This window comes from Peromyscus eremicus, chromosome 1 (genome assembly GCF_949786415.1).
Source record: "Peromyscus eremicus chromosome 1, PerEre_H2_v1, whole genome shotgun sequence".
NCBI lineage: Eukaryota > Metazoa > Chordata > Mammalia > Rodentia > Cricetidae > Peromyscus > Peromyscus eremicus.
In genome coordinates this window covers 181361903-181422850 of record NC_081416.1, presented here as the reverse complement: position 1 = coordinate 181422850, position 60948 = coordinate 181361903, and the positions used below count along the sequence as shown (strand labels likewise).

Here is a 60948-nt window from a genome sequence, read left to right as displayed (position 1 = left end):
GTGTTGCCACATTGTGTCATAGGAACTAAGCTTATTGAAATCCGATGCCATACTGAGCCAGCTCTGTCCCTCCCTGACCCTGCCATAGCTGGCCCTTCCTATTGTCGGACACTGGAGATCTGGCACTGTCCCCCCATGGGAGAGCTGACCCCAGCATTTGGAAGTTGCTCCAGCACTCACCACATTATGGAATGAAAAGAAAGGGGGGAAAAATCTTCAAATCCACAGCAAGGTAGAATGGAAGACCCGTAATGTGGTGGTAAAGGAGTTTGCTGCCCCAACATTTAGGTCTTTTTCTGCAGCCAAAATAAATTTATTTCCTGGATCATTTCTCACAAGTGATGGCCAATATTAAACATTGAATGTTCTTGTAAAAAAAAAACACCTGAGATCCTCAAATTTATTTCCCAGACTTGGTCACCAGGCAAGGACTATGGCTGTCTCTCTTCTTCACTTCTAGGATGCACTTAAGGTCCTTCTCTGGCTGTGGCAAGCCTCAAACAGCAAAATCCCAAGAACTATGAGGATCAAGCCAGCCATGCCCATCCGGATGAGGTTCTCCACGGTGTGATCCTGGGGCTGTGAGGCTGGAGGTTGTGAACAGAAAGGTCAGGACCAACCAAAGCCACCATAAGATGACTGAATTTTCACTCTGACAGCTCCCTCCCCTGTCTAGAACTTGACCTTCTGGTTCCATACCCTAAGTAGAATTTTCCTTCCTCATCTGTCATGGCTTCTGACATATTTTGTGGTTGCGTAATGGTATCAGGCAACCCTGAGAAACAAAGATTTGCTGGGTGTGTGCAGTGCTCAAGAGAAGTGATTCTTTTTGTCAACTTTCATGTTCTTATTTTCTACAAATTCACATTATTCTCATCATATAACATTATAAAATGTGTGAAGAACTCTTTCTCTGCAGTAGCAGCTTCCTCCTGTTCTTTGGCTTGATCTCTTCAGCCTGACTACACTCTGAGTTCAGAACTGCTGGTCAAGGCTCTTCTTTGAAACAGAGTTTGTCTGATTACAGAGCTCATATGGAAAAATGTCATTTCCCACTTCACAGTATAGGAGCTTTCCTGTGCTCCCAGCTCAATCTGCAGTATAGAAGTCTGGAGGATAATACCCCCCTCCCCGCCAGAAAATTAACCTGCACTGATTCAACAGCTGAGAACCCAAGATCTAGCCACATAGTCTTATTCTTAGAGTCCCTTGATTATCAGGTGGTCAAAATGGTGACAGTCTGGGCTTCTCTTCCTGCACTCACCCCACAAGGTTGCCATGATGCTTCTGTTTAACATTTCACTCACCAATTTCACATTGATGTAAATACAAATAATGCAATAAAATGGCATAAACATATACTCACATTGTACATGAATGCAGATATGTTCTAACAAGTACTGAACCTAAATCATCAAAGAATAGGCCAGCATTAAGCAATTAAATTTTATTTTTTTAAATTAAATAACACTTGTATCCATATCTGGAGAGGTTATATGGACTCTAGAAGAGAAACCAGTACTGCCATGTTCCTAAACAAATATAATTTCTAACTTTGTTCTAAATGCTTATCGTTATACCCACAGGAAAGTGTATCTCTCAACCCTCATCTGAAAAGGTTATTTCATAAGAGATGGGGGAAATCATAGAGATCCACAACTATCCAGAGAGTTACAGGCCTCTGACCACACATGAGGGTTTTTTATATACTATCTATAACAACTGGAGGGCTCATTCTTGCTGGATGCCACAAAGATCTCCAAAACTGGTCAAAATGGGAATAAGTGGAGTAGGTGTTCCCAGTCCAAACAGACACTTTTATTTGTTTTTCAAGACAAGGTTTCTCTGGGCAGCTCTTGCTGTCCTGAAACTCACTTTGTAGACCAGGCTCACCTCGAACTCAGAGATCCACCTGTCTCTTCCTCTCAAGTGCTGGGATTAAAGGCGTGTGCTACCACTGCCTGTCCAAAATGGATACTTTTAAAATACAAATTTTATACCTAAGATTTAAGAAACATCAAGGAAGTCATCCAGGTGGCTCTTGTAATACATTCCATATCCCATCCTGCTCTGAAAGTTAGAAGTACTCTCATATGCTGGGCCTTAGTAGTCAAGAGCTCCCTTCAGTAGTTATGGCTTTGAACCCTCCTTAAGGTAGAATGATTTATGACAAAGGATTTCTGGTGTCAGTTGAGTGAATGAGGCGACTTCCTCACCTGAGACATGTATCTCCAAAGGGTCACTGGCCTCTGACCACACATGTGAAGTATTTGTATAGTATCCATAACATCTGAAGGGACCACTCTTGCTGGCGGTCATGGAGATCAGAGGAAACAGAGCCTGGGACTGTCCAGTGTGTAATAACTGTGCCTTTTGGGACCTGGAGAACTTCAGATCTTCTCCAGTCAAAATGAACCCATTGTATCCTTTGGATGAGACACACTGAAGGGTCACATTCCCACCTGAGGTCACCACAGGGCTGGGAAAAACGGACAGAGTAGGTTTACCATGGACACCTAGAAAAAGAGAACAGAGCCTGTTAAATGATACATTGTATGCAGCAGCTGGGCTATGGCTGAAAATGTTTACAAATGTATTTCCTGAGGGAAAATGTAGAGGGCACAATGTAGTCATACTCACAAATAATATGGGAGAAATTAGATATGTTACTCATGTAGTGTGTCTGCTCAATGGAGGAGATAAATACCTGTTTTCTATCAAGAAAGCTAGGAGTGGATGTTGTTAATACCCAGGTGGCCTTTCTATCTGTAGATCCAAACCTCACCTGAATCCCTCAGGATGTTTATTGCAGACTTTCCCTCCCTAGACCTTTATCATTGGCATTCAGTTAATAAAGCCCATTCTTTGGGATATGTCACATATACTTTGTAGCCTGCTGACATTGGCATTAACTCACTCAGAGACCACACCAGAACAAAGGCCCTTAAGATATAAAATCAATCTTCATGTTCAAATGTACTTTGAGTTGAGTTTTAATGCTATTATGCCTAGCTGTTCACTAGAGTTTTGATTATACAAGTAATCTTATTTTTTTGCAGAATTGTCTGTGTTTAAATTTGCTTGCAATAAGTGACCTAGTTTCAGACTTTTAAGAGTGTGAACTGGCAACTACTATGTCAGCCTGATCTGAGTTTTCCTTATTACTTCACGTGGGTCATTTCCCTGCAAGCCGCAGAGCTTTCAGGGGCCCCCAGGGGAAAATGTAAGGATTTATACCCTTAGTGTCCACTCACCTGTCACCACCAGCTCCAGGGAGTCACTGCGCTCTGTCCACCCTGTAGATTTGTAAGAGTAACAGCAATATTGCCCTGCATGATGCTTTTCTGTAGATGCTATGGAGAACATGGCCTTGTTACCAGGATCTTTGGGAGTTTGACTGTCCCAGGGTGCTGAGCTTCCTTCTTTATACAGGAAATATATTCTGGATTCCTTGGTCCCCTCACACCAAATGGTCACATCATTCCCAGAGGCAATCACAGAGCTTGGTTCAGCCCACAAGGTGGGTTTTTGAAGGTTCCCTGCAAGGAAGTAGGTGAGAAGGAGATGGGACTTTGAACAGTTTCACAGTAAATGTCAAGCATACTTCTGATCTTGAACTTTACTCCTGAATAGCAAAAGGATGAGTAATGCCTTGGGAAGACTCAGATTTTGTTCACCTGATCCTCAAATACCTTTAGCAATCTGAGAATATGGCATTTAATATAATTTTTTTAATGGTAGAGAGACATGCCAGCTCCTGGCAGCATCCTGTATTTTCTCCAAGGAGGTGCATGGTCACAGAAGATCTTTTACCTGGTGGCTTTCTTCAAATGTAGTAAAGGCAGCCATGATGTCAAAAGCTGCTATCCAGTTTAAACTGCTGCTGAGATCCTGTACAGACTGTTAATAAGAGGAGCAACAGGGGACTGATTGTCCTGCTCTGTCAAGAGAGGTGGGCTGATCTCCTAAAACTCCTACTCCACAAAAATCTGTCAGATCTTCTGAGATTGACAGCTGAACAAGTGCAGCTTCTGGCACTTGTTCCCCCTAATGATCACAGAGACTGGGGACTGCCTAGGTAGCTGGAAAGATGTCTCACTTCTTCTCATTACTTATCCTTCTCAGATCTGATGGTGTGTGATGACCAGGGTATTAATAGGCTTGTCAATTTTACAGCTCTGCCTCCAACACCATGGCCACAAACATCTTGTTAGCCCATGAGTAAGTTTCCTGTTAAAAGTACAGACAGGTGTGCCTTACTCACGGACTTCGTGGTACAGGATGAACTGTTTTCAGATGTAACTTTGGAGGTTCAAAGTTTAAGCATTGATAAATGCTGTTTTGACAAACTGATAGAACACTGACTATAGTTTTCAGGAGTCCTTAAATGTCTAGCCTGTGGGGCATTTACCCACCAACCCCACAGTCCCCAAGAGTTTTGTTTAGTGCAAGCTGCAGGAAATATTAGATATAAGGATTAGATTGGGAGATAAACAGATAGAAAATAAAGGATAGACTCAAGAGGGCCTGGAACCTATTCCAATGAGCCCTGACTGTTTCTGCCCCAGGGTATTTATAGAAACACCAAGGGAGTGGAGCAAAAGACCTCCCCCCCACCATCACAGCCAAATGCAGGCCATCTCAGGCACCTGCACTCAGGCCTGTGGTCCTATCATCTTCTCCATGAGGACCTACTGGGCAAAGGCACGAGGAACCTGAAAACTGTCTCCCATGCTAGCCTTTGCTATGACACCTGGATATAAATCTGTTCCAATTGTTTTACAAACATCTACAGGTTACTGCACAGGTCCACCCCTCCTGCCAGACTCATGCCAAGGCCAACCTGCAAGGGGTCTACCAGATATACCAGCCCCTGTACCAGCTTCAGCTCTGAAAATTCAAACCAGGAAAATACTGGCAGGTTGACTTCACTTGCATGCCCACTCATAAAAATTCTATTATCTCGGGACTTATTGACAGTTTTGTGGGATAAAGAGAAGCATTTCTCACCTCCAGAGAAACAACAGATGTGATGGCTCAGGTACTCCTGAAGAACACATTATCCCTCCATTTGGCATATAATCTCCCAAAGTTTCTGGCACTTCACTGCTGGTACCATCTCTCTAGGCTCAAGAGGGCATGAACCCAGCAACTGAAACATGGTATACCAAAATGTCCCAATGAAGGGAATATCTGCTCTTGTGTTTCACTCATCCACTCTGACCTCTTCTGCACAACCAGGGCACATCTGTCTTTCATTCTTTCTGGCAGCCACATCACTCCTCCCATGATTAGCCCCACTCATAGGGCTGGTGTTAATAATCTATTTTTATTTCCTAGCAACCTGCCTTCTCTGCCTCCTCAAGAAATCAGGTTCCTGAGGTCTGGAGGATGGCAGCTAACTGAACGCATCTTCAATCACACCTACCACTGTGTGCGATCCTGACTCCCAACTTCCCCCTCTTACTTTGTCCCACATCAGCAGGAAGCAGTCTCAAGAATTCAGTGCCTCTCATTCTTACCTCATGTGCACTCCATTTTAACTCCTTGCCTTTTTATGATAAACAAAAGGGAAGAATATTAGCACTTAGACAGATATTACCTGGCAGGACCCTTGGGGACCTATCCAGTAAGCAGGCAGCACTTTAGCCTACTCAGGGTACTGACAATGTCATCATATGTAGCCTGTTTGTGCATTTGCTAAGTCCCCTTTAAGAGCAAACCCTTCCCCTACCTTCCCTTGAGGACACATCTGCACCTCCTCTCCTCCCCCTTTTCTGTCTCTTCTTCTCTTCCTCTCCCTTCTTTTCTTCTACCTCTTCTCTGCCCAACTCTCTCACCATTCCAATAAATCCTCTACAGGAGTGCTGTCTCCATGGTATATCTCTCTATGACTTGCCTTGACTTGAACCTGCCAAGAATGCTGTCCTCTGTTTCCAAATTATATGTTATCTTCACTTTTATCTATCATCAGTTCCTTATCTTACATGAATAGATGTTTGTTCCCAGCTTCACAGGAATAGTTTCATACAGCAAATCTGCCCATTAATGTTAATTTGCTTAAATCTGGCCTTTATGCGTGGATGTGTATCCTGGAAGGATATTTAAGGTCACACCAAAATCAAGAACAATCCATATATTTGAGGATCACCCTCATAATTACTACTGTAGCTCCCTGAAAACCTGATTAATTCTTACTAGAATATGTTGGTACAAAATTCAATATCCATAATGCAGTTTTACTTCTATGTACCTGGGTATTTTTTTCATCTCCTGTAGAGGATGAGTAGGGGTGATGCTTGATGTTGTACTTATATCTTCCCAAATTATCACCTAAGTTCACCCAATTTCTTTATAATGATAATGGACTAATTATTAAGTTATTGAAACAGAAAGTGAATTGATACGTATAGAAGAAAAAAATAGAGCTAGGGATTACCTTTTGTTGTCAGTGAGTAGACCTTGAAATAGAGATAATGTGTTGGATTATGTATATGGGCTACTGGATCCTATCCTGGCAAGGATGGGTAGAGTGTGACTTTCATACTGAAACTGATGCCCACACATCAGACACATGCCTGTGGATGAAAGTAAATGAATGTATTTTAGTGTCACTGTGGGCACAAGGCAGTAAGATGAGCTATCTCAGTACCCATCTTCATATAGAGCACAGGTACTACACAGCTACTAACACTCTCTGGAGCTCTGACACTGCAGCACCCATCATGGAGGAGGAAGTCTCCTCGCAGTGATCTGTATTGATGAGAGAATCCCGTATGGCACAGTGTAATCAGTTCTTGCCTTGAACAACTGACCTCTTCTGCATTTTGGAAGTTTTAATTTTTAGTTCTCTTTTCAGCTCTTGACTAGAAAACATTTACAGTTTACACTTAATATATTTTTCATGTGCAGGAAAGGGCACTTTAATTATATCTGAAAGACCAAAAATCTTATATCCCAACTATATTGTGAAACAATCTAAAATTTCACAAATCATGTGCATCTCCAAGATGCACACACCCCTGAACCCATATCCACAGTGTAAAGTGAGGCTGATAGTAGCCATTCAAGATGATTCTGGGGTGCCAAAATCAAATGCTAGCAAGAATTAAGGTGAAATGAACAGTTGGGAATAATCAAGTTTTAAACCAAAGTTTATCTTCACAAAAAAAGAATTCTTAACAATAAAATATTCTTGTATATTATTAAATGACCAGCCTTAATAGTATACTTCCCAGGGGCTTAGAAGAGAAACTATGAACAGCAAGATTTATTTTCAGGAAAGAATCTCAGCACACAGAGCTCTTTAGTCCATTTCTTTAATCCTCTCTCAGTCTCTAGCTTTACAGTTATATAACTGAACAATCACAATCCTCCCCCTCCAGCCAGGTCACCAGGCCTGAATTCCTGCAAGGTCATAAAGGCAGGTAAGAATTTTCCTCAGGCTGTGACCCTCAGGCTTTCTTTTGCAACCCAGTATGGGAGTGGTAAAAGAGGAGGTCAACTGAGCACTAATGACTGGTTAGTACATCAAAAAGGGGATCTATGTGCTCAGTCTACATTCCTAGAAGTGGTTAGGCAAGAAGTTAAGGGTCTATTAGTAAGGCTGTATAAGAAAGGAGGGTCTCACTCTAAATTACACAAGAAATAAAGCGATCTATCTGACCTAGGAGACAGATTTGTTTTGTTTGGCGTTGGATGCTTAAGTCTGTTGTTAGAGAGTACAGAGGCATCTCTGATAAGATACTTCCATCCCTCATGGAATGGTCCTGGCCAGATGCTGCTAATGACAATAATTACAGGGAGGCTTGAACTGGGGTTCTGGATGTGCATAGCTGTCAGCACAGAATTTTATCAAAATACTCTATTAGTAGAGGGGAAATGGTGCCCAATAAATGATGGAAAAGCTACAATAGCACATAAGAAACTCATAGCAGAAAATGGCTAAAAATCAAAAGCCAAATATCACCAAGGTTCCTTGAGCCTCAGCTTTACATCTGGAATGCCCTTGTCTTCTTCCATCTATTAGCTTTGCCATAATCAGCTGAAATCCTACTTTATATATATATATATATATATATATATATATATATATATATATATATTCAGTTTTAACAAAATATGAGTACCAAACATAAAGCCAAAATTTTGTTCCTAGAGTAATTGTATATGTTCTTAAGAAAAGGACAATGCATCTATAGGGGAGTGTTCAGCTGAGTGGAATCAAATTTAGGGCCATGAAAATACCATGTTTCTTCTTGATCTGCAATCATGAATCCTCTGATCTCATCCATATGAGCTGAAGGATCAGGTGCTCATTGTGTCTCCTCTGTTCTGAGTCTTTCTAGCATCATCAATCTGCAACTTCCTCTGCTGTGGATCACTGCTTTCCAGGATGTTATGACTCTTGCCCTTTTGAATTCTAAATAGCTGTGATTTTACCCCAGTGATCTGTGAAAGACTGGTGCCATCATGGTTTGGAGGTCTCTGAGGTGACTCAACTCCACAGTGTAACTATATACAGTTAAAAGTGTAGCAGGAATCTTAAAAGTTCTTATTAATAAAATCAAACCCAGGACCAGTTTTTGGGGTGAAATGCTGGATGGTCAGGTAGACAGAACAAGCCACAGCTAACCTCACCTGGCCAACTTCTCAGCTGGTCTTGTTTCCTCAGACTGGAAGCCTCTGTGTCCTCATACCCGAATGGCTCTCAGCTGAACTGTGCTGCTAGAAGCCTGAAAGCTTAACCAGCCAAATGCTTAACCAGGCCAAATGCTTCTAGTTTCTGGTCCTCACGCCTTATATATCTTTCTGCCTCCTACCATCACTCCCTGAGATTAAAGACTCACTCCCTGGGATTAAAGGTATGTGTCACCATGCCTGGCTCTTTCCAATGTGGCCTTGAACTCAAGGAGATACCAGATGGATTTCTCCCTCTGGAATGCTAGGATTAAAGGTGTGAGTGCCACCATTTTCTAGCCTCTGTATCTAGTGGCTGTCTGTTCTCTGACCCCAGATAAATTTATTAGGGTACACAATATTTTGGGAAACACAATACCACCTCATAAAAGTTGGAGGGAGAAGCCCATTTGCAGTGATATAACCACTGAAATGTTGCCCACATTACAAGGCATAATGAAGCACTCTATTATCCCAACAATTGTGAAGGATAGGCATGTTGGTTGATCTCCGTTGTGTATCAGGTCTAGATGTAGGTTTGTGCAGGTCCATGGAAAGAAGTACAGAGGCACCTCAAGAATTAATTTTTATTCTTTTTCTGGTGCAGGGTGGATTTGCCTCTATGAACTGAACCAGCCTTGGTGAGCAAAAGATCCTATATTGTTTTACAAATCACACCTTTAGCAAGTCAACTCCATACACCAAAGTCTTTGACCTAAGCCCCCGCCAGAGGAATAATGCCAAATGCAATTTCTCAGTAATAATACCACAGTTTTCTGGATTTTTGTTTCTACATTTGCATAGGCTTTGATCCCCTAGGAAAACTCTCAGATAATACTTCCAACAGAAGCTATGGAGAGAGGGGTGACAATCACAAAAGGCAGATCAAGGCCTGCTGCTGACACTCCAGTGTCAAATTGGCTACAGCTTGTTGGGACATCTTCCGCCATTTCCCTTTTCTATGTGCAATGATTAGCTATTTTGGAGATTATGTAGCTTTGCTGCAAATAGAGCCTTTTCTCTGTCTTTCTGTTTAACAATCTTACGTAAGTAAGCAAAAATTCATTTCAAAGCCAATAAGGTTACCACTGCCTGCACAAGAGTAACACATGCCAAAACAAAAAAATCTATTAAAGCGATCCACAGTGTTAAATGAGGCTATAGTATCTGCAAGGCTTCCCACAACATCTGTTTCTGTCATATCAGGTAACTTTTTGTAAAATTTCCTTAATTTCTTGCTGGAAATGATAAATCATTTGAAAAGAATTAGGGTGATCCATCAAATGCATCTTAACCTCTTCCCAATCACACATGCTTTAAAGGTGTAATACAAAAAGATGAAACATTCAAATTACATTTTGTAGCATGAATCTTAAAGAGTCTTATTAATAAAATCAAATGTGGAGCCAGGTATTGGGGTGAATGCTGGAAGATCAGAGAATTTTATCTCCTCCTTCAACATTTCTTTTTTTTTTTTTTTTTTGTTTTTCGAGACAGGGTTTCTCTATGTAGCTTTGTGCCTTTCCTGGGACTCACTTGGTAGCCCAGGCTGGCCTCGAACTCACAGAGATTCGCCTGGCTCTGCCTCCCGAGTGCTGGGATTAAAGGCGTGCGCCACCACTGCCCGGCTTCAATATTTCTAACTGATCTTCCAACAATGTAACGATTTGTCTTGAATCAGTGAATTCACTATCACTATTTATCTTATTTTGTTCAATCAAAAGTTTGTTAGAGTGCTTATTCCACTCTCTAACAAATTCAGCAGTTTCAATTTCTTCAAGAACTAACACTCCAGCTGTTGTTGCCATAGCGGTCAAGACAATAATTCCCATAATAACTGCAGTAATCAGTCCAACCATCATACATGTTTTTTTTAATATTCTTGCAGCAAGCTTCTGTCCTAGGATCATCACAGGAGAGTCTTGCTATGGCCTGAACAACTTTACCAGTATGCAGATTGCTGGCCTTGCTCAAAGATAGTATAAACTTTCAGATGTTAAGTTTAAAGACATACTAAAATTAATACAGGTATGAAGGGTAGAGAGCATTCACAAGTGATGCTGTAATTATTAAGGTGCCATTATACAGGCTACTTTGGAGCAAGTGAGATAATGGTAAACACATCATAAAAGGACGGATTTGATTTAGTTTATAAGAAAAAGTATATTATCATTTTTAATGTTTAACTTCCTTGCCATGCTTTAAGAAGGTGAAAGGCAATTGCCAATTCCCACAAATTAGTTTGAATTGAATTGCCAAATAGCAGGAAAGGACTTTACACCCCAACACCATGCCATCAGACAGGTTCACTAACAGTAGCATTCATTTCTACAGTTCCATTCAAATTATACTGCTTCCATCTTATCTCTGAGTGACAATAATTCCCTTGAGGGAAGCTATAAGGGCTCCAATCTATGACGTTTCCTTGGGAGACATTAATTAGCACTCAAGATTTCTCACTCTTACATTGTTGCCAATGTGCCCAGGTAGATTCCTTACTGGTAATCTCCATCTCACAGAATGGTAGATTTATGGAACTAGTAGCATTAACCTTCTGTCATGTGAAACCAAATGCATGAATTATACAAAATTTATTATGATAATCTTGGGTAGTATTGATTATGGATAGCCATACTTGAAAGGTTATTTTAGACATTGAATTCCATTTCCCATACAAGTAGAAATCCCTTGTACATCTACAGTGTAATTGTTAATCACTCTACCCTCCTCCATTGTCTAAGAAGGACCTTGGTTGTCATGTGGACTAGGTAATCAAGAAGATTGATTAACCACCACAGAAATATTCATATCTCCCCAACTTACTGCTAAGTTTACGGGAGGGTTAGGAATGAAGGCCCAGTAATTATGATGTATCCTTTTACCTGGACCATCCCCACCAAAAGCATAGCAAGAAATAAGTTTACAGAATTTAGAGGCTTTTGAGTCATACAAAGCATTGTATCCCCCTTGTCATACTAATTCTTAAGCTGTCCCCAGGTAGGAGGATTTTTTGTTTGCTCCAAAGGGCTCCTGTATCTTATCTTTTACCAAGGCATTTCTGCAGCCACAGCCTCTGGGCAATGTCTCTTACTCATGCTGGATTTTTATCAATTTCAATGGGATCCACAAATTTTATCTCTTGTGGAGACATAAGCATAATCCAAACATCATCATCATGCCTCCTCTATTTTCTCTGAAGATGTCATGACTTCCTTGTAGTGCACAGGTTGATTTAATTCAGAAGTTATTTTTCCTATGGTCCAATGACTTTGAGCAGGTATTGCCCGTTTCATTAACATTTAGAAAATTTAAGGTTAATAAGGCATTATGCAGTCTATTTTTGGGGGTCCTCATATCCCACTTCTGTTTAGCAAGTATCTCCTTTAGAGTGTGATTAGATCTTTCAATAGTTGCTTGTCCTGTAATATTGTATGGTATCCCTGTTATGTGTTCTATGTTTTAACACACACACAAAATGTTTTATTTTACTGGAAATATAAGCTGGGGAATTATCAGTTTTAGTTTGCACCAGTATGCCCATTATAGCCATTGTTTCTAATAAATGTGAATTTATAGAATCAGCCTTTTCAGACTTAATGCAGATGCCCATTGAAACCCTGACTATGTATCAATGATATGGTGAACATATTTTATTTTTCCAAATTCTGGTAAGTGAATTTTTGTGTACCTTCAGGATTAGTTCCTGCAGGTAAAGAAACCTGGTTATAAAAGAACATGTAGGGCAGTGTTTTAGCCTATTGCAAGTAATGCAAAATATCTTCTTTAAGCTTCTATTATCAACATGGTGTTACTTATAAAATTCTGAGGCTTCTAACACATTTACTATCAGTAATTGATCTATCTCCTCATTTCTTTTTGCTAAAGGTTCAGGCAACCCAGTATGAGATCTGATGCAGGTAATACAAAGTGAGTGATTCCTTTCTTAAATTGTATTTCTTAGATTCTTATAATTGTATAAATTATAAAGTTAATTCTGAATAATCAGGAATAAGCACAGCAGTTTTTATATGCAACACAACCCTTTCTGTATTTTGAGAATCAGCAGTTAAATTAAGAGATTCATTAATGTCTAACAAAACCATGATGATGGCATACGACTCTGATTTTTAAACTGAATCATAAGGGCCTTAAACAGCATTCCTGTTGTTCACTGATTTATTGCAGCCATTCCTAATTTATTTGCATCAGTATTGGATGTAAGAGCCCCAGGAATTGGTGACCTGTAGCTTGAGTTTTTCTGCCTGGCCCACAGTCAGGACAAATCTCTCTCACCTGCCAGTTCCACAGCCACTCAGACCCAACCAAGTAAACTCAGAGACTTATATTGGTTACAAACTGTATGGCCGTGGCAGGCTTCTTGCTAACTGTTCTTACAGCTTAAATTAATCCATTTCCATTAATCTATACCTTGCCACATGGCTCGTGGCTTACCGGCATCTTCACATGCTGTTTCTCATCGTGGCAGCGGCTGGCAGTGTCTCTCTGATTCAGCCTTCCACTTCCCAGCTTTATTCTCCTCCTTGTCCCGCCTATACTTCCTGCCTAGCCAACAGCCAATCAGTGTTTTATTGACCAATCAGCAACACATTTGCCATACAGAACATCCAACAGCAGTGACCTTTCACCATGCAGGGAAGAATCCACTCATTTCTTTTTTTAACTTGTACTTGCTTATTTTTTGGATAATTGTTAATTTCTCCTAAGAAATTACTACAAGCTCTCTGTTAGTCATCATTAATTGCCCACAACTGCACACTTTCAGCACTAGTATAGGGTATTACAATCTCAGCTGGGTCCATTCCTGACTACTGAAGTCTTTTTGTTCTTTTTATGAATAATTCAGAGATTTTTTATGTATATAGGTATTTTTTTACTCTGTTTATGGGTAGAATATATTAAATGTTTATTAAATGTTTTTAAAATGTTTATGGTAGAATAGAAAATATTCATTTTAAAATATGTCTCTCAGTTTGATTATATGGTGTATTACATTGACAGATTTTCATATGGTGAACATCCTTGCATCCCAGGAATGAAGCCTACTTGCATCATAAGTCCAGTAGAGGAATGCCTAGAAGGTAAAATTATGAAATTACCCCTATTTGTGAGATCTAATCAGAGCCACATAGGCATTTTCTATATTTTGTTCTACTTTAGCTAATTCCCTTTCAGCATCAGCTGTTAATTGTCTTGGGCTGTTTAAATATGAGTCAATCTGCAAAATTTGAAACAAATTACTTAATTTTTGAGAACACAATCCAGTGGTAAAATGCAGTCAACTAATATCACCTGTTAGTTTTTGAAAAATCATTAAAAGTGTGTATGTAATCTCTCCTAACCTGTACCTTTTGCAGCTGAATTCTCTGGTTACTTAATTTATATACTAAATAAGTAAAACAATCTCCTCTTTGTATTTTTCAGGAGAAATTTGTAATCCCCAATAGGATAAAAATTTCTGTACCACGTTATACATTTCTTCTAAGGTATCTATCTGTATCAGAAGCAGCCAATTAGATATCATCCACATAATAATAAATGATAGATTGAAGAAATTGTTTACTTCCAGTGGTTGAATTACAAAATATTGACATACTTCAGGCAGTTTAACATACCCTGAGGTAAGGCATTTCAATAAAATTCCTTACTGGTTGAGCATTATTATAACTAGGAACTGTAAAAGCAAATTTTTCTCTATACTGATCTTGTAAAAGAACAGTAAAAAAGCAGTCTTGTAGATCAATAAATATAATAGGCAAGTCTTTAGGTAATAAGGAAGGTAATAGAATTCCAGGATGCAAAGTTCCCATAGGTTGAATTATCTTATTTATTGCTTTGTTAGGTCAATTGATATTATCCACTTTCCAGACTTTATTTTTATAAGAAACACAGGAGACTTCCAAGGACTAGTTGTTTCCTCTAAGTGCTAAGCATCTAACTGGTGTTTCACTAGTTGCTCAAGTGCCTGTAATTTTTCTTTTGTTAAGGGTCACTGCTCTACCCATACAGACTTCTTAGCCATTTTAAAGGTAGAGCAGTTGGGCTAGTGGTATTGGCTCCTATTTCAAATTTGGATAGCCAATTCCTGTCCTATCCTGCTTTTGTACAACATGCACAACCTGCGACCTTTACTTAAATATCTTCCTGATGCTCTATCCAGGAATATATCCCAAATTGAACATCAATTTATGAGCTGTTTCTGAAATTGTAGTAATATTAATTTGAGCTCCTCGTTGTTGTAACAAGTCTTTTCCCCATAAATTTATGGCTATATCAGTCACATAAGACTTTCATATTCCTTCCTGTCATTCTGGTCCTATGCATTTAACCCACTCTACACTCTGTTTTACTTCAGATAAGGTTTCAATTGACTGCAAATTGAGTAGAGACTTTTTGTAAAGCTCAGATTGTATCCTAAGATGCTTGTAGAATTATAGATACACCAGGACCAGAGTCCAATAATCCTTGAGGATAATGATTACTTGCAGGCATTTGCTGCATAGTTACAGGGAACACCTGTGGGGGTGTTCTTATAACCTTAGGCAACGATTCCTCAAATCCATCATAATTTTGTACCATACACGCATAATTAAGTATTTCCCTTTTTTTTCTATCAGGAAAATTTCATTTTCTTTCCCCATTTTCTATAGGGAAATTTTTTTCTTTTAATTCTTTCTTCTTTCCTTCTTCATACTGGGAAGATTTTTTTTTAAATCTCCTTTCTTTACCTTTCCTCTACTGGGATGTTTCGTATTTCCTTTTTTATTCTTTGTTTCAGATGCTCTTGTATTTTTAAACATGCAGTTATCCTTTCAGCCTTTCTTATTTCTGGGTCTGTTTCATCTGATGGAGGAGGAGGAGAGTCATCTCCACTGTCTTGTTTTTCTCTCTTTCACTGTCCTCTGAAACAGCCTTCCTATCATCCTGTGAAGGAACATTCTCTTCATCTGACTGACAATTTCTAGCCCGAATGTCTTCATTTTTACTTCCTTGTTCTATTTACATACAGCCTTAAGTGACTCCTCACTCTGAAATAGCATCAGAACATTTGAAATTAAATTACATAAAGACCAAATTTTAATGATATTTCTCTCCTTTTTATAAGACATTCTCTACAAATGTTTATTTTATTATAAATAAACAATTTGCCTAAATTGATTTTATTTGTTTTGTTTTGTTTTTTGAGACAGGGTTTCTCTGTGTAGCTTTGTGCCTTTCCTGGAACTCACTTGGTAGCCCAGGCTGGCCTCGAACTCACAGAGATCCACCTGGCTCTGCCTCCGAGTGCTGCGATTAAAAGCGTGCACCACCAATGCCCGGCCTAAATTGATTTTTTTATTTAAGATTCTTCTTATTCATTTTACAAACCAACTACAGATCCTCCTCTCATTCCTTCTTACTCTCTCCCTAGCCTTCCCCCATAACCCACTCCATTTGGCAAAGCCTGGTACATTCATTTGAGCCAGAATGAAGCTCCTCCCCACCTGCATCAGCAGTGAGAGAATTATCCCACCATAGGTAATGGGCCCCTAAAAGCCAGTTCACATACCAGTGATAGATCCTAATCCCACTGCTAGGGGCACCTCAAAGAGACCAAGCTGAATAACTGTCTCCCATATGCAGAGGGCCTAGTCCAGTCCCATTCAGGCTCCACAACTGCAGAACTAAAGTTCATGAGTTCCACAAGCTTGATTCACTTCTCTCTGTAGATTTTTCCATCATGATCTTGTCTCCTCCTTGCTCATAAAATCACTGTGTCCTCTCTTCAGATGGACTCTTAGAGCTTGACCTGGTGTTTGGCTGTGGATCTCTACATCTGCTTCCATCATTGACTGGATGAAGTCTCTATGATGACAGTTAGGGTATTCATCAATCTGATAACCAGGGTAGGCCAGTTCAGGCACCCTCTCCACTATTGCTAATAGTCTAAACTGGGATCATCCTTTTGGATTCCTGGGAATTTACCTTGCACCAGGTTTCTCCCTAACTCAATAATGTCTTCCTCTTTCAAGATATCTCTTTCAGTCCTCTCCCACTCCATCCCTGCCCCAGCTCAACCATCGCATTCCCTCACATTTTCATCCCCATCCCCTACCTCTATTGCCTCCCTTACCCCCATTTTACTCAGGATGTTTAATGTATTTCCCATTCCCCGGATGATCCATGCATCCCTCTTAGAGTCCTCCTTGTTAGCTAACTTCTTTGGATCTGGTGGTTGTTGTCTGGTTATCTTTTTGTTTTACTTCTAGTATCTAATTATGAGTGAGTACATATAATATTTGTCTTTTTGCACCTGGGTTACCTCACTCAGGTTGATATTTTCTAGTTCCATCCATTTGCCTTCAAATTTCATGATGTCATTCTTTTTATAGCTCAGTAATACGCCATTGTGTATATGTACCACATTTTCTTTTCTTTATCCATTCTTTGGTTGAGGAGCATCTAGGTTGTTCTCAGGTTCTGGCTATTATGAATAATGCTGCTATGAAAATAGTTGAGCAAATGTTATTCTGGTATGATTGAGTATGTCTCGGGCATATGTCCAAGAGTGGTATCATTAGGTCTTGAGGTAAATTGATTCCCAATTTTCTGAGAAGTCACCATCCTGATTTCCAAAGTAGCTGCACAAGTTTACACTCCCACTAGTAGTGTAGGAATGTTCCCCTTGTTCCACATCCTCTCCAACATAATCTGTATTCAGTGTTTTTGATCTTAGCCATACTAACACTTGTAAGATAGTATTTTAGAGTCCTTTTATTTTCATTTCCTTGATGACTGAGGATGTTGAACAATTCCTTAAATGTCTTTCAGCTATTTGGGATTCTTTTGATGAGAATTCTCTGTCTAGATCTGTAGACCGTTTTTTAATTTGATTGTTTAGTATTTTGATGTCTAGTTTTGTGAGTTCTTTATATATTTTGGAGATTAGCCCTTTGTCAAATGTGTGGTTGATGAAGGTCTTTGCCTATTCTGTAGGCTGTCATTTTGTCATATTTACCAAGTCCTTTGACTTACAGAATCCTCTCAGTTTCAGGAACTTCCATTTATTTATTGTTGCTCTCAGTGTCTGTGCTACTGGTGTTATATTTAGGAAGTGGACCTTAAAACAATAATACTCAACTTCATATGAAAAAAAACAGGGTACCTCAAACAATCTTGTACAATAAAACAACTTCTGGAAGCATCACGATACCAGACTTCAAGCTCTACTAATATAGCTTGATATTGAATCCATTCTGACCAGCTCTCCTCAAAGTTCTCACCACTTGCTTGCATATCTTTAGTTATAACTGAACATGAGGAGTTGCCTGAAATTAATGGCCATGCTGTTTCATTAAATCCAAAAACTCTGTAAGTTGTTTTTCCTTTATGTTCACTTCATTTCCTATTAACTAACATTTTAATAATTGCAATACTGTTGCTCCTGAGAAGGTAAGTTTCCCATGAACTCCTGCTAATCCTGGAGTCCTCTTATCCTGAGAGGGATTTCCTTCAGTCCTCAGAGATGTCTGGAATCCTTTGTCCTTTTTTTAAGCGCCACATTGTGCATTGATATCTTGTATATTGTGTGTGGGTATAGGTTCAGGCAGATATGTGAAAAGTTGTACAGAGACACATCAAAGATGAATTTTTATCCTCTTCTAGCTGTAGGGTAGATTCACTTCTATGGACTGTACAACCACTGGTAAGTAAAGGATCCTCTATTGTTTTACAAATCACACCTTTAGCAAGCCAATTCCATATACCAAAGTCTTTGTTCTAAGTCTCCAAGAGAGATAATGCCAAATGCAAATTCTCCTTTTTACCATAGGTTTTTTTTCATTGTTGTTGTTGTTGTTACTAAGTTTGCATAGGCTTTGGTCCCTAGAAAAACTCTCAGATTAAACTTCAAACAGAAGGTATGGAGATAGGGGTAATAATCACAAAAGGCAGATTAAGGCTAGATGTTAACACACCAATGTCAAACCGGGTATAGCTCTTGGGAATTCTTCCTTCAGGTTCATGAGTCTAAGGTCCATCTACTCTACAGAGTGAGTTCAAGAACATCTAGAGGTAAACAGTGAGACCCTCTCTCTCAAAAAAACAAAAACAAATTTGAAAATGTTTGCTCATATCCCTCTAAGGAATACTTATAAAACTCATTGTTTCACCCACTTGATTTGAATAGAAACATGTCTTTGTCTCTGTCCTTGATGTACCTTCTTGGGAAATAGCCATTCAGTATTCATGTATCCCCAAGAAAATTTCCCACAAATTGCCCAAAGTATATCTAGGGCTGGGTAGGAAGCTGGCCATGATAAGGAACCTACAACATTATGAGTGTCATCTGGCTGAAATGATAGAGAACCAAGCAGAAACTCTGACAGGAAAAGATCAGCTCTGAGCCCCCTCAGCTGAAGGTGTTGGTTCAGAAAGATGCCAGGATTATTTCTCGTTAAGTCCTGGTCTTTGGTGAAGAGGACCATCCAAGCAAATGTAGATGGTATATGGGAGATGCTCTGCAAGAAGATACCAAAATCAGTTATGGGTTTGTAAACCAATCTCTCAGGAAGCTGACTGAGAAAGGGGAGGAGATTTAGACCTGCCAGAGTTTCAGGAGGCTTCCTGTCAGAAACCAAAACCAAAACCAAAGAAACCCACAGTAACAGAGACCACATATTTTGGAGCCCCACCCTTCACAGCAGTGGGAAAACAAAAGCCACTTGCCTAGAAAGAGCAGTTCCTGTTTTTGCAAGGACTGCCTGTATAACATACTTATGACAAGGAGACACCATACTGCACAGGCAATATACTTTGTGTCTGTTCTTTTGGCAAGAGGACAAACCATCTGCAAACTTTTGGCAACTGGAAGATGCTATGATCCCCACCCTCACAGTTCTGCTTTGTCTTGGTGAGAAATGAAGTTGTGGAGAGAGAATTCTGTTCTAAGAAGTGGTCTACCTCCTAGTTGAGCAGTAAACCATCAAGGGTGTCTCAGTAGCTCAGAAGGGATCTGGAAGTGGAGGTCCTGCTCAGGCTTCAAGTACATACACTCACAGGTAACTCTCTTGCAGGACTGAGTGTGGGACCCAGGAACCCAGTGCTGGCAGGTGAGTGTCTTCCCAGCTTTTCTAAAGTGTACATTCTCAGTGGGGATCAAAGGTCACCTCTGAAGAAAAGAGATGGAGAAGAGCTGGTGTGGGCTGATGCTGGTGTTGCCTGCAAGGTCCTGAGACTGGTAGCTTGGATTTAAGCAGAATGTCTTCTGACAAAACTTTCATTTGTTGTTGTTGTTGTTGTTGTTGTTGTTGTTGTCTGTTTTTGTTTTGTTTTGTTTTCAGGGGGCCTCTCTAAACTCACACTCAGAGCTGTGCCAAGTAATGTGGTAACCACAGGGGAGCAGGTAACTCTAATTTGTGAAGGCCCCTTAGATGCCCAGGAATACCATTTCTATAAAGAAGGAAACCCAGATTTCCAGATACCAACAGCTCATGAAGACACTGAAAAAAAGAACAAGATCTTTATCTCATCCATTAGAAGTCATGATGCAGGCCAATATCGGTGTTATTATAAAAGCCCTGCTGGTACATCAGAACACAGTGATACCCTGGAGCTCGTGGTGACAGGTGAAAGGACCCTTCCCAAACACTAGGATTTGTCTTGAAGAAATGATTATATTCCCTGTGGGGTCCCTTTGACAATTCTGGAACAGGGGTGACCATGTTAGCAATATAAGTCCACTTAGGAGGTTTCCTGTTCTCCCCTAGGAGTCTACTTCAGCAAAGTCACCCTTTCATCCCTGCCCAGCCCTGTGGTGACCTCAGGAAGTGTTGTGACTCTTCAGTGCTCCTCACAAGAGGAATATAACAGTTTCATTCTAGTGAAGGAAGATCAGAAATTTTCCATGCGCATGGCCTCACAGAACACATACACTGGTATATTCCAGGCCCTGTTCACAGTGGGTCCTGTGACTCCACAACAGAGATGGAGATTCACATGCTATGGCTATTACCTGAACAGCTTACAGCTGTGGTCAATACCCAGTAACAGCCTAGAACTCCTGGTCTCAGGTAAGAGAGCTTTAGATTTTGCTTTGAATGACAACTGGCCAAATATGAGGTCCCAGGGAAGGACCTCATATGTGGTGGGTTGGTGAGCTCATGCTCCTGAGCCCAATGTCACCGAACTCCAGATATAGCTGTGATTAAGGTTCAAAAACCAGGAGGACATTAAAAGTAGAAGCCGTTAGGTCCAGGGAAGAATTTGTTTTTTATGTGTCCTTCTGCTGCTGCAGATCAGCATTACTATCATTTGCAAGTGTGTACTTCTTGGTACAACTGTCTTAGCAAAGAAACATTTTTTTTTCTTGTTCTTTGCAGGGACCCTCCACAAACCCACCATCTGGGCTGAGCCTAGCACTCTGATCACCTTAGAGAGTCCTGTCACCATCTGGTGTGAGGGGACCAGAGAAACCCAAATATATGTGCTACATAAAGAGGGAAGTCCAGAACCCTTGGACAGACAGACCCAAAAGGATCTCAACAATAAGGCAAAATTCACTATCCCTTCTGTGACAAAAATGCATGCAGGGAAATATCACTGTTACTGTTATAACTCTGCTGGGTGGTCACAAAACAGTAACACCTTGGAGCTGGTGGTGACAGGTGAGAGGACTCATCCCTAATCTCAGGACCTGCTTTGAAAAGGGACTATATTCACTTTGAGGTCCCTTTCTCAAATCTGAGAAGAGGGGCAAATGTATACTTTAATGAATAAACTGCACAAGTTTCCTCTTCTCTCCTAGGAGCCTATCCCAGTAAAGTCTCCTTGTCAGCCCAAAATAGCCCTGTGGTGACCTCAGGAGGCTATGTGACCCTTAAGTGTTTCTCACAGAATGAATATAACAGGTTCATTCTAATTATGGAAGATGAGAAATTCTCCAGGCCCATGGACTCACAGTATACATACTACAGGCACTTCTGGGCGCTGTTCACTGTGGGTCCTGTGAATCCCCAAAAGAGATGGATTTTCACATGCTATGGCTATTCCTGGAACAGCCCCCAGCTGTGGTCAGTACCCAGTAACCATCTAGAGCTCCTAATCTCAGGTAAGGAAACCCTAGACTTTTCTCTGAATGATAATTGATTTGACAAAGGATCACAAAGAAGGATCTGATATTTGGTGGGCTAATGAACTCAAACTCCTGAGTCCAATTTCACAGAATGTGGGAGACAAGGGTGGATAATAACAGTGGAACTTAGGAGTTCATGAAAAGATTGGGTCTTTATGTGTCCCTCTGCCTTTACCAATCAGCTTAAGTGTCATTTTCAAGTGAAACCTTTGCACAAGTATCCTAAGAGATGTGTCTCATTTTTTTCTACTTTGCAGGGACCCTCCACAAACCCACTGTCTGGGCTGAGCCAGGCACTCTGATCACCTTAGGGAGTCCTGTCACCATCTGGTGTGAGGGGACCAGAGAAACCCAAATGTATGTGCTACATAAAGAGGGAAACCTAGAACCCGGGGACAGACAGACTCAAAAAGATCTCAACAATATGGCAAAATTCACCATCCCATCTGTGACAACACTGCATGCAGGGAAATATCACTGTTATTCCTACAACTCTGCTGGGTGGTCAGAGCGCAGTGATACCCTGGAGCTGGTGGTGACAGGTGAGTGTTTGTACAATACTCAGGAATTGTATCCCAAGACATGACTCTTAAAATGTCTGGTCTGAATATATTCCCACTCATCAGTCTTTCAGGGTACAATGCAGACTGTGTGAGCCCATTTAATTTTCCATGTTTATCTCTTCTAGGAGTCTCCATCAAACCCAGACTGACAGCCCTGAACAGCCCTGTTGTAACCATAGGACGGTCTGTGACCCTCTCATGTACCTCAAATCAGAGATACAATGGGTTCAGTTTAATTAAGAACAATCAGAAGTTTTCCAGCTCCATGGGCTCACAGAATGTACGTACTGGGCTGTCTTCTGCCAGGTTCCAAGTGCATCTCATGACCTCCAGCCAAAGATGGTGGCTCAGATGCTATGGCTATCACACAAGCAACCCTCAAGTGTGGTCAGAAGGGAGTGACACCCTGGAGCTTCTAGTCTCAGGTGAGGAAGCCCCAGCCTCTCTATTGAATGACATTGAACCTGAAACAGGTTTCCCCAAGAGACCCTAATGTGTGATAAGTACAGGGAAAGAATGGTTCCTGAGCCCACATATACAGCATGCAGATTATGGGAGTCAAGATACAGAAAGTACTGAGGGGTGTTTTGAGAAGGGAACTTGGGAGGGTGAGGAGAGAGACAGGTCTTTAGAGGGCTCTATGTGTCCTGTTATTAAAGGGTCAAGTCTGAGTATTCACTGTCCAACTGTTTAAAGTCCCAGTATCTGGGCTGAGCCAGGCTCTGTGATCACCTCAGGGAGTCCTGTGACAATCTTGTGTGAGGGAACACTGGAAACCCAAATATATTTCCTGTATAAAGAAGGAAGTCCACCACCCTGGAACAGATTAACTGCACCAGTGCCTGATAACAAAGCCAAGTTTATCATCCAATCCATGACAGAGAATAATACAGGGCAATATCACTGTTACTGTTATAACTCTGCTGGGTGGACACAGCACAGTGACTCCCTGGAGCTGGTGGTGACAGGTGAGTGGACACTAAGGATCACAGTACTCACATTTTCCTGTGGGGCCCCTGAGAGCTCTGCTGCTGGCAGGGAAATGACCCACATGATGTAATAAGGAAAACTCAGATCAGGCTGACATAGTAGTTGCCAGTTCACAATCTTAAAATCTGAAACCAGGTCACTTATTGCAAGCAAATTTAAACACAGTACAAATCTGGACAAAAAGATTCCTCGTGTAATAGAAAATCCAGTGAACAACTAGGCCTAATTGCATCAAAACTCAACTTGGAAGTGGCCATAAATATGGGTTCTATAGCTAAAGGGCCTTTAATCTAGTGTGGTCTATGACTGACATAGAGTAGATGTCAGCAGCTATAAAGTGTATAGCACATCTTGCCTAAGAATGGGCTTTATTAATTGAGAGCTAATGATAAAGTCTAGGGATAAACATTCTGGGGTATTCAGGTGATGTTTGGAGCTACAGATTGATGGTCCCCTGTTTTTTGTTTGCTTGTTTGTTTGTTTTTGTTTTTCGAGACAGGGTTTCTCTGTGTAGCTTTGCGCCTTTTCCTGGAACTCACTCAGTAGCCCAGGCTGGCCTTGAACTCACAGAGATCCACCTGGCTCTGCCTCCCAAGTGCTGGGATTAAAGGCGTGAGCCACCACCGCCCGGCTGGTCCCCTGGTTTTAACAACATCTACTCCCAGCTCTCTTGATAGAAAACAGTTATTTATTCCATCAGTTGAGCAGACACACTGCATGGATAACATTCCTGATTTCTCCCATGTTACAAATTTGTGAGATCAAATACATCATATCCTCTACATTTCCCCTCAGGAAATATATCTCCCAAATATTTTCACCCACAGCCCAGCTGCTGTAGACAATGTATCATTTAATAGGTTGTTCCCTCTTCTCCTAGGAGTCTAACAAGGTAAACCTACTCTGTCAGCCTTGCCCAGCCCTGTGGTGACCTCAGGTGGGAATGTGACTCTCAAGTGTGTCTCATTAAAAGGATATGATTGGTTCATTGTGACTGGGGAAAATTGGAATTTCTCCAGGTCCCTCAAGGCACAGTGTATACACACTGGACAGTTCCAGGCTGTTTCCTGTGGTCCATGTGACATCCAGAAAGAGTGGGCCTTTTAGATGTTATGGGTACTTCAAAAGTAAACCACATATCTGGTCAGAGGCCAGTAACCCTCTGGAGATATTTGTCTCAGGTGAGGAAGACTTATTCACTCATCTGTTTTTTGACACAAGAACCCTTTATCACTAGCTCTGCTGCCCCAAGAATGGTTCCAGCCATGATGGCTGAAGGCAGATCTCGACTGCTATGACCCAGATTATGAGAGACACTGACACTGTCAGAGCAAGGAAGGAGAGGTTATTGTCCTAGTTAGGATTGTATTATTGAAATGACATACCATGACAAACAGCCAGTTGTGGAGAAAGATATTATTTGGCTTACACTTTTACTGCACTCTTTATCCTCATAGGAAGTTAGGAGAGCAACTCTAACAGGGCAGGAACCTGGAGGCAGGAGTTGATGCAGAAGCCCTGGAGGGGTGCTGCTTACTGCCTTGCTCAGTCTGCTTTCATATAGAACCCAGGACTACATGGCCAGGGATGGTACCATACACAATGGGATGGGCCCTCTCTTGTGAATTCCTAATTAACAAAATTCCATACAGGAATGTGTGCAGCAAAATCTTATTGAGTCTTTTTCTCACTTGATGTTCTCTCTTCTCCAGTGACTCTAGCTTGTGTCCAGCTGACTTAAACTTAGCCAGCACAGAAATGTATAGCAAGAGCTGACCTGATGCCTTTATACATATCCTTCTTCCAGGGTCATCCAGGAAGCCCTCCCTGATATCCCCCCAAGGACCTCTCCTGGCACCTGGAGAGAGACTGACCCTCCAGTGTTACTCAAACATGAGTTACGACAGATTTGCTCTTTCCAAGGAGGGTGGAAGTGATGTCCCACAGATGTCTGCCCATTTTACCCAGGCTGGAGAGTCTCATGCAAACTTCACCTTACACTCTGTGGATTTCACCACTGGTGGCCGGTATAGATGCCATGGTTCACACAACATCTCTTCTGAGTGGTCAGCCCCCAGTGACCCTCTGGACATCCTGATCACAGGTGAGGAACATAGTGTATTCTCTCAGGAACCCAGACTCTGATCATGGTCAGCTTTGGGGAGGCCAGTGATTGATGGTCAAGATGGTGAAGATCATCTTAGGAGGAACATCTGTGGAGAGGGGAATAGATGAATAGCATTCAGGGAAAATATAGAAGACTATGTAATGAAAAGGGGTCTCAGAACAATGACTGTAGCCCCTCACTCACCCTTCTTCTCTCTAGGAAAACTCTTTGTCACACCCAACCTCTCAGTGCATCCAGGCACCACCGTGTCCTCAGGAGAGAATGTGACCCTGTTGTGTAAATCATCAATCCCAGTGAACAGTTTCCTTCTGTTCAAGGAGGGTGAATTGCATTCCCACATGCGTCAAATATCAAAGCTCCAAGATTCACAATATCAGGCAGAGTTCTCCATGAGTGCTGTGACCCCATCCCTTGGGGGTACCTATATGTGCTTTGGTTATCAAAGCTCATCTCCATACCTGTTGTCACACCCCAGTACACCTGTGGAGATCATAGTCTCAGGTGAGATGGCCCTGACATGTGTGAGATCAGAGGATAGCACTGGATACTTGACCTTGGAAGCTCTTGACTGGGATGAGAGTTAGTTAATTTGCAGGAGGGCTAATCAGAAAGCGTTTAGTAGTCAATGATACAGAGGCAAACTGGGATTCCTTGATTAATACCCATTCTACCCTCTTTAGGAAAATTCAGTATGTTCCAGGTAGGCAGCTGCAAGGTTCTGGAGAGGCTTCAGTGTAGATGTAAGACTAAGAAGAACTGAGATAATTAGATCAGACACATTACCCCATCACCTCCTCCCCTTGTCCTATTACCAAGTTTCCTGAGGCCACAAGGCTCATATCAAGTGTTAGATTTTCCTGTCTAGGAGTTTGTTTCATTCCAGAGTGTGAAATCTCTCTGACTTTGTAAGTCTTTACTTCTCTATCAGCTTGAATGTTGACCAGGATGTTGGAATTCAAGAAGTGTGCTCAACATGGTCCCCAGAACCAAAGAGGCTCACAGGCTAGGACGTAATAGCATCATGCTGACAAAGAGAGATATTTGACATCTGTTCTAGGAGAGAGAAGCATGTGAATGAGAACAGGAAGTAACTTTCCACAATTTCCCTAACTCATCCCATGTTGCCCTGAAAATGAGTCCTTCACCCCGTGGAGTCTGACCACAGAGCTCTAAACTAGAACTCTGTTGCAGGATTGGTCCAGGGACTCAATCTAGATATGGGGTAGATGCAGTCTTTTCTGACAGATTCACATGGACAAGCCCCTCTCCTGTGTGATTCTCAGTTTCTATAAGTATGCTCTGGACTAGATGTTAAGTTCCTTTTAGTGCTGATCTTATCTGTGCTCTTCTCATACAGTGAAATTCTCTAGAAACCACTTCTGCAATTGTCTTGCCCCATCTGACATTGTGATCGTGACACTGTGTAGCCATACGTGACACAGTCATTTCAGAGCACTCAGGCGCCTTCCTTCCAGTTCATGCAGTTTAGCTCCAGAGTAGGGAATAAGGCTGAAGGCTGGATTTTCTGTGCTCAATCCTCAGCGATGCTCTTTCCTGCTGGGTGACCAGCAGGTGAACTGTCTGGAGTGATGAGTCAGTCTCATATTGTATGGCTATGAGGGTGGGAGATAGTGAATACAATGACTCAGTATGTACCTCTCACACCAGTCCTCATTCATGTTATCTGTATCCCAGGACTAGCAAGATACCAGAAAATTTTGATTGGAGTTTCTGTGGGATTCCTCCTGCTGCTCTTCCTTCTTACCCTATTCCTTCTGCTCAGACTCAGGCACCAGAAAAAACACAGCAAGGGAGGTGAGCAGCGTGTGGGTGGTCATATTCTCAGGGTGTAGTACATCCCCTGTTGGCTACCCAAGCAGGGACTAGGCAAGCCAGCCCTGTGGAAAGCCCAGATGGGGAGACATCACTTTAGAAACACTTCTGTGAAACTCAGAACATCAATATGATCTTGAAACTTGTGCAGTGCCAAGTATCATGTGAGCTATTCCATCTCCTGGAACATTTGAACACACACACATATGAAATGAGTTGCAAAGTTCCCTTCCTTCCCTAAAGGTACTAGGTAAGGATGCTCCACCCTCATGACTGAGACTCTTCTCTTTCTTGCAGTCCAGACAGCAACCAACTTGCAACATTCTGCAGGAGCTGGAGAGCCAGTGACCAGGGACAGAGGCATCCGGAAGAGGTAACTCAAGGCCAGCAACCTAGACCCCCACCTGCCTGCCTCCCCACACTGCCACCTGACAACCTCCTTTTTCTCCATATCTAGCCCAGCTGCTGCTATCCAGGAAGAAACCTTGTGTGAGAGAAAAAGGGCCCCTAGGAGGGAAATGTTTGAGGTTTCAGCATCACAGAGGTGATGGAGGGTCTGGGTAACTTCTCTGAGGCACCAAGTCACTATGACACTTGCCAAACACTCATTATGGACCCTTTCCCAACATTCCCTTTCTTCTGTTGCTATCTAGGAGAGGGCAGGTAACTGGGGAGGTGAGAATTCCTAGGAATTTGGTCAGAGGAAGACCTGTATGTTCTGTTATTACAGATACTATGGTGAAGGGAACACAGAACAAAGAGAGCATGGAGCTGGACATTATGGTGAGACTCTTCCACAATGCTATGAACTTATGACCCACTTTACCCTGGAATCAATCACTGTCCTTTTTCAGCTCTCAGCATTACCCACAGCTGGCTTCTTGATTCTGGAAGCACTTGTCTTCTGTATGCTATGGCCTCACCCTTGTTTCTTTACTTTTGACCATATGGCCATACATTCTGTTCTCACAGCATCTCTCTGCTTGCTAGCATGCATCCTGGTCTCAGAAGACTATGTAAGTGCCTGAAGCTAGTTCAATGGTAAAGTTATTACTTTGAATGCATAAGGCTTAATATTATTGACAAAACTAAAAAGTAAGTGAACAGGAAATATGAATATATGAGAACCCTCACCTGACAATGTTTGTGTGCACACATGTATGAGAACAGGTAGATGATAGAGGTCAACAATCGATGTCTTCTTCTATTTTATTCCACCTCATTTTCTGAGCCAGAGTTCCTCAATGACCCTGAAGATCATTGATTGGCTAGATTGCTATCATTGAGCCTTGGACACCAGTCTCCCTTCCCCAGTGCTTGGGTACTAGGCATGTGCATTCTTGCTTGGCTTTTTTCAAAATGTAGGCACTGGGTATCTAACTCAGTCACTCATATTTGTAAAGTCTGCTGCTTGACTCCTCTTCCAATTTCCTGGATCTCACTCTTGACCATGCCTCCTGTGGCAGTAGCAGACACAGAGAGAACAGAATTCCCCCCACACGGGGACAAGCTATAGGATGGAATATGATGAAGACGACACAGAGACTGAGCCTTGCAAAGTGTTTGAGGGAAATGAATTAGAGGAAATTAGTTGTGGTTGTGTAGGGGAACATCATCAATGTAAATTTAAAGGGAGGGCTGAAAATAGGCTTCTTAAGAGAAATCTGAGTGGATAGGATACTAGAAACATGACGAACTGGCACATCTAGGCAGGACATGGCAGGTACAGGTGTTATGTGGGAAGGAACATTCTTTTTCTAAAAGATGGAGACCATGGAGTGAGGTCACCTTGCGTGCATAATATATCAGAAGTTCAGGAAGAAACTGCCAGGCACTCAGAGGTCTTAGGAAACTCCAGAGACCCCATCAGCAATGACATGGTTTGACTTAGATGTCTAAAGTAGTACTTTTCCACCCCATAGAAATCAAGTGGGAGCCGGGCGGTGGTGGCGCACGCCTTTAATCCCAGCACTCGGGAGGCAGAGCCAGGCGGATCTCTGTGAGTTCGAGGCCAGCCTGGGCTACCAAGTGAGTTCCAGGAGAGGCGCAAAGCTACACAGAGAAACCCTGTCTCGAAAAACCAAAAAAAAAAAAAAAAAGAAATCAAGTGGAAGTAGAGCCTCTGGGGCATCAGTATACACTCCCTGTGCTTTGTTTTCTTTTTTTGGGAGAACCAACATGAGGAAAATCACCCCAAAGATTTGTATGCCCAAGTGAAACCCTCCAGACTCAGAAGGGCAGAGCCCACATCTCCTTCCCTCATGCCAAAGGAACCGCTGAACTCAAACGACAGGCAGGCAAAAGAAGATCAAGTGAGAGACCATCAGGTGGGTCCTGACCTCTCCAGTTCCCCAGGCCCCCAGTGCTGAGCACAGACCTTACTCTACCTTCTTTCACTCCAGGTTGCTGCATCCAAGGAGCCCCGTGATGTGACCTATGCCCAGCTGCACATCATGACTCCAAGACAGAGGCAGCTGAACCTCGCATCTCTCAGGCCGAAAAGTCCCACTTGAGACACTGCTCTGGTGTTTACCTGTCCAGATCCAGGGAGATCCAGACTCTATATTCTGTGGGGGAAGTAGGACTCAGGGAGATCAGAAAATAGAATCTGCCACAGGTGGACAGCCATTTTGCAGATATATCATGCAGAGTCTGGTAACTTTGGGGACTCAACCGATTATGTAGTAAGAGATAAGTTATATCCCTGCATTTTATAAATAAAGCAAATACTTTGTCAGTATTCAATGGATAAAAAGGAAGAAAGCAGGAGTAAAGGAAGTTTCTGGTTTTGTTTTTGTGCTTTTCTTTGTTTTTTGCTTTTCTTTCAAATTCATGACCTTTTTCATTAATTGTTATTGCATGTACATGTGAATATGTATATACAAAATTTCAAAAAAAAATTTCCTCTGAATATATGTATGTGTGTGTGTGTGTCTGTCCCAATGGTCCCAAACAGTGACTGAGAAAGTCAGGGATAAGAAATAGAGATGACGAAAGCAGTAGCTGAATCAGAAGGTCTTGCATAAGTCAATGTCTCATGTCAAGTAAATTTATGAAGAAGTACACTACCTCACATACTATTTGCAATGGGCAAATGGCCAAGGTTAGCAGAGAGGCAAATCAGACAATGTTTGAAAAGCAAAAGTGAGAAATTTCAAACAGATTCCTTAGGGGGATAACCATTGCCTGGGAAGCAGAGTTCTGTCCCGAGAAGCTGCAACTTCAGTTCTTGGGAGACACTGGCCTAAGTGTCAGATTGGCCTACAAGTCTGGTATTTTAGTAAAGGCCTCTTAGAAAATCTTGGTTCATTAAAACTTCCTGTACAGAATCACAAATAAATATATCGAAACCTTTTCTAAATCCATAACCTCATCATAATATACGAAGAGAATAGCAACATATGCCAAATTAGGAATAAAGATATAAATGATACAGAAAGAAGTTACAAGTAGAAAACACTGTCTGGTAATCTCAGCCAATTGCAAGACTAATGCAGGGAAAACATATTTTATGCCTCCCTGGCCTACATAGTGAGTTTAATGCCAGTCTGAGAGAAAAACTGCATGCTGATACTGATTCTTTATAAGTCATGGATGGATCCACAGACAGTTCTGCTATATGTTTATTTTTAGAGATAAATTTAGTTCTTGACTACTATATGAAGGCAGAAATAAAGATAATAAAGACTTTCTAGAATTCAATAAAATATGTGCTTTCATAAAGAAATTTCAGAGATCTCACACTAGCAACTTAACAGCACACCTGAAAGCTCTAGAACAAAAGAAGCAAACATGCCCAAGAGAAGTAGAAGGGAGGAAATAACCAAACTCTGAGCTGAAATCAATAAAGTAGAAACAAAGAATAATATAAAGAATCAGTGAAAAAAAGAGAGTTGATTATTTGAGAAAATCAATAAGATAGACAAACCCTTATGTAAAGTAACCAAAAGGCAGAGAGAGGATATCTAATTTAACAAAATCAGAAATGAAGAGAGATATAGCAACAGACACTGAGGAAATCTAAATATCATTAGACCATAATCCAAAAACCTGTATGTCACACAACTGGAAAATCAAAAAGAAATGGATAATTTTCTTGATAGATACCAATTACCAAAGTTAAATCAAGATCAGATAAGTAGTTTAAATAGACCTATAACTCTTGAGGAAATAGAAACAGTTATTAAGTCTCCCGACCAAAAAAAGCCCAGAGCCTCATGGTTTTGTTATAGAATTCTTCAAGACTTTCAAATAAGAGTTAATATTAATATTCTGCAAATTATTCCACAAAATGGAAACCAAAGGAACATTAAAAAATTTATTTTGTGAGATCACAGTCACCCTAATACCAAAACCACACAAATATTCAACAAATAAAGAGAATTACTGACCAATTTCCCTCATGAACATAGATGCGAAAAATTCAATAAAATACAAACTGAATCCAAGAACATACAATAGGTCAATCCACTATGATTACATAGGTTTCATCCCAGAGATTCAAGGATGGTTCAACATATGAAAATCTGTCAAAATAATCCAGTATATGAAGAAACTAGAAGGAAAAAAACATGCTCCTCTCATTAGATGCTCCAAAAGCCTTTGATAAAATCCAACACTGCTTCGTGATAAAAGTCTTTGAGCAATCAGGTATACAGGGACATACCTAGACATAATAAAGGCAATACACAGCAAGCGTACAGGCAAAATAAAATTGAATGGAGAGAAATGCAAAGAATTTCAATATAATCAGGAACAAGACATGGTTGTCCGCTCTTTCCATACCTATTCAATGTAGTTTTTGAAGTACTAGCTAGAGCAGTAATATAACAAAAGGAGATCAAGGGGATACAAATTGGAAAGGAAGAAGTCAAACTTTTGCTATTTGCAGATGATATGATTGTATACATAAATGACCCCAAAAATTTTACCAAGGAACTCCTACAGCTGATGAACATCTTTAGTAATGTGGTGTATGGTAATATTTTATTTGTATTAAAATATTATTTGTATATTAATAAATAAAGTAGCCCGGGGGTCAGAGCTATTAGCAAGCCATAGGAAAGCTGGGGGATGGTGGTGTATGCTTGTAATCCCAGCACTTGGTAGGCAGAGCTAGGTAAGTCTCTGTGTGTTCAGGGATACAGCCAGCATTGGATATACATGCCTTTAATCTTAATACCAACCATAAAATACCTGGATGTCTGTACAGACAGGCAGTGACGAGGTGGTCATGTGGTTGGGTTTACAACCAATGAGAGGGCAGAATAGAAAGTCTATATAAAGTCTTTAACCCAGGAAGTAGCTCTTCTTTCAGAGAGGTAGGACCATCACAGGAGGAAGGGTAAGGTTTTTGCTCTTAGCTCTGACCTCTTGGCTTTCTTCTTTGCATTGGTTCTGTGTTTCTTATTTAATAAGATGGTTGGTTACATCTACAGTGGTGGGATACAAATTTAAGTAAAAAAATCAGTAGCCCTCCTATATACAAATGATAAACACACTGAGAAAGAAACCAGGTAAACAACACCCTTCACAGTAGCCACAAATAATATAAAATATCTTGGAGTAACTCTAGTCAAACAAGTGAAAGATATGTATGATAAAAACTTCAAGTCTTTGAAGAAGGAAATTGAAGAAGATTATCAGAAGATGGAAAGATCTGCTATGCTCATGGATCTGTAGACTTAACATAGAGAAAATGGTCATCCTACTGAAAGCAAACTACAGATTCGACACAATATTCATCAAAATCCTAACACAATTCTTTACAGATCTTTAAAGCACAATACTCAACTTCACATTGAAAAACAAAAAATTTGAGATAGTTAAAATAATCCTTTTTTGTTTTTAATTTTATAATTAATTTAATTTTACATATCAGCTATGGATCCCCATCCTCCCTCCTCTCGCCCTCGCCCTTCCCCCCAATCCACCCCCCATTCCCACCTTCTCCAGGGCAAGGACTCCCCTGGGGATTCAGCTCAGCCTGGTAGATTTAGTCCAGGCAGGTCCAGTCCCCTCCTCCCCTCACCCAGGCTGAGCAAAGTGTCCCTGCATAGGCCCCAGGCTCTAAACAGCCAGCTCATGCACTAAGGACAGGTCCTGGTCCCACTGCCTGGGTGCCTCCCAAAAAGTTCAAGCTAATTGACTGTCTCACTTATCCAGAGGGCGTGAACCAATTCCATGGGGGCTCCTCAGCAATTGGTTCATAGTTCATGTGTTTCCACTAGTTTGGCTATTTGTTCCTGTGCTTTTTCCAATCATGGTCTCAACATTTCTTGTTCATACAATCCTTCCTCTCTCACACATATTGGAATCCCAGAGCTCCACCTGGGGCTTGGCCGTGGATCTCAGCATCCGCTTCCATCAGTCATTGGATGAAAGAAAAAAAAAGAAAGATGGAGAATAAAACAGTAGTTACCAAGGATGAATAGGAAAAGAAAAGTAGCAAGATGTAAGTCAGAAAACACAATGTGCAGATTTGTAGGATGAACATGTCTAGAGACCTTATGTTCACCATGAAGAAAAGTATATTATATTAAAAATTCTGTTACCTTAGTAGACAGATACATTAATTGTGCTTCAACATTCTGACCTGGCTGTATGGTTACATTATAAACTCAAATATATATAAAACACAATTTATTTTAAATAAATAAATAAAGTAACCTCGTTTTGTTGAGGGAAAAAAGAAATAAAAAATCCTACAAAATAAAAGATCTTCTGGAGGTATTTCCATCCCTGATCTCAAGCTGTACTACAGCAATGCAGGAATAAAAAAAAACCCTGCATTGTACTGGCACAAAAACAGGCACATTGATCAGTGGAATCAAGTTGAAGACAGACATAAATAAAAACACTTAAAGACAATAGATTCTTGATAAAGAAGCCAGAAATATACAATTGAAAAAAGAAAACATCTTCAAAAAATGGTGCTGACAGACTGGATGTTGACATGTAGAAGAAGGCAAATAGATCCATATCAATTGCCATCCATGCATGAAACTCAACTCCAAATGGATCAAAGACCTTAACATAAATCTAGATACACTGAGCATGATAGAAGAGAAAGTGGGGAAGAGCCTTGAATGCATTGGTGCAGGAGACTACATCCTGAGCAAAACACCAATTTTGCAGGCACTAAGATGCACAAATTAGTCCACAAGAATCTTAAAAGCTTCTGTAGGGCAAAGGACATTCAATCAGATGAAAAGGTAGCCAACAGGGTAGGAAAAGATTTTCACCATCTCCACATTTGAGAGAGAGCTAATATCCAAAATATATAAAGAACTCAAGAAACTAGACATTACCAAACCAAAAAATCCAATTAAAAATTGAGTATAGATCTAAACAGAGAATTCTCAACAGAAGAATCTCAAATTGCTGAGAATCACTTAAAGAAATGTTCAACATCTTTAGCCATCAGGGAAATGCAAATCAAAACATCTCTGAGATTCAATCTTATACCTCTCAGAATGGATAATATCAAAAACACAAGTGACAGCTTATCCTGTCAAGGATGTGGAGCAAGAACACTCCTCATTTGCTGATGGAAGTACAAGTTTGTACAGCCATTTTGGAAATCTATATGGCAGTTTCTCAGAAATCTGGGAATTGATCTAACTCAAGACCGAGCTATACCACTTTGGGGAATATTGTCAATGGATACCCCATCATATCACAATGACACTTACACAGCTATGTTCATAGCAGCTTTATTCATTAATGGCCAGAACCTCAAAAAATTTAGGTGGCCCTCAAGTGAAGAATGAATAAAGAAATGTGGTACATTTACACAAAGGAGTATTACTCAGCTGTTAAAAACAATGACATCATGAAATTTCCAGACAAATGAATGGAACTTAAAAAAATCATTCTGAGTGAGGTAGCCCAGACTCAGAAAGAAAAACATGGTATGTACTCACTTATAAGTGGATATTTGTTGCAAAGAAAAAAATAATTATACTACAATCCACAGACCCAGAGAGGCCAAGTAACAAGAAGGTCCTAAGGGGAATGCAAGGATCTCCCTTGGAAGGGGAAAATGGAATTGATTTGGAGGAAGCTATAGATGGAGGATTGGTAAGAGGAGGGATCAACTTGGAGGAGGAAGAAAATACAGGGAGAAACAATTAAAATTGGAGGGCATTTCAGGGTCCCTCCACTGAAAGGTGGAAAACTCATACCATGGAAAATCCATGTAATCTACAGCAGTAACCCTAGCAAGGACTTCTAGTAATGGGGGACATGGAGTCTGAACTGGTGGCCATATTCTGTAACCAGGAAAGACCTCAAGTGGAGAGATTGGGAAACCAATTCAGCCCCAAATCTTTGACCCACAGTTTTTCCTGTCTGCAGAGTGTTCTGGGACCAGAGCCTAGCAGAATCCTCATTAAAGAGACCAGAGAGACATCATCAAGCAACTGATGGATGCAGATGAAGAGTCCCAGAGCCAAGCATTGAGCAGAGCTCAGGGAGTCCTGTGGAGGAAGGGGAAGAGGGTTTTCAGGAACCAGAGGGGTCAAGGACATGATGCAAACACACACAGCCCACAGAATCACTTGTCTGGGACTCATGGGGACTCTCAGAGATCAGGGAGCCTGTAGGGGTCTGACCAAGGTCCTCTGCTTATATGTTTTGGTTGATTAAATTTGTGCCTTGTGAGATTCCTAACAGTGGGAGTGGGGGTGGTTGCTGACCCTTTTTCCTACTTGTGGGACCCTTTTCCTCCTACATGGTTGCCTCATCCAACCTTGATGTGATGGTATATGCTTGGTCTTATTGTAACACATCATGCCATGTTTGGTTGATGCCCCTGGGATGTCTGCCCTTTTTTGAGTAGAAATGGAGGAAGAATGCATATGCAGGAGAAGAGAGGCTGGCGGGAGAGACTAGGGTTAGGGGAGATATTGAGGGAGAGGAAGGAGGGAAAACTATGGTCAGGATGTAATATATGAGAGAATAATAAAAATATTAATTTAGTTCTTTAATAATCTCCTACAATCTTCTGCTTGTATTTAATGCATTCTGGTCATGCTCTCTCCACAATTTTTTCTTTATTTCCTACTCTTATCAAACCCCATCCCCCTGTGGTGGCTAAAGAAACTTATTTTTTCTAGACACCAGTCTTGGTACCTACTAGCTATTTATCATTGACTCCAGTTCCTTGAGGAGAAGTTCATAGTAATCCTCCACCCCAAAATGTACAGCCGTGGCCATCGACATGTTATGATATGACTAACTTGTCTTTGGCTTCTGTAATCTACTTGTGCAGATAGTCAAGGACTGTTTTGAGATTTCCTTGACTACCTAATCTTGGCAGATCAAAACAGTTCCTGGCTTGCTTGGGAAGATACTCAAGTTCTTCCTGTGGTTTTTGCCTTTAAAAATCCTTCCCTCACCTCCTCCTCCCCCACTCCTTAACAGAGCAATCTCAAGTTTGTCTCAGAGATTGTTGCCCTGATAGCAGTAAACAATAAAAACTTTAAGTATAATTGGATTTAATCTATGATCTTTATTCAAGGTTTTGGAATTTCATAACCCAGCAAGGTCCCTGGAATAGAGCAGACTCAGAGACATGAATTCTGGGTAGGCCCTGGTTTACTTGGAGGTCTGGGGAGCCTGAGACCATGGCTGCCACAAATTAAATGCTGCTACTAGTGGTTAGTCCCCAGAGGAAGCAAGTCCAAGGTGAACTTCTTAGGCCACAGGGAGCCCAGTATGCAAGACCAAAGTAAGAATTGCTGGCTGATGTGCTTTTGAAGCTCAGATGAATTGGTGAGTAGTTTGTTCTGCTTTGAAGTCTGGACTTCTGGAGAGACAAAGGCAAGATCAGATGAGTAGACCTAGCACCCAGGGCAGAGAGGATGACCTACTGTCCTCTGGTTTTGGTGTATGGATGAAGGTGGCCACCACTTGTCCGAGCTCATCTAGTCTTCCCCCATTGCATTGTTGTGTTGTTTTCTGTTGTCTGTTGGATTTGTTTTCAAGTTTAGTTGCAAAGATGTGAGCTGAACAGAAAACAGCCAAGTCAATCCTGAGCTCCATGGTACATTTTTCAGGACTTCTGAGATGCAGATTGTTCTTGGCTGCCTCCATGCTAGCTCTCCCTGTGTCAGTTTGCTCTGCCTCTGTCCCTCTCATTGGTTCACTGAATCCTGGTACACTGGACACTACTCTATGCCCTTCTCTTTGTGATCCTTCTCCCTCACTCTGCCTCTGACGGATGTCTTTTTTTCCCTGCTTCCTGTATCTCCCAACAGGCTGCTGGCCACGGAGCTCTGGCTACCACCACTCCTGTGTCACCAGGCAGGGGTGATACGTGAGACCCAGGCACACATAAGCTTCCTGTTCTGCTGCTTGATGCTGAATGCGGTACTGCAGCTGACCACACTACTGCTGGCCCTCACCCAGAATTTCTTGTCTCTAAGTCTTCTCTGTTCTCTGCTTGCTTTGGTCTCTCCCTCTGATGACTGGATTTTGTTTTACAGGGATTCAGGTGTCTTTTTGGTAGGGATAATGATGAAGTATTATTTTATACTGTTTTACTTTATTAAAAAAAACTGGCTCTAGACTTAGTTTGTGGCCCACTAGAACATGCTTGTTCAAAAATTGCTTCCAAAATCTCTGTCTTACATAGGAAGTCCACCCGACTCTAGAGCAAAGAGACAAAACCAAACAAAAGGGCCCAAGAAAGGACACTATGTGCTTTAAAACAGGTACTTTTAAACATGCTATAACTTAGGAATTATAAACTTATTGAATATGGTTAAAATCTGCAAAATAAAAATAAGAATAACCTGATGTGAACGTTTTCTGAGTTCCTGTAGATGTCTGGTTTTTATAGTTCTCTCTTTAATGATCTCTAGGTTACAGATACTTACATTTTTTGAAACTTGATAACTTTATGAAAAATCCTTATTAAGGTTTGCATGTTGTCTGTTCCTATCTGAAGATATAAAAAAACTGGTTATAAAGTAAAACAAAACTTTCGGTATAAAATCTCTCAGTAATAACTTCAGATATGCCTGCTTAAAATAACCAGAGATGGATGTGTTAAGAGTTAATATTCCTTTAAAACAGGAAATAGACCAGGTCATTGGAATTTCACTGAAGTATGCAGTCACTCCTCTCAACTGAATGTATGTAATTTGACCCTGATTGGATGAGGCCTCGAGGTTTCCTGGAAAAACTATGGTATAAAAGCTAAAAATTAAGAATACGGAGGAAGTCCACCTATACAACAATGAAAAAGCTGATTTTATATATATATATATATATATATATATATATATATATATATATATGATATGATATGATAAAGGATCCAGATATTGTCTGACACTGCCCTTAGGAAAAATTTTAGAATTTTTTTTGCTACTGTTACTCATGTTTATTAAAATTCTTAATAAAAATATTTACATGAAATTATGATGGAAGAAAGAAATACTACTATTTTAATTTGAATCTCTTATGAACTGAACTATTTTTTCTAGCAATCACTTACTAGTATTAGTTATAATCTGCTCAATTTTAATTGTGTCTCTTAACCACTTACACATACATGTTTCTCTTACACATACTTTTCTCAATATTTTTATTTTATTTTTTTCTTACGTGTTTTATGTCCTTTAACTCTTTTAAAACTTTAAAACTTTTGGCCATCTTTGTTTTTCTTTTAATGATTCTTGTGAGTTAATAAGTTTTCTTAATAAAAGTAGTGTGAAAGAACATTTACACAATAGTTGAAGACTTCAAGGCAACCTTCAAAATTCCTACCCCAGTTCACGTGACAGCTAATCCCAGACTCAGCAGAGTTTTGTGCACAACTTGCAGGCAGTGCTGCTGAAGAGTGTCTTCCATATTACTGACTTCTTGCATAATCACCGTAATGTTTTCTTTAATGCTGTGATTTTCTTATGAGTTTAGTTATTCTTCGTCTCTCTCCTGGAGTAAATGTTTTAATAATAACCAATACACAGTAATTGAAGACTAATTTATGTTTTTCTGAGAACTAAGAATGAGCCTAGATAAGAAAGAAAGGGCTAGCCTGAAGACATTTAGGAGTAAAGCTAAGTATTCTAACGTCAAATGTTTGCCCTTGGCTTATAAAAATAAATTAAAGCCTCATATTTTACTTAAATGCTTTATCAGCGAATAAAATATCAAAAGCTCATCTAACATTTTAAGATATTAATATTGAAAGATATTGCACCCCTCACAACCTGCCATGGGTAATTATAAAAATAGAAGAGCCATTTTTCCTAATCATTTTACTGCATTGGTTGTCATATAGTAAGTAGTAATTTTCAATTAGATCTTCAGTAATGTGCATGTATATCATTATTTTGCCCTAAATTTGCATCTCAGTACTACTCATCTTTTTAGCTATTTCATCAAAGAAATTCATCTTCTTGACTCTGTACACATTTGGGTATTTTGTCATGTACATGTAGTTGCTACAATTTATATTCTCTGATATTAGTTTATGTGTAGAATTTGTTAAAAATAAATCATATAAAAATGATGGATAAATGCTGTCAACAGATGTCTAGATTTTTTTCTTCCTACTTTCTCAGTTCTTGTTTATAAAAACTGTTCCACATTAAAGGCCGTGGAACTTACAAAAAGGGTTATTTAAGATGGGGACAGGGTTCTGATTGAATGGCTTACTTTGTGGTTACCAAATTTTCTCTGGGGAAAGCAAATGTTTATTTTCTCTGTCTCATTGCATTATGCATCCTAATGATCTTTTACAAACTCCAGTGTCAGAGAGGATAGTTCTCAGGCCTTAAAATAAAATTCCACCACTCATTTCTTAGAGCCAATGGGAGATATAATGGACTAAGATCCTCTCATTCTGTTATTCCTGAATATTATCATAGGCCCTTATATCATAAACTGGCTACTGACAGATATTTAAAAAGTTAAAACAATTAAAATATAACACTCTAGCCCTAGATAAATATGATAACTAAAGAAACTCCTCCATTTTATTCTAGGTACCCATCTTGGTACCTACTAGTTGTTTGTCTATGAATCCAGTTCCTGGAAGGTAAGTACCTAGTAACACTGGCTTGGTGACTCTCCCCTTCCCAAATTATGCAAGCCATGACCATCTACTTGCTACATTATGACTAACTTATTTTTAGTTTCTATAACCTGCTAATGCAGACAGTCAAGGACTTGTTTGAGGTCACGTTAATGACGTAATCTTGGCAGAGCAGAACAGCTCCTGGCTTGCTTGTGCAAATATTCAGTGTCATATGAGGGGTCAGTCTCTGCTCCGATGGTGTCACTAAAAGACAGGGAACATGAGAAGTGGCAGCACCTCTTGCGACTATTTGAGCAGACCTGAGTCTCTGGAACACTAGATAACTCATAATGGAGTCCCAGGTACTGGAGACCCTCTAATTCAGTGCCAAAGCTCAGGGTTTTACCTGCTTCCTGCCCTTTCTCTGCAGACACACTTCCAGGACATATTGCCTGTACACCCTCATATAACATGGGTTGTGTGTTATTGGGACTTATTGAACAGTAACTTGATATGACCTTAGCTGACTGGGTAATGTATGCATACATGTCAGTGGACATACACATTAAACCAAATCTGTACCTCAATGCTGGTCTCCAGAGTCTGCTTCCTGGGAATCTTGTCTTGACTCTGTCTCCCGCATCCCTTCATCAAGCAGCTGGTAAGAGGGAGCAAAAACCTCATAGTTATACTGTGGTTTTTTTACTTTAAAAATCCTTCCCTCCTCACCACCCTTTGCAAGGGAATCACTAGTTAGTCTCAGAGATTGTTGTCCTGCTAGTAGTAATCAATATGTTTTTAATTATACTTGTTTTGAGTCTATGATATTTTCCTAGGGGCCAGAAATCCTATAATCCGATCACTTTCCCATATTCGTGAGTCTGTTTTGTGAAGTGTGACTCATTTTATTTAATTGAATTGGGACTATGCCCTTAAGCCTGGTGGGGTAACCAGTGGGCACACAATATAGTAAATGACCCCTTCCTTCTCTGAATATAAAGGTAGGAAGTATTTTGTCAGTGAGGGACAGGATCCTCTGCGACCCTTCTCCATCTATCTGTGCCTACTGATCTTGTACATTCACCAGCAGCTCTTGGGAGTTCGTGATTGAAATGGTCGTGTATTACTCAGATGATATTTTATCACCTTCTTATCTTTTGTCTCTTAAATCTTTTAGCCCCTTCTTCAGCCGTGTTCCTTGAGCCTTTGAGGGGAAGGTGGAAGTGTCTAGTTTAGAGCTGAGAACTCAATAGTCACGTCCTCGCAGCACCTTGTGAGGTCAAAATCTCTGCCTTCATGGTTGTTTGCTGGGAAGAGAGGCTTCTATGATTAAGAGTGAGAGTTTTAATTCATAAATTTTGTATTTCTTATTATATTTCTACTATCCAATTTTTTTTTTTTTTGGTTTTTTGAGACAGGGTTTCTCTGTGTAGCTTTGCTCCTTTCCTGGAACTCACTCTATCCCGGACTGGCCTCGAACTCACAGAGATCCGCCTGGCTCTGCCTCCTGAGTGCTGGCATTAAAGGCATATGTCATCACTGCCGGGCTTTCTACTACCCAATTTTATTTGATTTCAATATATGGATTTTTATTCTTTGAGAATTTTATACATATATACTGCTATAGGGTAGCCACAAAAGAAGACAACTGGGACACAGATTCAAGCCAATAGAGACTCTTTATTAACTGGCCTAAGACTGCACTGGGTGTTTGTGATTCCAGTGCAGCCCCAGCCTGCCTCAGGCTAAGCTTTTAAGTACAAAAACTGTATTTTGGTTTGACATACTTTAGTTAACAAAAACACTTAGCAAGAAGTAGAACTCTAGAAGCCAAAAAAGCAAGGTTAGTACATTTAGAGTTTTTCGCAGAACTATGGATTTGATGGATTAGGTTTTTGTTTTAATTTAAGCAGGTAGTGCTGTTTACATGCTGAGTTTTATGGCTTGGATGGTACTTTCATTGTGGAGTCAATTGTGCTAAAGTCTGGGTTCCTACTAAGGTTTGGGGGCCTCTTACATTCCACTCTGGTCTTAGTGAATGTGCTAAACCATGGGCTCATCCTTCCCTAAAGAGGTTCTAAGGATAATTAATACATAATTGGCAATATGTTTTAAGCTGTAGAACCTCACCATTAATCCAGTCAGAATGAAAATTAAAGTCCCAGCCAATGCTGATATCAGAGTAGTTATATGGGAGGACTAAGAGAAGAGTGACTGGTAATTATTTGTATCATGTCGTTTTCATTTTCTCTCTTTCACGTTTTCCCCAATGATGGAAATATTTTTAATTACTCTTGATTGAAACACAGAAACAATTTTACCCCAAACCATAGGTAATCCCCCTTTTGTCATGAGAAATAAGTCTATGCCTCTCTAATTTTGTAGAGCCATTTCTGTAAGAGAATCTAGTTGTTATTTTAATTTAGAAAAGAAAATTTTAACACATCTAGGTCCTGATCAACCTGATTACTTAGTATTAAGGCTGATTTGTCTGGGGTTGTTGGATGGTGGATATCTATGCTGCAGCCTGGAGTGAGGTTTGGTTAGGCACAGCTCTTGTTTTACATTGTAGTCTAGGGTCCATATCAAGATGCATTTTCTTTTTCCCCCATTATGTAGGTATACTTGGGACAGAAAGTGTACTAAGATGTACAAAAGGAGTCTCTCCACTTGGAAAGCCTCAGAAAAGGTACATTTAGTCAAACTATTAGTACATGCCCATCAAGTCATCTCAGGGGTCCAGTAATATTGCTATTGTCCAGATAAGTTAAACATCAAGGTAGAATAGCAGGCAATAGACAAAGGGAAGTGCTTAGTTTAAGATTCTGAATACTAAACAAATTTTAGTTACTTGTAAGACCTTTAACATTACTTTGGGCCGCCTCCAGTCACAATTAGTCTTATTAGTCAATGACTTGGCAGTCTGGTTAGTTCTCAACTCTGTATAGTAAGAGGGTTGGGGGCACTCTAAGCATAATCAGCAATCTTGGATGATTTCTGTCTGGGACTGATTAAATAAGAAGTGATCTTTGTCAAGAGTAGAAATAGTTCATAGCAGCATTATTCATAATAGCCAGAACCTAGAAAAAATCTAGATGCCTCTCAACTGAAGAATGGATAAAGAAAATGTGGTACACATACACAATGGAGTACTACTCAGTAGAGAAAAACAATGACAGCATGAAATTTGCAGGCAAATGGATGGATCTAGAAAAAATCATTCTGAGTGAGGTAACCAAGACTCAGAAGGATAAACATGATATGTACTCACTCATAAGTGTATACTATATGTAAAGCAAAGGATAACCAGACTGCAACCCACAGCTCCAGAGAAGCTAGCTAACAAGGAGGACACTAAGAGGGATGCATGGATCGCCCTGGGAAGGGGAAATAGATGAGATCTCCATGAGTAAACTTGGGATGAGGGGTGGGAAATGGAGGGTAGGGCATGGGAGATGAGAACATAAGGGAATGAGATGGTCAAGCTGGAACAGGGATGGTGTGGGAGAGCAATGAAAGAGATATCATGATAGATGGAGACATCATGGGGATAGAGAGAACTGGGTGCTAGGGAAGTTCCCAGGAATCCCCAAGGATGACCCCAGGTTAGACTACTAGAAATAGTGGAAAGGGTGCCTGGACTGAACTGGTTTGCCCCAGAGATCAGATCGCCAAATACCCTAACTGTCATTATAGAGCCTTTCTCCAGTAACTGGTGGAAGCAGATGCAGAGATACATAGCCAAGCACCAGGCCAAGCTCCAGGAGTCCAGTCAAAGAGAGAGAAGAGAGATTCTATGAGCAAGGAAAACAAGATCATGATGGGGAAACCTGCAGATATGACCAAACCAAATTAGTAGGAACTCATGAACTTTAGACCAACAGCTGTGGAGCCTGCATGGAACTAGACTAGGCACTCTGCATAGAGAGAGAGTCGTATAGAATGATCTGCATAAGGGGCCTCTGGCAATAGGATCAGAATCCATCTCTGGTGCATGAGCAGGCTTTTTGGAGCCCACTACCTATGATGGGACCCCTCACAAAGCCTTGAGGCAAGGGGAGGGGCTTGGACCTGCCTCTACTAAATGTACCTCCCCATGGGAGGCCTTACATTCTTGTAGGAGAGAATGGGGGTTGGGTTAGGAAGGGGAGGCTGGAGGGGAGGGAGGAGGGAAGAGGGGGATCTTTGATTGGTGTGTAAAATTAATAAAAAATTTTCTAATAAAAAAGTAGAAATTAGTGATGGGCAAACTTCAGCTTCCTGGATATCAAGAGGTGGGACTGACCCTTGGTGTGCTAAGTGCTTTGAAGGCAAAAGTGTGTCCAGGCCTTAGTAAGAGATCTTTGTTAGGACCCAAAGGTCTTGGGACCTCGGGGAGCAGTTATTTCTCTGTATATTAAATCTGTCCCTAGTATTCGTTCCTGTGGCATACAGACTAATTTCACAGGTATTTCCAGTTTCCCAAAGACCAGAATCATTTTTAAGGAGTTTTCTAGGAAGCCTCAGTTTCACAACCTGAAATTTTGTAATAGAAACTCCTTTGTCTTTCACAACTAGGAGGGCCCAGCTACAGGGCTTGCATAGAACTACAAACTCTGTGTTTTTAATCTCGCAAAATAAATTCCCAATCTTTTCTTTCTTCAGCATAACCAGACATTTAAAGTGAGCATCAGTGAACAATGGTCATGATGGAATATGGGTTGTTGGTCTGTAGTCATGCTAGTTATCATCTTTCTGTATCTGTTTTGCTCAGTTTCCAGGCTAAGAACTGAGGCTGATGGGAATTGGATCATGACAATACACTTATATGTATAGGGAAAACATAAGACTTTGGAGGAGGTAAAGGAGTGGAAAGTGAAAGGGCCTGGGGACTGATGAAATCTTAATTTTAATGAGTCCATAGTCTGTACAGAGTCCACTTGACATGACTGTTGGTGGCTTCCACTCTGCTGACCTAGGCCTGGTGGATCTAGGGCATAATGCCAGCTACCTTCATGGCAATAGGAGTGGAGAGAATCACTGTTTAGGGTCTTTTCAATCTGGTTTCATCACCCCCTTGGATATCCACTTGCCCCAGACAGTGTTACGTGGATCAAATGAGGCACTACAGTAATGGAATCAGAAAGATCAGCTGGGTCTTTCAGATAGATCTATGAATAGTCTTTATTGAGGACTGGAGAACTTGTATTGACTTGAGAATGGAATGGTTAGAGAGTTATGTCAACTGCTGGTCTCTGATCTGGGGAAGTAGTGGGGGAGTTTTTTTCAATTATAATATCATGTTTGGTAAATCCCTCCCTATATGTAGTGCAACAGACCTGAAATTAAGTAAAGGAAAAATCTATTCCCCCTCCACTGGACTCTAGTGTAAGATAAGTTCATTTTTTAACATCATGCTTACTTTTTTAATACCTGCCCATAATTATGAGGTCTATATCTATAATGAGGGTTTTAATTTATGTTCAAAGCTTTAGGTAGTAATTGGGAGACTTTAGCTATGAAAGTCAGGGCATTGATTGATCCTATTGTTAGGGGAAGGCCAAATCAGGGGACCAGTTACTCGAGGAGCTTTTAAACTACTGTTTGAACAGTTCTGGTTGGGGAAACTTCTACTCACTTGGAAAAGGTATCTATAAAATGTGCCAAGTACTCATATCCTCCTCTGGCAGGTGAGTTCTTGGCAAAATCAATTTCCCAGAGATTTCTCAGGTGTTGGCCTCTCATTCAGACCCCTAAGTAAGTACTCTCTGTTTTGAATATAGTTGAGCACAAACCTAGTATCTGGCTGAGACATCCCATCCTATGCCAAGCTATCTAATCTAAGTAGAACATACCTTGAACTGAGCAACTCAGAAAGTTTTGTGCACCCCAGCTGAGTAACCTGTTGAAGATCAGTTACCAGAGTCATGCTAATTGTTTCAGGGAGAGTGACCTTTCCCTCTGGTTTCTATCAACCTGTGTGTTCCAGCTGTCCAGTTACATTTGCATCTCTTGTTCCTCTTGGTTGTACCATGGAGTCTCTGGTAGCACCAGATCAAGGTATATCACCATAGTTTCTATAGATGCCACTGGTATTATGGCCATTTGCCAGGCAACCAGCTCAGCAATCTGGTTAACTCCTGCTTCAGGGGAGTCATCATTTTTAATGCACTCAACGGTGGAGGACAGCAAATAAGAGGTGATGTCAAATAGCCCCTCAGAGGGCCAAGATTTTCTCTTTGTTTTTAACGTCCTTTCTCAAAGTGGCCAAAAGCCCCCTTTCCCTACAGGTCATAGCAAGGACATATATGGCAATAAAAACATAGCATATATATGCCTGTGTATATATTGGTATATTTTCTTTTTTACTTTCTGAGAGTCTGAGTGAGATCAATAAATTCTGCAGTCTGGGCAGTACCTGGCTTGAGATATTATGAGTATAAGATCCAGAATTAGAATTAATTTTTGGTTGATTTGTTTGTTGTTACTTAATGATCAGTAGCTGACATAGCTCTTAGACAGCTAGGCCATCCTATGACTATAGTGTACTACTATCATTTGGACACATATGTGACAGGGTATTTCCATGGCTCCAACGTTTGTAGTAAATCACCTTTTGTAATTGCCTTTTGTTTAATGGACAAACAGATGAAAAAGTTTTGAGACACCTGGAAGTGTTAGAGCTGGACCCCAAGTCAGAGCTGTTTTTAAAGCCTCAAATACCTTCTGTTTGTCTCAGGATATGTTATGGGATCTGTGTCCCACTTTGTGCTTTGAGGCTTAGGCCCACATGCCAGATGAATGGGTTAAGCCTCAGTACTAGTGTATAGAGACCTTGCAATTTCCACAAACTTTTGTATCCTGAGGCAGAAATATCCAGCTGCACCTAAGAACTCTTGAACTTGTCTCTTAGTCTTTGGAATTGGAATCTGAATGATGCCATCAATCCCACTCTGCAACAGACTTTTTTTGCCTCCCCTCAGCTGGTAGCCTCTGATGTATAAAGCTGAGCTCTCTTAGCCAACATTCTATAGCCCAAAGTCTGTAGCCCTTCCAGCAGTTCCTTGGTGACCCTCTTATAATTTACCGCAATTCTAGAGAGGAAGAGGATGCTATTTACATATTGTAAGGCTATGATCCTGGGAAACCACTGAGGGAAGGGCAGGAGAACCGCATTTAGTGTATCATCAAACAAGGTTGGAGAATTTTTAACTCCTTGTAGCAGCCTGGTCTAGTAAGTTGTGCACTGAAATTTCCCTCTTGGTCTGTCCATTTAAAAGCAAAGATGGGTTGAATCATCCCTGCAAATAGGAGGCTGAACAATGTATCTTTCTAGTCCAAGAAAGTGTTCGTGTACTTCTCAGGAAGAATCAGACTCATGAGAATTAGAGATCCCAAGCAGGACAGGTGTGATCCCATGTGAAAGGCAGGGCACCAGGCTGCCTGTTTCTCCAATACTTGTAACATGGACTTCAATTTCCCTTTTATTTTTCAGCATTGTTGGCTATTGTTTAATCTGGATGGAGGTAGATGAACTGGTTATTTGAACAATTATAGTGTTGATCATGGTGTTTGGCCAGTCCTGAGGGTGTTTGTTTTATGTTCACACCCCTGGGAATCTTTGTTGTCAATAAGAGATAGTCTAACTCTATCTTACAATTGGGGGCAGGACTTTTAGATAGAAGATAATCTTCTGACAGAGGGCAAGACACCAGTGTTTTTCTGGGTATCTCTAAGTCTAAATGAATCTCATCATCTGAGAAGGTGACAGTGGATTTCAGTTTATGCAAAAGCTCTTATCTATCAATATCTTGGATTTTAGTTGTTTAGTTTGAAGCTATCTCCAGGAAGTGTGACCTTATACTTTTGAACTTCTGTAACTCTTATAACTTATTTTTCTAATATCTGGGGATTACTGGGTAACAATGGAAATCTTTTTAGCAGCTGTCTTTAATTCTTCTAAAAAGGATCCAGAAAATAATGTTTGAAGTTCTCCTTGGTCAGTGTTAGATGGAAGGGAAAATCCGTTATATCCAGCCTGCATTGCCTGACAGTAATTCTTCCCTCCTGCCCAGCCTAGAGGCAGTTTTTCTACTTTTTTCAGAGAACAGTGGGTTTTCAGTTTTCCAATTATAGATGTCATTGGTTGAAAAGAAAACATAAATCATAAAAGAGGAAGGAGTGGAACTTCCTCTTTACCCTTTCCAGGTCTGAACAAGAAGCCCTCTGTGATGACTCAGAAAGGCCTTGTTGTGGCCCTTGGAGAGAACTTGACCTACCAATATTGCTCTGACATGAGTTATGAGTAATTTGTTCAACACTTCCCATGAAAGCCATCCACACCATTACATCCTGATCCATTTTTTTCCAAATTATTTTTTGGAAGATGAAAAACTTGCTGTATCATACAGATGTGGTTCCTGCAATAACATGGACAAAGAGAAGATCCTTAGTTTGATGGTAGAAGGAACACCAGGGAGAATTTGGGAATAAGAAATAGATGCTCTTGCTGAGTTACAGTTATTTTTCATTTTTGTGAGACTGAGAAGCAGTCCCTCATCCAAACCTAGGTGGTCACTGAGTTCTCTCAGAACATGTCAGGGAGTGTTCAGGCCATGATGAGGGTCTCTTTTGGGGGGATGCTGTTGCCCAAGAAATCACATTCCTTTAGGGAGAAGAGTCCAGCACTGTAGATACCAACCTACACGGTTCGTCCTGAGTTCATCTGGACTCCATACTCAATGCATACCTGGGAACAGGGAGGAACTGTGCACCTGTTGATTTCAGTACCCCAGGATCTGTCTAGTCTGTCTTTTGTGAAAGTCACCTTGCTTCCACTCCGCATTTTCTATTTAAGCTTGTATATTGTTACTTTTCTAAAAGATTGCAAAAAATACATTCTTGAGAAATTACTATAAGGATACATAGATACTTACTCTAAAATTGCTATAAATCTACTGCTGCCTTGAAAACACTGGATCATATTTATAAATGAGTTATAGGTGGCAATTCTGATTTGAAGTAGAGGCTTTTTATGCAATATTTAAAAAATGTATGTATATGGGTGTTTTGAATGCATGTGTGTCTGTGTAATGCATACATGCAGTTTTAACAGAGGCCACATGTAAGCCTAGTGCTCTTAACTACTGAACCATGTCTCCATAATGGAAACATTTATAATTTTTTTTACAATTTCAAAATAATTTGTAAGGGTCATCTTTGAGCCCTTGGCATTTTAAAAGTTAGTATACAGAAGATAGTTCATTGTTTGGACATATATTATTTTGTATTCATTTAGAGGTCTCTTGTCTCCAGTGTCTTTTCAGTCAGAGTTTCTTCTTGAATGTTAAAAAGCATATCAATTTACTAGATGTGGAACAAGGATGACTCGACTACTACTCACATCACCAGGGAGGCTACCTGGAAAACAGGACACCAAGAAAGACACAGGGATTGCCCAATGACAGAGAAATGGAATGAGATCTACATGAACAGCCTGGACATGAGTGGGGGTAGTGAAGGGCGAGGGTCGAGGGAAAGAGAGCTTGGGTGAGTGGGAGATCCCAGCTGGATCAACAACAGAGAGGGAGAACAAGGAATAGGAGACCATGGTAAATGAAGACCACATGAGAATAGGAAGAAACAAAGTGCTAGAGAGGCCCACAGAAATCCACAAAGATACCCCCACAACAGACTGCTGGCAATGGTCGAGATACAGTCCGAACTGACCTACTCTGGTGATGGGATGGCCAAACACCCTAATTGTCGTGCTAGAAACCTCATCCAACTACTGAGGATCTGGATGCAGAGATCCATGACTAGGCCCCGGGTGGATCTCTGGGAATCCAATTAGTGAGAATGAGGAGGATTTATATGAGCGAGAATTGTTGAGACCAAGGTTGGATAAAGCACAGAGAAAAATAGCCAAACGAACGGAAACACATGAACTATGAACCAATGGCTGAGGGGTCACCAACTGGATCAGGCCCTCTGAGTGGGTGAGACAGTTGATTGGCCTGATCTGTTTGGGAGGCATCCAGGCAGTGGCACCGGGTCCTGTGCTCATTGCATGAGTCGGCTGTTTGAAACCTGGGGCCTATACAGGGTCCCTTGGCTCAGCCTGGGAGGAGGGGACTGGACCCTACCTGGACTGAGTCCACCAGGTTGATCTCAGTCTGTGGGGAAGGCTTTGCCCTGGAGGAGATTGGAATGGGGGGCGAACTGGGGGGAAGGTGAGGGGGGTGGGAGGGGGAAGAACAAGGGAATCTGTGGCTGATATGTAGAACTGAATTGTATTGCAAAATAAAAATTAAAAAAAAAGCATATCACTTACAAAATATGGTAACACAGTTTTTAAAAGCAAACTTGCCTTGACATATTCATTGTAAATAGTGATTGGTTTCCTAAGGATGTTCTCATACAAGTAGAACATTTACTCTGACCATTCTCACTGTTTCTCCTCTCTACCCCAGACAGTTTAATTTCTACTTTAGTATAAATTACATATAATATATATAGTATATATTTAACATATATTGTGTATTACATACACATACTGCACACACATACATATATGTAAATGTGTGTTACTTTATTAATACAAATAAAATTTAGGCATGGAGAATTAGAGAACCATTTCAAGTGTCTTGCATCTTGCATTTCAAGTGTCTGATGTATTTGACTTAATGGCTTCTGTTTTCATAAAAATAATTCTTTTACATGCCATTATTCCTTGCTTCAAACATGTATGTCAATAATTACATATATTTTACATGAGTAGATACATATACATTTATAGTACATAAATGTAATTATACAAATACGTTTAAATATTTTTATATTTACAAAATTTCATCCCTACTAAAATTGTCCAGTTACTATTTTTCTGAGATTTCTTTTCAGCTGGTCTGTTAGAATACATTACCACATGTTAAAAAAACATGCACATATTTGTGTATCCATATTTATTTGGGTTTCATTGTAGGTTTTTCTAACTATGTGATGGTTAATGAGATGATGAATGAATGAAGGACCATGAGAATTAGCTATGGTACAGAAGAGATAGCCCCAAACTACCAATGAGGATCAGCCTTCACTCCTTGATATTGGGTCCTCAGCTAATGCTTCCATGAAAACCAGTCTCCAGTGGAATTAGTGTCCATGCTCCTGTGCTACAGATGGAGCAGAAAGCATAAGATGTCTTCATTAATTCCGATGATAACTAGGAGGTAATTTTCTTCATCAATCATTAGCTCTTATTGATGAGAAAAACTTTATGCTTAAGTGTCTCATACTCAAGTAGGGAATCAAACAGCTTGATGTGTCTGAAGAATCCAAGACTAAGAAATTGTAGCATAGTAGTGAAATAGCTTCTCCTGGATCCTTGTGAATTTATGTGATTAGATTAATGTGCACTTATAAGAGATGAGAAACACAGGAAACATGACAGTTGAACTCAGAGAAGACACACAGTCTCTTAAGTACTTCATTTATTGTTTTCCTCTTCTGTTCTTAGGATCACCTGAGAATATCAGTGCATCACAGAGCATGTCCAAACAGAAGGAAGGTGAATAAGGAAAAATCTCAGTTATGGGACTGACCCAAAGGGTTGACATCTAATCATCCTCAGGTGAATTTGTTCTTCCCTACCTTATTTTGACCACAACCACAGCCTCAGAGAGCCAGGATAACACAGTGGAGAACCTTATCAGGATGAGGATGGATGGCAAGGTCCTTGTGCTACATGGGATTCTGCTATTTGAGACTTGTCACAGCCAATGATAGCTCCAACATGCAACTGGAAGGTGAACTAGACAGACAGCAATGCATCTTTTGTAGTTCCAGGGACTTGGAAAAATATGAGGATTCAAGGTGATATTGTAAGAAAATAGAGTGCATATGTTGGGGATCTGCTCTCAAAGACCATCCCAATAGGCAACATGATTTAAATGCAAGGGAAAGGTCTGTGTGTTAGGGTGAAGAGTTTCCTTTATTGAAAGTTATATGCTTACATCTATTTGTGGACTTTTGCTTACCAATGCCTCATTTCTTCTCACTTCATGAGATGGGGGAACATCCTTCACCATCAACAATGGTTAGGTCCTTATATTTGTTTATCCTCTGCTGCTTTTTCCCACTTTCATCTAAACTTTTCCAGTATTTTAAATTACCACATTCCCATCTGAATTATGATCTTCCACTATTTTTCCTGCTGAGAGCATTATTAACCCAATAACAATAATTGTAATCATAAACAAGAATCCAGAATGAGTCCCCCCACCTTCCCCCTCCAGTGGGGTTGCACAGGGCTGGCTTTGGCAGAAGGCAGACCAGCAGTAGGCCACCCCTGCCTTCTGACTCCCGCCTCTCAAAGGGTGCATGGGGCTAGTGGGCACCATGACAATGAACAAATGAGCAATGGGGAGGTGAGAAAGATGGAAGAGTGGAACAGTGCTTGTACAGTGGAGAGAGGTGGAACTGGAAATGTGATGGTGGTAACAGGTGTGAAAGATGGATGAAGTTAATGGTGGAACAGGACATTTCCCAGTGTGGTCAGTGAAGGGGACTCTGCCTTGAGCTTATGCACACACAGACTCAGTCCCTGAACACACTGCCCAGCCTCAGGATTAGCTTCTTTGGGCAATGAGGGGTCCAAGATGGGGAAAGGCTTACTTTCTGGATTGGACCTCCTTGAAAGACCATCATGGTCTATGATGCCACTGAGGGTCATGTATGGGCCAATGGTCGTGATCTATCCAGGGACTTTCTAGATGTCCATGGCTGTATTACCACCCAATACCATGTGGACATCTGCAATCTGTGCCTTGGCCTGAGGCCATATTCATGTCCATGATCTATGTTGCCTCCAGGGTTACATGGATATGAGTGGATGGTGCTGCAACCTGAGACCATGATGCTATCTAGACTTCTGCTGCCACTAAGGGCCATAGCTTGGTCCAGGATCCTACTTACCAAGGTCTGTGTTGATGTCTGTGGCCCATGTTGCCACCGGAGGCCATGTGGATAACCATAGTCTGTGCTGCAGCCGGAAGCCATGTTGATATTTGTGGGCCAAGATGCTGCCAGGGGCCACACCAATCTGGGTGGCCTGCAGTGAAACCTGAGGCCATGGTGATATCTGGACCAGTCCTGTCACTGAGAGCTATGTCTGGATCCATGGTCCTAAAGAGGCCAGGGCCTGTGTTGATCTCCATGGCCAATGTTAATGACTGAGCACCAGGCAGATGTCCATGCTCTAATCTGTAGGCTGAAGCCACGCTGATATCTGTGGGCAGTACTGCCACTGGAGGCCATATTGATGTGAGTTGCCTATGATACCACCTGAGGTCATGTTGATGTCTGTGGTCTGGGCTGCCTCTGATGACTGTGTCTGGGTCCATGGTCCTACTGCAGCTGAGAGCCATGTTTGTGGTATGTGCTGTCACTAGAGACCATGAGGAAGCCCATGATCAGAGCTAAAGCTGAATGAAAAGTGCAAGGAAGCTACTTTGAGAGTGATATCAATGATTCCATATGTATAATTGAGAAAGAGTAATATGGAATGCTTCTGTGATAACCCCTATACCCCCAACACCCCACTCAAATAAGCAGCCTAAAAAGGAAGTCATTAATGAGAAATCTTTTTTTTTTTTTTTTCCGAGACAGGGTTTCTCTGTGTAGCTTTGCGCCTTTCCTGGAACTCGCTTTGGAGACCAGGCTGGCCTCGAACCATTAATGAGAAATCTTAAAGTTATGACAGGAATGTTGAGGTCTAGCTCTCCACAATTGATAGCTTCTGGTGGAGGTGCAGATTGAGAAGTACTCAATTTTCTTTAGGGGACAGGCAATTGGGAGTTTGACCATGCTCCAATGAGTGTAGGGACAACACAAATTGGACTTTTTTTTTAATTATTTGGAGGTGGGGAGGCCACAAGAGCAGGGGGACAGACATGGAAAGACAGAGAGGTGAGTATGATCAGAGTGTAAAAGGCAAAATTCCCAAGAATCAATAAAAATATTAGTTAAAAAAAAGGAAGTAACACAGATGGGTCTTTTCTGCTACAGATCTAGTTTTGGGTGCATTTGCCTCCATGTGAAAGCACACAATTTCCTTGTGAGCAGTTGCTTCACACATCTTAACCTCTGGGCTCCATCCATAGTGTTGTCTGCTTACATTTGTCTTTTCTGTTATTTATTTTTCCAGTTTGCTTTTATTAATAAATCTACCATGAATGCTATCAAAAAATTACATTGTTTAAAAAATGAAAAAAAAAAAGAATTCAGAACGAAAAATAAGTAACCTAATTTGAATTATGCCATAAAGCTCTTCCTGGAAGCCTCAAATCTTTCATTTTAACATATACTCATTGTGTGATTTCTCTTAAAATGGAAAGGATTGTCATTAGCACACCAGTGTTAGAAAGAACTCACTGGTGGGACACTGTTGACACAGCTTTGAAATTATCTTTTAAAAAACAAAATCCTTATGACGTGTTTCCTAATTACTTTCTACATTCCCTTTATCACTCTTTGGAAAGCATTGGCTTATTATGGGTAGTTTGGAGAGTAGAGAGTATGTGTATGAGTGTGCATATCCTATGGTATGCCTGTATGCTGTGAATATTGCTTTGTATAAATAAAATGCTGTTTGGCCAGTAGTCAGGCAGGAAGTAGAGGTGGGACAGGCAGAGAAGAGAATTCTGGGAAGTGGAAGGCTGAGGCAGAGAGATACTGCCAGCTGCTACCATGACAAGCGAGATGTAAGGTACCGGTAAGCCACGAGCCACATGGCAACTTACAGACTAATAGAAATGTGTTAATTTAAGATATAAGAACTAGTTAACAAGAAGCCTGCCACGGCCATACAGTTTATAAGTAATATAAGTCTCTGTGTGTTTACTTGGTTGGGTCTGAGCAGCTGCGGGACTGGCAGGTGAGAGAGATTTGTCCTGACCGTGGACCAGGCGGGACCAGGAACTCTCCAGCTACACCTGTAGAACTCAGAGGTTTCAATTCTCTCTTCTGTTATATGGATTCATTGGAACCAGTCCCGTGGCATTAGGCTTGGCAGTAAGCTCTTTTATTCACAGCTCTTTATTCTTTGTGGCTAAACAGTCTTAATGCCATTTTTTTTTAAAGATTTAGCTATTTATTATAAGCGCCAGATCTCATTACAGATGGTTGGGAGCCACCATGTGGTTACTGGGAGTTGAACTCAGGACCTCTGGAAGAACAGTCAGTGCTGTTAACCACTGAGCCATCTCTCCAGCCCCTTAATGCCAAATTTAATATCACATTTTTGAAGTTCAAAAGTGATACATAAAGCTGGTGATAGATGAAGACATAGTGTCATGGACTTTCATTCTCACTTGTGGTCAGTCAGAGCTCCCACAGGGCTGACAGGAGTTCAAAGGTAGAAAACTGGAAAAGGTCCTGGAATGTGAGTATCTGACCTCACATTGAGACAATCACAGTCCTCATCATTCCTATCAAGAGTCTGCAGGTTGTCAAGGTAACAGAATTCTAGGACATAATTGTTCTTGTGGATTTCTAACATGTACCAACAAGAGTCTGGAGACCATAGACATGGCAGAATCCTCGATCATGATCTCTTAGCTTTTAATTCTGGCACCTGGAAGGCAGAAGTAGGCAGATGTCTATGAGCTCAAAGCCAGGTTGGACTGCATAGAGAGTTCCAGGCCAGTCAAGGCTAAAAAATACAACCCTGTCACACAGAACAAGTAAACAATATCTCTAACTTTACATTGTATGTCCAGCTTATTTTATTTATTATTTATTTATTGTGTGGGATTTTTTGGGTGTGTGTGGTGTATGCACAGGTGGAAGCCAGAGAAGAACATTTTGTAACTCTTTTTTGTTAGTCTTCACCTAATTCTGTGAGACAAGGTCTCCCTATAGGGTGAAAAGAGCCAAGGAAAAACACTCTGTCACTGACTAGAATCAAGACCTGAGCCAAGGAAAAACACCCTGACATGACTTGACCACAGGACCAGGGCTTGAAATCCCACCAATCCCTGAGATTGCCCCAGAGTCAGATTGCACCAATCCCTGAGATCCCTTAGCATGGCATCTCATCAATCCTTGAGCTTGCCCCAAAATCAGGCTACAAAACCTAACAATATCAAGCTACCTTGGAAATCTGTTCCCCAACTCCAAGAAACCCTATATAAGCTCCGTACCCTTTTCAGTTTGCTTCTATTTCTCACCCTAGAGGCAGTCATCCTCCTGGATTTTTTCCTTCCCCATAAATAAATCTCTTGAGTGAGGTTTGTTGTGCAGTGCGACACTTCCACAGGAGCAGAGCCTAGCTGTAACAGCTTTCAAGGGAGCCAGAGCCAGGTAGAACTGTAATACTTTTCCTGGGGAAACTTTCCCCTAGTGGAGCAGAGCTGTAGCACTTCCCTGGACCTGAGCAGAGCTGTAAGATTTCTCAGGAGAGGAACAGAGCAGAGCTGTAACAACTTCAATGGGGAAACCAACCCCTGCTGTAGCAGGGTTGTTACACTTGCATTTCCTCAGAGCAGCGCTGTAAGCTGCTACACTTATAGTGACTTTGTGGTATTCCTTGGCTCCTGACTGCCAGGATACCTTTCCATTTGAGCTGTAAAGCTTTCATTTGGTTCCCCCTTCCTGCTCTCTTCTCCCATCTTTGCTCTGGAGTTGCCCATAATCCCACAGCTCCTCTAGGCCCTTGTGACATTTGCATCCCAACCCCTGATCCTTTCCTGTGGATGAGACCACCTTATAGAGTTCAGTTTTTTTCCTTTGCCTTCTGGCCTTTACAAAGCCCTGGTACCAGGTGCTGAGTCAGTCCTCTGGTTTAGTCAGACTAAGTCCCTGACCCCCATTGAGTGTGGTTATGCATATGGTGATGATACACTTAGTGGCTTGGTCCTTGTTTGGTCCTGTCTGAATCCTGGGAATGCCTGTGACTAAAGGCTGCAGTGACATTTTCCCTCTTTCATCCATGGGAATGGTGTCTTCCATACCATCTCATTCTCCCTTGGGATGCCTATTAGAAAATGTCCAACCTGTACACCTGGCACCTGACCTTGAGAAACCTAAATTTATTTGCTTTTACAGTCAAATTTGATATTAATATTCCTTACAATCAATGCAAATGCCTGGTTAGTGGTACTAATATTATTTGGAATCTTTACAGCTACTGTGAACAATCAGAAAAAATGAAAGTTTCCCTATACTGTACATTTAAGCTTTATCTTTTCTCCATTTCTACCCAAATTTGTTTTTTTCTAGCCTTCTGAACATACACACTTGTGTAAATGTCCAAAGTTACTATTGATGTATCTGTAAGCTTATTGTAAAGTGGGAGCTGGAAGCTGGATGTAGTAGGAGGGGAGAAAGCAAAGGAGTAGGCCAGTTGCAGTATGCTCATACCTAGCACATTCTCTTCCCTGGCTGGTGTGTCTCTCAGCTCCTTCCTGCAGTGTCCTCTGTCTATGGCTAGGGCTTAAAAATTTCCTCCTAAGCCTTCTTTCTTCTCAGCTTACTGGATTCAGTTTTACAGGGAGTTAGGTGTCTTGTATGTATGAGTGACATTAGACTGTTGTTTCATGCTATCTCACTTCACTTGAAAGCTGACTCTGGAGTTGGGTTATGGCTCCCCACCTCTACATCCAACTATGCTCATTTAAAAGGTTTAAATGACAGTAGTATCAGGATCCATCCCTGGTGCATGAACTGGCTTTTTGGAGCCCATTACCTATGGTGGGACATCTCAAACAGCCTTGAGGCAGGGGGAGGGGCTTGGACCTGCCTCTACTGAATACACCAGACTCTGTTGACTCTCCATGGGAGGCCTTACCTTGGTGTAGGAGGGAATGGTGGATGGGTTGCAGGAGGAAGGCTGGAGGAGCAGGAGGAAGGAAGAGGGGAACCAGTGATTGGTATGTAAAATGAATAAAAAAATTCTTAATAAAAAAAAGGTTTCCTTGAAAATCTCTTTCCTATATGAACCTAGCCAACTACTGTTTGACAGAGAAAGGAGAGCAAAACAAAATAAAGGGTATAGACTATTTCCAATGGGGACTATTGCTATTCATCTCATATACTTTTGGTTTTGTTATAACTCTTTAAAACTTTTGCTAAGGTATAAATATTACCTAAAGATCTACAAGCTTATTGGGTAAGGTTACAAATCTGAAAAATCTATAACATTGGGATTGATAGTTTAAAATCTATATATAGGTAATCTTAATGGAACCATGTGGTGTGATGCCATTTTTAGATAAACCAACTGGGGAGGAAACAATTTCTAGCTATGAAGCCCAAACCAGATGATTCCTCCAATCTTTTCAGTCACACTAACAAGCACCCCCCTTATTGGACTCAACCCACAATCCCCTCTCTTCTTCTCCAGCCTCTCTGGTTTCCCTTTCTCCCTTCTCAGCAATAGTCTGCCCACCCAGGCAGGGCTTAGTACATGATAATTAATGCAGAGTACTCAACTATCATGTATAAGGCCTTGTTCTATGTTAACTAATCAAGTATGCAATATATTATCCAGTCTTACAACCTCACATTCCATGATGTTTACATGATTCTCACCAAGAATCTTCTCCCAGAGGAGCACAGGAAAGTCTGGAAACAGATCAGGGCCCATGCAGATGAAATCTACCAAACTGAGAACATCCACCTAGTTGAAGATAGGGCAATCTATGACAAGACCCTGAATGAGATTACAATGCCCCAGAGGACACACTAGCTAGGAATTGATTTTTATCTTGCTTCCTGACTGATCTCCACAAGGCCACCCATAAGGTGGTAAGTTATGAAGAAGTTCAAGTGGTTATCCAGGAAAGGCATGAAAACCCATCTTAATTCCTATCTCAATTTCAAAGGGTTAGTGCATGATCATCGTGACAGGAAGAATGGGAGTAGGCAGGCATGGAGAAGTAGCTGAGAACTTGACTTGCTGATCTCTAGGCACAGAAAGAGAGGGAGACACTAGGCTTTGTATGGACTTTGGAAACCTCAAAGCCCTCCTATAGTGCCACACCTCTACCAAGGTCACACCTCCCTAACCCTTTTCAAACAGTTCCACCAACTAGGAATCAAACATTCAAATATATAGCCCTGTGGGAGGTATTCTAATTCAACACTCCCAACACACATATCAGGTGGCAGTTACAGTCTTGGAGAGCCATGCCTGCTTTGTATGTGTGCTTGGGAATTAACTGAGAGTGATTGTTCAAAGGTGAGTTGATTCACCAAATGCTAAGATGCAGATTTTGATACACTGTAAAAAATCGTGTGATTCTGTTCTCCCACCTGCCAAAGACATAATTCTGCATTTCCACTTAGTCACTTCTGAACTTCTCAAGGACTCTTAGAAAGGAACTGTCAGATCTCATCTATGCTGGGTTTCCAGCCACTCTGAATACATTTATCCCTATCATCCCTCCACTGAAGAGAAAAGAACAAATGTAAGATTAGTGGTTTTCAGACCCAATTTTCAAGAGTTCCAGGGTGCAGTTTTACACAGGGCACCATGATATTGAGGTGAGTAGGTTCATCTGTTCTAGGTAACAGCTTGCTTATGATCTTTGCTTCAGTAGCTGCTCTCGTTCTCACTGAAAATTACAAATCTCAAAGTAAGAAGTAGATTCAGGGTGTATGAAAAAATAGGATCAGAAATGGAAGCATTCTTGCAGTTAATCACAATGGGACTTTAGTGATACCACTGAAGCAAACTAAATAAGAGAGGCCAGGCTGGATGGATAGGGAGAAGAAAAATTATCTCTAGATATTGCTAATCCACTGATCTAGAATTAACATAAATTTAGAAAGAACACAACATGATACTACTTAAAAACTCTGAAGTCGGGGTTTTAGTTTGACTTGTGGTCAATGTCAACTTCCATTGACACTATTATGGAAGCTGAAATTTTTACCTTCCCCTTTTAGGAAAAATATTTCATGCATGGATTTATGTCCTCAAAGCTCTGTATGTCTAGAATAATCATATGGATTTCAGCAGTACCTGGGACTTGGTGAAATAGTAAAACTTATTTGCCTATGTAGAGAAGGCGGATCCACTAACAAATTTATTTAAAGATATGATTCCAAGTGCACCAACACCACAGATGCCTTGGCTTCCACAATTCAAGCCACAGGTCAGCACTGCTACCCAAAATCGTTGTCCACTGCCCATTTCTGTGAACATTATTGTGCCTGGTCCTCACAGTATTTGTTCCCAAAGATCACCTCAGAAGTGAACATACATGTGAATTATAAAATGATGGATCTTATTATAACATTTTCATGAAAGTAGATTGTATATATGGAACAATAATAATTATAGATGTTATGAATTTGAAAGGGAATAGGAGGAGCACAGGGAGGGTTGAGAGAGAGAGAGGAAGGATAGAAAATAGATGAATAAGTTATTAATTCATTAAATTCTTGAAAAATTTTAAATTCAAATTTAAAGATATTATTTCCACTGTTTTGATTTACATTATATTGTTTTTCCTGTTAAACAAAACATACAAATGTGTACATGATAGTGGTATGGCATGTAATGTTTCAATATATTTATATATTATGTATTGATTTATTTTCTCATTTCTGT

General features: G+C 40.8%; 2 protein-coding genes and 1 long non-coding RNA gene across 3 annotated transcripts; 2 read left to right on the top strand and 1 right to left on the bottom strand.

Annotated features, from left to right (window-relative positions):
• Positions 1-456: 456 nt before the first annotated feature.
• On the bottom strand, positions 457-10487 carry LOC131902765 (leukocyte immunoglobulin-like receptor subfamily A member 5). The gene is made up of 5 exons (XM_059253741.1): positions 10434-10487; positions 3898-3940; positions 3255-3539; positions 2217-2516; positions 457-587 (listed from the first exon to the last, which is right to left on the bottom strand). The coding sequence occupies exons 1-5, from the start codon at positions 10485-10487 to the stop codon at positions 457-459; spliced, it is 813 nt and encodes a 270-aa protein (XP_059109724.1).
• An 8939-nt stretch (positions 10488-19426) lies between these two features.
• On the top strand, positions 19427-30150 carry LOC131902754 (leukocyte immunoglobulin-like receptor subfamily B member 3). Its single transcript, XM_059253735.1, has 12 exons — positions 19427-20303; positions 20445-20747; positions 21057-21341; positions 21482-21784; positions 22066-22350; positions 22497-22796; positions 25169-25465; positions 25688-25990; positions 27185-27304; positions 27620-27695; positions 29457-29649; positions 29725-30150. Exons 2-12 carry the CDS (start codon positions 20582-20584, stop codon positions 29833-29835), a joined length of 2439 nt encoding a protein of 812 aa, XP_059109718.1. The 5' UTR covers positions 19427-20303; positions 20445-20581; the 3' UTR covers positions 29836-30150.
• LOC131926715 (uncharacterized) lies at positions 27625-29251 on the top strand. Its single transcript, XR_009383549.1, has 3 exons — positions 27625-27695; positions 27780-27811; positions 28053-29251. It is a non-coding gene; the product is annotated as an uncharacterized LOC131926715 (long non-coding RNA).
• Positions 30151-60948: the final 30798 nt, after the last annotated feature.

What these genes read in the sequence shown, in the direction of transcription:
- LOC131902765 (XM_059253741.1), bottom strand. Translation starts at nt 10,487, where the DNA reads ATGGCAACAACAGCTGGAGTGTTAGTTCTTGAAGAAATTGAAACTGCT. An exon ending in GCTCCTCTTATTAACAGTCT is followed by an intron (nt 3,540 to 3,897) that starts GTACAGGATCTC and finishes ACTTCCTTGCAG; the next exon opens with GGAACCTTCAAAAACCCACC. An exon ending in CCTGGAGCTGGTGGTGACAG is followed by an intron (nt 2,517 to 3,254) that starts GTGAGTGGACAC and finishes CTCTTTTTCTAG; the next exon opens with GTGTCCATGGTAAACCTACT.
- LOC131902754 (XM_059253735.1), top strand. Translation starts at nt 20,582, where the DNA reads ATGCGCATGGCCTCACAGAACACATACACTGGTATATTCCAGGCCCTG. An exon ending in CCTAGAACTCCTGGTCTCAG is followed by an intron (nt 20,748 to 21,056) that starts GTAAGAGAGCTT and finishes TGTTCTTTGCAG; the next exon opens with GGACCCTCCACAAACCCACC. An exon ending in GAAAAAACACAGCAAGGGAG is followed by an intron (nt 27,305 to 27,619) that starts GTGAGCAGCGTG and finishes TCTTTCTTGCAG; the next exon opens with TCCAGACAGCAACCAACTTG.